Raw genomic sequence first — 69,952 nt, 5'->3', positions numbered from 1 at the left:
CTGCTTTAGGTGTTCCTTCTAGAACAACAACAATGTATTCTCTCTTAAAATCTTCTGCCAGTGTCTCCACAGAAGATGCAGGTGCTTCCTCCACCATAGGGCTGGCTGCTTCTGCTGCAGGGGTGACTGTGACTTCTTCCACACCTGTGATGGTGACAGGTTCTTCAGCAAACACTGAGGCACTGTCAGGTTCTACCAGTGTCGGTGTCTCTGATACAGCCTCCGCTGATGAGGAGTTTTTGTCAGCAACTGATACACCATCTACTGGTACCACATCCTTTTCAACCACTGGTGCAGGGGCTTCGTCCGCTGGAGCAGCTTCCACTGGAGCAGGGGCTTCCTCCGCTGGAGCAGCTTCCACTGGTGCAGGGGCTTCCTCCACTGGAGCAGCTTCCACTGGTGCAGGGGCTTCCTCCACTGGAGCAGCTTCCACTGGTGCAGGGGCTTCCTCCGCTGGAGTGGGGGCTTCTCCTGCTGGTGCAGAGGCTTCCTCCGCTGGTGAAGGGGCTTCATCCGCTGGAGCAGCTTCCACTGTTGCAGGGGCTTCCTCCGCTGGAGTGGGGGCTTCTGCTGGTGCAGAGGCTTCCACCGCTGGTGAAGGGGCTTCGTCCGCTGGAGCAGCTTCCACTGGTGCAGGGGCTTCTTCTGCTGGTGAAGGGGCTTCCTCCGCTGGAGCAGCTTCCACTGGTGCAGGGGCTTCGTCCGCTGGAGCGGCTTCCATTGGAGCAGCTTCCACTGATGCAGGGGCTTTGTCCACTGGAGCAGCTTCCACTGATGCAGGGGCTTCCTCCACTGGAGTCGGGGCTTCCCCTGCTGGTCCAGCCTCCGCTGGTGCAGGGGCTTCCTCCGCTGGCGCAGCCTCTGCTGGAGCAGGTGCCTCTTCCACTTGTGCAATTTCCACTGGTACTAGACCCTCTTCTGCTGTCTTAGTAGCCTTTACCATTGGAGTAATTTCTTCAACAGACTTTGCCTCTAGTGGAGACTCTTCTTTGGATGTCAGCTCTTGGACATCTTCAACAGCAGGGCCCAACTCTTCCTTTAGTTCAACCATCTTCTGTACCTCTAGAACAGAGGCAGCTGCCAGCAGCACTGCAACACAAAAATCCAGCTATCCAAACATGATGCTCAAGTTATATTTTCCCACATTTATTTCATATAACCTGAGGTGATTAGCCAAGGCAACCTGTTGGGCATTTGTGAAGCCCTTCTAGTGATACCCGATTTAATGGCAGTATACATGTCTGGGGGATAGTGACTACATGCAGGTGCAAGACTACCAGTTGAAGAAGAGAAGGAAGAATATAAGAATGAAGGTGTTAAAAGAAAGCTGTTAGTCACCGGAATCACAGATTCAGTGCTCCAAACCAGAGTACATTGATGCAAGTAGAAAGAAAACATAAATATTCCCAAAGTCTCAACACACCCATTCAATCATTTATTGATAGAATTATTTAGCAGCTGTGATTAAAATAAAATGACCTTTATCAAAACCAGCAACACCAATTCATCAGTCAGGTTGTTATTCATAAAGCTATTCCCTTAGCATTCTGCCTTGGTGTCTTGATTTAAACCCAAGTCCCACTGAACATCTGATGCAGTATAGCAAAGTAGATATGGACTCTGGTGGGAGCCATGCAAAGGAAATAAAGTGGTGAGTATGAATTAAATACTTACCAAAATGTTCAATAAATGAACAGTGCAAAGCCATGTCTGAGTGGCATGAGATGGTAAAGCTATTCATGGTTTGTGTAAAAACTAAATGAGTAAATTTAAGAAAAAAGGAAATTATATTGCATAGCTAGAAACCTTCATACTGAAAAGCCTCAACACAAATCATAGTAAATAAACCAAGTCAGACAAATTAAAGACTGCAATAAACCTTTCCAGTTTAAGAAAACCTTTATTGTATGGCTTGATTACTATTGTTCACAGTGCTCATTATCCAGTTATAAGCAAAATAAAAATATGGTCCCATATGATTTGTATCGAAGTTATTTTTTAACAGATTATCTGTCCTGATATCTGGCATTTTTACATGGCATACTGAGGAAAAGAATACGCTGCAGCAGTTACAGAGTTTGTACACAATGTCAGAGCTACCTCAATTTGCTGTAGGACCCAACTGTCAGTAAAAAGACAGACAAGCATCTACAGTGCCCTCCACAATTATTGGCACCCCTGATTAAGATGTGGTAAAATTGGTTGTTATTGGGTCTTTCAGCAGGATAATGACCCAAAACATATGTCAAAATCTACTAAAAAAAATGGTTCAGCAGACACAAAATCAAGCTCCTCCAATGGCTATCTCAGTCCCCAGACCTCAACCTGATTGAAAATCTATGGGGTGAACTGAAAAGGAGAGTGCATAAGAGAGGACCCCGGACCTTGAATGATCTGGAAAGACTGTGCAAAGAGGAATGGTTAAAGATCCCTCTCTCTGTATTCTCCAACCTGAGATGTTAGAACAGATTAAGTGCTGTCTTGTTGGCAAAAGGGGGTTGTACGAAGTATTAAGATCAAGGGAGCCGATAATTGTGGCACACATGATTTCATATAAAGTCAATTATTTGTTAATGTTATTTTTGTTTGTTGCTGAATAATTGTACTTCAATTAAAGGTTGGATTTTTCTCTTTAATGAATTTTGGTTCTATTTTTTAAAAAGAAAATGAATTTATTAGAAGTCAAAGTAATACAATATTACAGAGGTTTATATCAAGAAATAACAGTGTTTTGACAAATCTAAAAAGAGCATTAGAGACCTCATAAAGTTACTAATGATATCACATTTGAGGGATGTTAGTGGTTCTTATTAAGATGTGGTTAATTTCACCTGATACAAGGCCTGTGGTGAATGTGCATTTTTTTGATCATGTTAACTGTGTGAATCACAGCCAATCTACACGATGTTTGAATTCAGAGTGATCACATTTATTTCACCCATAATGGCTAATGAGCGTTGCATAATGATCTAACCATTACTGTGGGAATTTCTTACTATGGTGTACCACTTAAAATCATGGGGCCTGCTGAGAAGATGGTCTTGCTGGTTTTTAGGATCTTTAGACCAAATAATAACTGGAACAAAGACATACACACAGCGATCTACCCAGAAGAAGAAGAATATTCAAGAAGAGGTGGACTCAGGCACCTAAGGAAAAGCAGCTAACCTCTAGTTGTTCTCATGGTTCTAAGTTACCAGTTTCATTGTTTCCAGTGTTGTGAGAAAGGATTAGAGATTGTTAAGTTTGTGTCTAATAGTGCGTGTGACTCCCTGTAATGATTGTGTGAAACCTCAGGCCTCAGAGGCGGTTGCTGCCTCCTCCTCAGATGACGTCGTACCATTTTTTTCAGGCTCCTCAGCAGCAATGGCGGCTGGTTCTGAGACAGCATGAGCAGACTCCTCAACAACTTCAGCCACTTGGCCAACTTCTTCTGCATCTGTCTCCACTTCATGCACAATATTGGCAGCCTCAACAACAACCTCAGCAACTGCATCCACTACAGTCTCTTCCTCGCTGCCAGCAGCCACGGATTCATCTTCCACAACCTCCACCTCGACACTAGTCTCCTCCGCGACTGCTTCCGCTTCCATCTCCACCTCTCCACCTGGAGCACAAAAACCAGAGGAAACTTAGTCTGAGCACTGGTTGATTCAACAGGTTAACACATTCTGTTACCCTCTAGTGGGAGCAGCCAGTAGTTATGATGTTCATTCTACAGCAGCCCAGTCACCCATCCTTAACAGTATTGTTGCAGCCAGTGTGTGTATATTCTACAGATTCATGCAGTTTAAAGCACTGTATGTAAAAAGATTAACCAAGCAAAACACCACTTTTAAATAAATATAAAATAATTAGGATATATAACATTTGAAAAGCAACATTAGACAAATTTATATTATCAGTAGCTGGGTTTCCATCCAACCACAATCAAGCTGAACATGAGTCAAATATAATCACAATAAACCTTTATAACATGGGAAACCAGTATTTGGTAAATCAGTCAAATTTCAGCACATTAGTCACTTGTTTTGTTCTTTAGATCACCCAGTGCAGGTTTATAGACCAGGAATTAAAAAAAAAAAAAAAAGCAAACATGAGTAAAACTTTCTCTGCACTGCCTTTTTGACATTTCTTTTTAAGTTTATGGTCTTTCTGATGGTAGGTCAGACTCATGTTTATATCAAACCATGTCCAAATGTGACAGATAAAGAGTTGGATGGAAAGATAGATTATGTTTTGTAGTATATTTTCGGCAGCCCTGCAGGCTGACCCAGAGGTACAACTTCTAGACCTTCCACTTCAATACTTAATATGAAAAAACAGAGAAGACACATTCACTGCACAAACTGCATGCAAACTGAAAGGCAGGGAGGAGCACAACAAAAACTGGAGGGTAGGGGAAGGAGAAGAGTGCGGGTTAAGGTGCAGGATAGAGGGGGAGAAAGAGAATCTTGGTTCTTACCATCCCATTAACAAACTAGGACTTATCAGGAACTCTGAAAGTAAGTCTGACAGTGAGACAGCACAAGTTGGTTGTGCAACTTTAATTTTCAACAGAGATCCTTCCACTATTTGTGCCACATTTAACCATTAACAAAAACAAACCAAGCTGTGGGTGACTGGTCAGGGTCATCTTTAACTCCAATGCTAAAAACTTTCAGCACTCAGCACTGCAAGTGACAACAGCTTCCATGTTGGTACACTGGTATATTCTGATCATGACCTTCATGTACTTACATACACTATGGTTTTGGTGAGCTACAGCCTGGAAGTATTTATCTCTACTGTGATTTTCTATTTAAAAGGTTCGTTAAGGATGCCTCATAATATCCACAGCAGAATAGGACTGGACCATATGTATGTACGCACACACACACACACACACACACACACACACACACACACACACACACACACACACACACACACACACACACACACACACACACACACACAGAACTGTTGGTTCCCTTCTTCAAACTTGTAATCAGACTGTCTGCCCAGTAAAGGCTAAAAAGTAGTCACTGTGCTGTTTGGTATCATGGTGTGTACCACTCTGAACATGGACCACAGTTCAGGAGATTAGAAAGAAAATTATAGACAAGCACGTTAAACGTAAAGGCTATAAGACCATCTCCAAGCAGTTTGATGTTCCTGTGACTACAGTTGCACATATTATTCAGAAGTTTAAGGATCATGGGACTGTATCTTAAGTCACATTGTATTTCACTGCTTTAGTATTAATGGGTTTTTGTATATTATTTTAGTAGTTTAAGTAATTGGTTATATTGAGGAAATACCTCCCCCTTGTGTTGTCTTTTGGGTTGGTTCTTAGTCTATTTAAGCCCATATTTGTACATTGTTAGGGTGGTCAATTTTGTTTGGTTCAGTTATGGTTTAGGTGACCTCAGTTTAGGGCCTGAACTTTATAGCTTTAGTTTCATTATATTTTGAGTTAAGTTTTGGCCCTGGTTGACATTTTTGTGAACGTAAATATATCTATCATTTTACTACCTTTGTCCTGGCGTTTATGTTTGGTCCTCTACAGTCCTCCAACAGAATAATGACCCAAAACACACAGCTCAAAACACCCAAGAATGGCTAAAAGAATATTGGACTATTCTGAGTGGCCCTGATCTAAATCCTAGTGAGCATCTGTGGAAAGAGCTGAAACATGCAGGCTGAAGAAGGCAGCCTTCAAACCTGAGACAGCTGGAGCAGTTTGCTCATGAGAAGTGGGCCAAAACACCTGTCGACAGGTCAGTGAGCATTGTAGGTTTTTCTTTCTTAAATGGAAGGGTACCAACTATTTTGTCCATGTGTGTGTCTATAAAGTCATGCACACTTTAATAGGGCTAGCATGAAAAAGATCTCACCACAAACTCACAAGCAAATGCACATACACACTAACATCACCTTATAGCAGTCCATCATGTCTTTGTGTGTGCACGCAGCAGTAGACCTACCTACATCTCCTGTCAGCAGGAATTGTCCTCTGCTAACCTCCTTGGCAAATGCAGTTAAAACTTAACATTTGCCAGAACTGAGTTAGCAAATATGTTTATGAAGGTTCATGGCAAAGTCACTATGTGAAGCCAAGCTACTATTCACCAGTAAGCCTGTCAGGCTACTAATCAACACCACTGCACAAGCCATTCGATATAATTGCCCAACTGGACAGTTTCCCACAAAAATGAAAGTTTTTATCTTTAAATTTAAATCAACATTTAGCAGCAATGGCAAAAGAACAAAGGGCATAAAAATCAGTATCCTTCACAGTATTGTCCAGAGGGTTTGAGCAGAGGACTGTTTCTTAGCAGTACAGGAGAAGAGGAAAGGAGAAGACAGGGATTTTGTTTTCCTGTTCACATCCAAAGAGTCCAGTGTTAGGATGTCTATCCATGTGGCCACAGAGGACCTTAGCTTTACCATTACACTGAAAAGAGTAAAGACACAAAGAGTTAGCAAAAGGGAAAGAAGAAGTTTTGCTTTTTAAAAAGCTATGCTCAGATTTCACAACAAATGCATTATCAGTGTATAATCAGAGGTAATGCATGTGGCTACGGCCTGCTAACAAGATGTGATAGATGTCAGCTTGCAGTGCTCTGTGAAACAAATGCAAATCTTTGTTTTTATTTAACGTCAAAGACCTAGTCTTAACAAGACATGCAAGGAACACAATGAAGCGTGAGAGGGAGGGATAAGTGGGATTGAGTGGCTAAGGAGGGGAGTGGTTTGGTGTCCAAGACTTTTGGGCAGTATGATAAGAATCAGGAAAGGAAACAGACAGGAAGTCAGATTTGTTAAAACTGTATGGACCAAGCATAACCAATCTCTATGAACAGTGGTGGGGACACTGTAAACATTACTTAATGCATTGCATTAACATTTATCTTCTTCAGGTTTGAATAGCGAAAGGGATTAAAATTTCTAAAAGCATAATAATGCTAACTAATGCAAGTAATGCTGGAGGGCTCTCATATGACCTGGCTGCTGGCAGGGTCACATTGGCTAATAGCCAAAAAGTTACATAATGAATGGAGGAGGACGAAGAGAGAAGTGTTTTCACCAGCTGGAAATACTGCCACTATTTTGAGCTCAAGTGAAAGATGCAAACGAAACATAAACTTTGTGATATATATATATATATCTAAATTATTAAAGCATCACAACCGAGTGATAAAAGTATAGTGATGATTATTGAAACATTACTGTTGCTGAGTAAATAGTAATGCAATTAGTAGTGTGTGATGACAACTGATGACAGTTTTCAAGTAACTGGCCCAAAACTGTCAATGAAGAACGGGTTATGTTACATGTATATACAGTTCATGCTTAGGTTAAACCTAAAATCTACAAATAAAGAGGAGAAGGATCAATGGCAACTATGGAAATTTACTAAAGCCAAAGCTTAGCTGTTACTCATATTGCATTTCATCAGTTTTATCTGATGAAATCCACTGTCTGTCGAATCTTGAAGCTATAAGTGATAACACATGATTATGCAGGCAGTGAGTCAATTAGAGGAACAATCAGATCCATGCTACCATTTTCTTGAAGGCTGGCCAACATTTCATTGTTGCCAGTGACAATGAATGAAAGTAAAATATCTGTGACGACAACTTACCCTCTTCATCGTTATTGCCTGCAAATACAGAAATAGCCATGTTAGTTTCACATAGAATATAACAATGAGTTGTAACCAATCCAATAAGCATTAAGCAGCATTAAAACCTGTTCAGTATGGCATAATCTATACATATTTCTTCATGATATATATAGTTATATTGGGGTATAGCTTACAAAAATGCATCACAATAGATTTTTTAAAATTTAATTAGAATGGCGGTTGCACAATTTGTTTTAGTAGACATGGTTTTCATCAAAAAAAACAGAAAAACAAAAAAAAAAAAACCCCCAAAAAAACACGTGATTTATCCTCTGGAAGGCATAAATCAGTTCAATTCTGCTCATTAGACAGTAAAGATACTGGTGTAAAAAAATATATTGAGGAGAGGGGAAAAACAGTAGGCCTAGTCGTCCGGTGACGACAAAAGCAGATAAGAGTTCTAAGTAAATACCTGCACGTGAAGTAGATTAAAACTACCAGTTGCAAACCAGCAGTAAGCAGGACTCTGCATAAGCTAAATAGTATGCACAGCAGACTATCTCTTTCTGTGCATTAGTGAATGTACAAAGTGACTGCGGTGGCTGATTGTATCAGTACACCATCAGGTGCTATGTGTGCTTTAGCCATACTTCTCAAATTGGAGCATGTACACACAATCTATGAGAGAATATTGTCAACGAGCCAAAACAAAAACAGAAATTACAAACACAGATATATTCAAATGGAAAACATACAGCATATCTTGTTTGCTGGACCAGAGGATGTCTGTTTTCAAAGGAAATTAGTTTGTGTTATGAAAGAAAGGGTTTTATTTAAGAGATGCATAGTATAGCTGAATAGTAAAGACTTAAATTTTTTCACAGAACTAGTCCATTTATGGGTTTAGAGCCAAGGGACATTTCTGCCTCTATCTGTTACTATTACACTGCCTTTTTCATCAGAATGGGTACATGTTCAAAGAAAATGATTTCTGCCAGTCTCAAACAAGACAGGACATTGGGGCCTATTTAAACAGCAGGAAGGCATCTCAGTTAGGCTACTACCAGTCAAACGTAACAATCCAACAATATAAACTGACTATGAATAGTGAATAAATCTGAAATAATTGGCTGTCAAAGTTATGGCAAATTAAATTAAATGAATGCATTTGAAATCTTGTTCGCTTGTACATAATTGAAACTCAGATTTCATTGGAGCAAACATACATTTCTATCAGTCCTTACACTTCAGCAGAGGAATGCAAAAAATACTCTGGTACTGATAAACTCTGCACATAGAGTCAGTATAGTGGGAAGCAGGTAATTATTAGGTATATACAGAATATATGTATTTTTATTGGAGGGGATCTTTAACTAAGCCATCCCCATGACAAGTGAGCAAACACCATTCAGTGATAAAACCAGTTTAAAAAGGTGTGCTTGTGTCCGCAGCATATTCTATTTAGGCTAGTTCTGGATCAGATGTAAACTATTAGGATCATTCAGTGCCAGTACCTAAAGCACCGTTTGGTCTCATAATTCTGTTGGTGTTCTACATGCTGATGCTCAGGGCGCACAAAGGCCCAGGGTTACTCTACTTCTGTGTCTGTACATGACTGAGTTGTATTATATTATAGAGGGATATTTTGCTTGTGTTTTGGTAATTATTGGTCTGTGATCACCAGTAGTCTTATGGTACAGGTTTTAAAATAAATGCAAGTAACAGGTGAGGACTACTTACTTGTAGGTGGCCATGGTTTAGGGACCCACTCTTTCTTTGGTCTGGCATTGATTTCTGTAATGCGATCACTGAACCTGGCACCGTCTGTGGACAGAGTGCTGTATGTCTGTGCAGAGAGGAAAAAGGCTGAATCTGATTTCTCTGGACATCTCTCATTTCTCATTTACTGGACTTTTAACCCTGCACTGAGGACATAATACTACATTTGTCAACCATGTTTAGTAAATTAACATAATTACCTGTGCTGAAATAATGAATGAGCCAAAAACAAGGCAACTTACATAAGACATGGCGCCAACAAAGGCTCCACCACACAGCACGCTATAGATTATGTTCTCCCCAGATCCACCAGGAACTGATGACATCAACCGTTGCTGCACAACTAGAAAGAGTTAAAGGTCAGGTTAAACCCGTCATCCATTAATTGATGACTCAGACAAAATTCTACTTAGAGTCTGACCATGTGTGTCACTTTGACCTCCAAAAGTATTAGAGAAGGTTCAATGAAGGACAGATTTTCTGATGACAACAGAGTGATCATTAGAGATGATTTGAAGGAATAATAAATCCAAAACAACTTGTATTCAGATTCTGTTTGGCCTCCATGTGTCCTTACTATGGATGACCCCAGAGAGACCCCCATGGCTTTGAAATGATCCTACAGAATAGGAATAATGTGCTGCATAAACTCATAAGCTTCAGCTCGATCAGTGTGAAAGGGATTAGTGAGAAAGCACCCTAAGGCGTTCTAGCAGTTCATGATGCCTCCCACTGTGATTGGATTTAAGGCTATAGATTTAGATTTCCAAAAATACAGTGGGTACGGAAAGTATTCAGACCCCTTTAAATTTTTCACTCTTTGTGTCATTGCAGCCATTTGCCAAAATCAAAAAAGTTCATTTTATTTCTCATTAATGTACACTCAGCACCCCATCTTGACAGAAAAAACCAGAAATGTAGAAATTTTTGCAAATTTATTACAAAAGAAAAACTGAAATATCACATGGTCATAAGTATTCAGACCCTGTGCTCAGTATTGAGTAGAAGCACCCTTTTGAGCTAGTACAGCCATGAGTCTTCTTGGGAATCATGCAACAAGTTTTTCACACCTGGATTTGGGGATCCTCTGCCATTCTTCCTTGCAGATCCTCTCCAGTTCTGCCAGGTTGGATGGTGAACGTTGGTGGACAGCCATTTTCAGGTCTCTCCAGAGATGCTCAATTGGGTTTAGGTCAGGGCTCTGGCTGGGCCAGTCAAGAACGGTCACAGAGTTGTTCCGAAGCCACTCCTTTGTTATTTTAGCTGTGTGCTTAGGGTCGTTGTCCTGTTGAAAGGTGAACCTTCGGCCCAGTCTGAGGTCCTGAGCACTCTGGAAGAGGTTTTCTTCCAGGATATCTCTGTACTTGGCCGCATTCATCTTTCCTTCAATTGCAACCAGTCGTCCTGTCCCTGCAGCTGAAAAACACCCCCACAACATGATGCTCCCACCACCATGTTTCACTGTAGGGATTGTATTGGGCAGGTGATGAACAGTGCCTGGTTTTCTCCACACATACCGCTTAGAATTAACGCCAAAAAGTTCAATCTTGGTCTCATCAGACCAGAGAATCTTATTTCTCATAGTCTTGGAGTCCTTCATGTGTTTTTTGGCAAACTGTGCGGGCTTTCATGTGCCTTGCTTCCATCGGGCCACTCTGCCATAAAGCCCTGACTGGTGGAGGGCTGCAGTGATAGTTGACTTTGTGGAACTTTCTCCCATCTCCCTACTGCATCTCTGGAGCTCAGCCACAGTGATCTTTGGGTTCTTCTTTACCTCTCTCACCAAGGCTCTTCTCCCACGATTGCTCAGTTTGGCTGGACGGCCAGGTCTAGGAAGAGTTCTGGTCGTCCCAAACTTTTTCCATTTGAGGATTATGGAGCCCACTGTGCTCTTACGAATCTTGAGTGCTGCAGAATTTCTTTTGTAACCTTGGCCAGATCTGTGCCTTGCCACAATTCTGTCTCTGAGCTCCTTGGGCAGTTCCTTCGACCTCATGATTCTCATTTGCTCTGACATGCACTGTGAGCTGTAAGGTCTTATATAGACAGGTGTGTGCCTTTCCTAATCAAGTCCAATCAGTTTAATTAAACACAGCTGGACTCCAATGAAGGAGCAGAACCATCTCAAGGAGGATCAGAAGAAATGGACAGCATGTGAGTTAAATATGAGTGTCACTGCAAAGGGTCTGAATACTTATGACCATGTGATATTTCAGTTTTTCTTTTTGAATAAATTTGCAAAAATTTCTACATTTCTGTTTTTTTCTGTCAAGATGGGGTGCTGAGTGTACATTAATGAGAAATAAAATGAACTTTTTTGATTTTGGCAAATGGCTGCAATGACACAAAGAGTGAAAAATTTAAAGGGGTCTGAATACTTTCCGTACCCACTGTAAGCCTGTCAACGCTTGTTTGACACCTACAAGGTGATGCAGCCTACTCCTCACCCTGGGACACAAAAGGCACTGTTTTGTTGGGGCTTGTTGTACTACATTGTTTTAAGCATGTGTTTCAAGTGGTTTTAGGCACTGCAGTAACACATGGCCAGTATCATGCTGCAATTTTAGGTGACTGAAAAATGAAAGCTAGTCCCATAGCAGATATCAATGTCTTTCTAACCATGTAAAACCTTTTAGTTTGGCATAGGATTTAATTTCCAGATGAGATGTTTCTGGGGGGGGGGGGGGGGGGGGGGGGGGGAGCAAGCCAACAAGTCAGATTCCTCTCTTCTTAGTAATACTTTAACATCAAGTTTCACTGATTTCATACAGTCTGACTTCACTAACCCACTTACTTCAAGTCAAAGTGTATTTGTTAAGCCACATCCTGTGGAATGACCATGTCTACTGCACATCTGGAATGACTGTAGGTTCCCCTAAGGTGCAGAAAGCAAGTTCTAACATTGGTCGTGGATGGTGAGAAAAGACGGATGTTTGTGGCCTCAGGTATATTGACAGCTGAGACTGACAGATTCCCGTTTCCATGCACCGCCCCTGGTTATGTAACGTTAGCAGAGAAGTGATTTGATTGGCTTCTGGCGAACACTAATGAAAGGTATAGCTCGCGCTCTCTTTACATTAAACTAATGTCACACGCGCACGCCACGTGACTAACAGGCAACCATGTTTCCACGCTAGTCTGACTAGTGAAGGTCACGTACAAAATGTATGTGTGCCATAGGTCTGCATTAACCTTAACCCAGCACTCATCTTTAAATGGTAGTAACGTCACCTCGACAAACGCGAGCTTTCTGTCCATTCATTGTTCAGTCACACCAGTTCAAAAGGTCCCATTATTAAATATGGAAATGATTTTGACGTGACAGCCTGCTGATTTAGGACACACACACGTGCTTGTTTAGTGTCATTATGAAAAGCCACACTAAGGGATCAAAAGTATACCCGTTTCTTTGTGAGAAGAACCCCAGTTAAACACACGGTCCAACAAATCATGCAGCTTCAATATGCACAAAGTCCCAGTCCAACCTAAACCACAAATCCAACTTTGACCTTCACATACCATGGGCAGCCATTGCCATGGCCATTTGGCTCTCACAATGCAGTATGGGAATAAAGCCACACAGGGACAGAGTGTACTAATCCATCGGCTAGGGTCAAGAGGCGGCAGACGCCAAAGAGCAAATGGAAAACGTCACACAGAGATATCATGAAAAGGGGAGCGAGTTGAGGTTTGTATTCTGTTTTTGATGCCTTTTTGTTGGCTGATGAAACTCACCATCCCGGGGCAACCTGTAGGCTGCTCTCCGTGCCAAAGGCCCACACCTTTGCCAGGCCGCTCTGCAGGAAAACATTGCTGCTCTCCGAGGGCTACGAAGGGAATATGCTGCAGCTTCAGCAAGAGTTGGAGGAACGGCTGACCCAGTCTGCTCAGACAAACATGCGAGTAGGCGGATCACAAACACGCCCCCTGTTGCGCAATACACGATGTTGCCTGTGCCATGTGTATGAGGGGTGGTTAATGCCACACAGGCAAGAAGATCAAATGAATATGAAATTGTGTTTCAGACAATAAATGGTGACTATAATGATTTGACTAGATTTGAGCTCGGTTAATGTGTATGATTGCTGGGAAACGATGGTTTGTACGTAAATAACCTCTTCCTGTTTGTAGTCAAATACATACCTGACCTCCTGCTGGGCTTTGTTTGTTCAAATGTGTTTTAACCAGTTGTAGTCACTGAAGTCAATCAGCCTTCTTCTTTTGATTTTATGATGGGTGGCACTCATCGTTAAAGATGTATTACAGCCACCTACTGTATTGGAGTGTGAACCATTGTTCTCTACCATTCCATCATTTACAAAAGAAAAGAAATAAATAAAATGAAAAATTTTGTTAAGCCAGATTCCCTTAAGAAATGCAATAAGATCTTTTGCTTCATGATCCAGCTCCTTCATACCTTAAAGGCCTCATAGAACCATATTATCCCAATAGACCACTTCGCTCTCAGAGTGCAGGTCTACTTGTGGTTCCCAGAGTTTCCAAAAGCAGAATAGGAGGCAGAGCCTTTAGCTATCAAGCTCCTCTCCTGTGGAACCAGCTCCCAGCCTGGGTTCAGGAGGTTCTGCTGGAGGTTTTTTCTTCCGTTAAAGGGAATTTTTCCTCTCCACTGTCACCAAGTGCTTGCTCATAAGGGATTTGTTGGGTTTTTGTGTTTTTGTAAAGTGCCTTGAAGTGATTGTATTGTGATTTGGTGCTATACAAATACAATTGAATTGAATTTAATTAAGCAGCCGGGTCGCCATGAGCATGGGTGTCTACGTTGACCTTACCATAATGCTTCTGGGATGTTGTAACATCTAACTGGAGACTAAACAGCCGATCACAATGTACTTTCTCCAGTTCTCTGATTAGTTGATTTTGTGGTACATTTGTAAAGCTGTGTGCCAAGCTGAGTGACAAGACAAACCTGAGCATGCAGTGGAAAGGTTGAGCGAGCGAGAAAGATGGAGTGAGACAGCACACAGGAAAACTGAGCGAGAGTGGTTGTTATTGCACATTCATATGGATAATAGCAAACATACAAACACATTTATTGAGCATACATTTTTGCTTGCTCAAACTAAATTATTTTTGCGTGCACATTTCTTTTTGAAATATAATTTGTGTTTGCAAAATATATTTTTCCCTGCAAAGAATCTCCAATTGCGCACTCAGGATAGATGCACAAAATTAATGCCACATTTCTAGGGCATTGATTACCCTCCACACAACAGGGTGACTTTAAATCTCCCCACCTCTTTTACTGAAGTGCCATACAAAGCATAATTCAAAAAGACAACACCTGGCCAAAATGACCTTATCGTTGCTTTAATGGATTGTTGTCAGGTGAACTGACTTGTCATTTTACTTAGAAAATTGTGGTCTTTAAAACCCTGTCTAATTTCACATTTGTAAACTACAAATGAATCATATATCGCAAACAGGAGCAGTTTGGAGATACAGCAGCTTTCCATCCGGCCGTTTATAGAGTGCTCAAAAATACAATCTAGGAAAATGTAAAAAAAAATCCTATTCTACTTTTAATTATTGGGTTGGGGTCTTTATATTCGTCCTGTATATGCACTAGGTAAAATGAATACTTTATATGAATGAATAAGTTCTCCTTTAGTGTGGACATATTTATGTATACTGTAATGGTGCCTATATCTCTGAGCATAAATGGCGACCTGTCCAGATCTTATAAACAAATGTAGAAGGAAGATTACTTTTCCTCCTCACCATATGCCTGATTTTTCAAAAGCTAACAACTGTGATTCAAGCTAAGTTTATATTAGCTATTTGAAATGGCCAATGTAAAGTATGTATCTCTGACATTTGGTTAATAAGAATATATAAATCAAAGATTTATATGACACAAATGTGAATCCATGTGAACAAAATGATACAAATTATCATGACATATTTTTATTTTACACAGAACACAAAGTAAGGAATCATGAACAGTGGCAGGAATAAAACACGCAGTGAAACAGGTGTATCCTGAAGGCAGACCATGCCAACCTGCACAAGACAAGAAAAACATGTTTTATTTGCTTATCAATTTTTATATTTTAGACAATATCTTAGCACTGCATGACAGAATAATACAATATATCAGTATAGGTAACATCACAGTGTATCATATCGTCACCCTCTTAAAATAATGGCCTAAGTCATATTTTCATGTTTTTATATTATATTTATTAATCATTTCACACAAAAAGGTTATGACAACACATGACTATTGACATGCAAATAATGCTGTCTCGCAAATTAAAATTTCCTAAGTCACACCGTTGACATAGGCAATTATATTATGGGGACAGAATTGCAAGATCTGTTCAACTGAGGATTTAGGCAATTTTACCAGAGGTGGCCAGCATCATGAAGATCTTACTTAGGCAAAAAAATCATTTTTGTCAAAAAATTACTTAGGCCATCATTTTAAGAAGGTGACGATATGCAGTATTTCTAATATCATCTAAACAAAGGACACCCACATACCAATGTGGTTGGTTATTTCAGGCCATTCCTCACTTTGTACTCTTGTACATCTGTGCTGTGCTGCCTGAAGAGCTGCAGGTAAAAGATGACAGTGCAAACAAATGAAACACTCAGGTAAAAGCATTCTTCATGTTGAACCACATACTTTCATAATCAGATATTGTTTATGTTCATTCATCAATCAGAAAAAATGTTGGATCTTGCTAAAAGTATGGATACATTTGAGGGCAAGGCAATGATATATAAGTGTATGTTTGGAGCTTGGTCTCCATGCAAATCAGATCTAAAACTCAGGAATAATTAATAATTTTTTTATTGCAACCCTGCAATAAAAAGCCACGGAACTCTAAAACCAAATGCAATATTATCGATGATATGTAATTTCAATTATCTACATAAAAGGATGTGGTCACTTACCAGAATCCAAAGGAAAGCTGCTGTTCCAAAGGCAGAGCCCACCCGCAACCAGTTGGGGTTGGCCATGTCAGGCTTGGAGCTTGTGAATGCAGACCTAGATCCAACTGCAAAAAATCCACAGCAAAAGGAAGAACAGCCAAGCTTTTCATATAAAAATAATATTGTCTTGGTACTGGCTGAGAGTACATAAAGCAGCCATAAGTCATGTATGACATAATTAACCACTGTAAGCCTAAAAAACACATTTTCAAATTTAGTAATACATTTTTTGTGTGTGTGTGTGTGTTGGGGCAGCATGGTGGCTTAGCGGTTCGCATTGTTGCCTCACAGCTGGAAGGTTCCTGGTTTGAAACCCATCACGGGCCTTTCTGTGTGGAGTCTGCATGTTTTCCCTGTGCTTGTGTGGGTTTTCTCCAGGTACTCTGGTTTCCTCCCACAGTCCAAAAACATGTATGTCAGGTTGATTGGTGACTCTAAATTGCCCATAGGAGTGAGTGTGAGTGTGTGAGGTTGTTGGTCTCTATGTGGCCCTGTGATGGACTGGGGACCTGTCCAGGGTGGACCCCTGCCTTTCACCCAAAGAGAGCTGGGATAGGCTCCAGCAGATCCCTGTGAATACACTATATTATTGTTATTATTATTAATAATATTATTATTAATACTATTATTAAGACTGATTAAGTACCTCTGCACTAAGCAGCTGTGTGGAAATGAATGTGGGAGTTAAACAGAAATGTGGTGTGAAAACCATTTTCATTCACGAGCTGTGGGTAAAACCTAGAGGACAACGATTAAAATAAATCACACATATTCTCAGATTTCTATGTAGTTTATGTGGCCGACAGATAAACAGCCTCACGCACAGCTAAGCTAACGTTACAAGACTGCTAAGCTAAGGTCAGGCTGCAAAACAAACACTGCGTTCACCTCGTAAATAGCGAGCTAAAAACATACCCGTCAAAAACAATAACCACGAATTCACTCTCGTTATCATCTTACCTCTACGGAGGAGAAAGGCTGCAGATGACAAGCGGTTGAAAATCATTTTCGCTAACGTGAACTGTCAGTCTCCTTCATCCGACTGGCGATCCTGCCACACCGCGGTTGATTAACCTTCCTGGCAGGACTAGGCAGATGATCCCGAGGGGTCGATGCAGCCACGATGAGAGCCTCAGACTGGATTTATGTAATGATATACAAATATATATAATAATACAGAGTTTCGACTAATCTCAGTTGTAATTTCAGTTTCAGTAAATATCTGAATTTCCCGGTGTCCATGGTAACTCACTGATATACGACATTAAAGTATTAAAGCAGCCTAGTTGATACTGGACAGAATTTCTTTACAAAATTAACACGTCAATACCCCATTAGCCAACATACACGCGGATTTGTACAAATACACAGAATATTTGTACATGTCTATGCCATATGTCATAAACTGGGCAGTATCAGCGACATTGAAAAGAAAGCTGGTTCGGATTTAAGAACCAGTTTTCTTAGCCACGTTCGTGCACACAAACAATGAATGTGACTCCGGTTCACTAAGCTCTATGTACAAGAATTAAATAAAGTTAAACTTTTTTAAAAGGAAGATGGGAGATTAAAAAGAAGAAAAGCATAAGGAAAAAAGTAAATTAAAAACGCTAGGAAATAAATTATTTTATAAACAATATATACAACTTGTGAAGTAGTGCAATAGCAGTGTAAGGAGCTACGTCGGGATTTCAGCGGAATGTAGTTTCTTGATCACGTTATTTTAGATTTTTATTTAGAAAAAGAATCATTTCTACAATGCTTGGTTTTAATCTCACTACCTGTGAACACCTGTCCAGCTTTGGAGAAGACCCGCTCGCATGGCACTGATGTAGCTGGCATGTGAAAGTATATCTTGGCCACCGAAAAAGATGGGGATACATAGCAGCACATGTGGCCCTCTTCATATTTTTTTGCAACCATAGCTTTTAAAGCCTTTCGAGAAGGCAGGACATATGTGGGGGTCAAGCTTCTGTACCAAGGCCCTGAAGCCTTTGCCCTCCACCACTTTAAAAGGCTGTGCATCAAGTACGACCATATCATCCAGTGCCTCATCCAACTCAGCTTGCCGTCCTTAGAAAAAAAAATATACAACACATTTAATTTGATGCATAATTTTGTTTATGTGTGTCTTTCTATCTAAATAAATTATGTGAGGCGTACCTTGTCGGGTTCCCACTCCACCAGCAGCAGTAGTATTAGGTGTGGTCTCTGGGTGTTTGGAGCGCAGGGGTCACAGCATCGAGGACGTGTTACTGCTGTATTTCAGCTCCTGAGCACAAATTAAGCACTTGACCTTTTGGGGACTAATGAGATCAAAGTGCTCCCATGATCGTGCTCTTTTTGGCACTTGTTCTTCCTCTATATCCCTTCCTCACCTTTCACACACAGAATCTCTCACAACTTTCAGTCCCTCAAGCCACTATTACTAAACCTACTCTATTTCTATGTCTGTCTGGTGTGTGAATTAGTGATGGGACGCTTGAGCCCGTCTGCTCCACACAGTATCGATCTTTTTGAAGTGAGCAGTGTTTCGATCCCTGCTTCAACATGCCCCAAATCACGTGACCTCGTGTCGAGCTGATTCTCGGGAATTTTGAAGGAGCTTTTCAATATGTCAAGGCTTTAAAAGGTCTGAGTCACTGCTCAAACCATGGGTTTTTGAGAGGAGGAGATTGCTAGAGACATTATTATTGCCATTTGAATTGTAGTCAGTCAGTGTTAGTTTATATTTAGGCTTAGGTATATTTAGTTTAGTTTTAGCAATCTCCTCCTCCTCTCTGTGTATTCCTGAACATCCAGCAGACATACAGGAGTACTTTAATCAACTTTGAATACATTTATGAAACAAGCATGTGGATGGAGTATTACAAAAACATCACCAGTGGATCTCTGATCACAGAATTCACCATGAGTTGAAGAAGATAAATACCAGCCTGGCATTGTAATAGAAATATTTATGTTTGTAAGGACTCTGGTTGTGCATATTGTATAAAATCTTGCTCCAGTTTCTCAAATATGAAAACAGTACCTCCACTTATGCAAGCTGGATCCAACACCAGTGGCAGCTGGTTTATGATGGCCAGTTGTAGTGCTCTGTCTCTCTACCAGGTCCTAAAGAAGGAAAAAAAGACATAACAATTCCTGAATATATCAATAAAGACATGGAAGATTACATTTGTTTGTTACTACCTTTAGCGCAGTGTCTGTCTATCAGGGGTGGAACGGGTCACAAAACTCATGGTTCATATCATATGATGGTTTTCAACTGGGTACTATTTTAGTAAAGCAAGGGGAGGGCAATGCCTGAACCAGAAATTCAACATAAAATGTTGGTTTACTTTGTCTTATAGTCATTGTTTCATAGAAGGATTAATAACATCCCCAGTGGAATACATCTGACAATGATTATCAGTGATTTTCCAAAACATAGAGGTTGTGGTTTTCAACGTAAAATCTTTCCATTTGGCAGGTCCTTCATATCCTGGGGAGCTTTGGCCTTGGTGGTGAAGTCTTATGAAACCTAAATGTTTAGCATCAATGAAAAATGGGACAATGAGAATTGCAAATAAAATATAGTTTAAAATGCAACAAACACATAACATACTGATGCACTGACTCCACTATTTACAGACACATTATTTTAGTGACGTATAAGTGGTGACTTATGAGTCATAAGTAACCACTGCTTGTGTTATTTAAGTCCGACCATTCTTTACAGTGTTATCTATCTATCTATCCATCAGGCAGATGCAGGGTTGTTGGCTTACATTGGCCTGACTCGTCTACTCAGTGGAGGGAAAAAGGATTGTGAGCTGCAAAGATGTAGTTACATTAACATTTAAAAAAAAAACAAAAAAACAAAACAAAACAAACAAACAAAAAAAAAGCAGACTGAACATGCTGTTTGTTAACCCACATAAAGTCCTGGAGGGATTGGTGTTGACCTCAAGTGGGCACCGCCTTTGATCCCCTGCAGTTGCTACTTCTCTAAAATATATCACTTCCCAGATAAGACAGATGACCCACATCTTCTGTGAAAGAGGCTAAACTACAAAGAGTTTGACTAAAAAGGATTGAAAAGAGTTGTATGAGACACAGGGCAGTGCTACATTCAAGTCATTACATACTGTAAAAACTACAGCAGGGTACACAACACTTGTTTCAGTATCCTAATGATGAATGTGATCTATTCCTGACAGCTCAAATATTGGAGCTGTAACTGTCTATTATTACTACATTGAAAGAATTCAAGAAGTGGCAAAAAAAAAAAAAAAAACTGCAACTGACTGTAATCCTCCCACAATGTAAAGTTCAATAATTAATACAAATACAATTGATTAATCTTATTACAAAGGAACATTGTTTATGCGGTTTGTTAATGTTAAAGCAATAGTGAAATGTTTACTAGATTTGTAACACAAAGGTTTGCGATATAGTTAATGTAATAGGACTTAAAGCTTAATTTTCCACTTTTTGTGAACATTTCCTGAAAGCATCAGTATCTGCACCTCTGACACAGAGGAGTAAATAAGGAGAAGAAAGCTCAGAATCTACAATGGCAGACACAAAACCCATGAGGACAAAACAAGAGATTAAACAGAGTTATCATCAGTTCTGTGCATATTTATGAATAGAGTAAACAGCAAAAGCCAGTTGTAGAAGCCCAGCTCTTCCAGGGGGATACTGAGGCGTTCCCAGGTCCTCCCATATTCTGTATATGATTTTGGACTACATTAGTGTGTGTCATTTAAATATATTTTCAAGTTAAAACATCTAATCAAATTTTCAAGTTCAGTGGAACAGGTTTCAAACTTTTACCCAGAGTTTGTTCTGTGGTGACAAGGATAACCACTGCACCACCATGGACTTTAAGGCCATTAAAAGAAAATAAATAAAGAAAATAGATTCAGTACTTCCCCACCAAATATAAAAAAAAACAGATTTTGTGGTGTCTGATACAAAACTTTTAGAGGGGCTGCATTGCAGTAAGTATTTTTAAACATCTTGGCCATGGTCCTGTCCTGGACACATGCACAATAATGATCTGACAATGTTCCTTTTGTGAAAACTGGGGGACAGTGAGGGGCAAGACTTGGTCTGCTGAGTGAGCAAACAAGCAAAGCCACAAAGTGATGTCCAAAGTGTATAACAGTAGTGATATCATTATACTGTGTCCTGTCTGGAGTGAGGTCAGGGCATATCGAGAGTAGCATGCCTCTCCAGTCCTCTGACAGTAATCAGACAAGACACTGTACAAGACCGTAACAGAAAACCTTGGTGCCTCTGAAGAGAGTAGATTACTGACTCTTAGCTATTTTGTAAGCAGTTTTGTAAGCAGCTTTAAGCAGTATTAATATGCACTGAATTAATACACATTCTTTAAATCAGGAGCAGGAAAAAACACGTAGAAATTAAGACTGACTGTCATTGTTGAAAAATGTTTGTAAATGTTATCTACCACTTTTATGTGAAAGTTTTTAAAGTCTACATGTCAATTCAATTCAATTCAATTCAATTTCATTTGTACAGCGCCAAATCACAATACAAATCATCTCAAGGCACTTTACAAAAACTAAAACTAAAAACCCAACAAATCCCTTATGAGCAGCACTTGGCGACAGTGGAGAGGAAAAAACTCCCTTTAACGGAAGAAAAAACCTCCAGCAGAACCGGGCTCAGTTTGGGCGGCCATCTGCCTCGACCGGTTGGGGTGAGTGGATAGAGCAGAGAGAAAAGAACAGCAACAATAAACAACAAATGGACATTGCAGGTTGGTGGAGCCAGTAACTGCACATCAGCGATATACCTCCCCAGGACCAGGGACACCTGCAGAAGGTACAGAGAGAACAGAGACAGAGGGAGAGAGAGAGCACAAGGTTAGTGACATTCAATGGTGGAATATACATGAGGTGGGAGGAGAGGAAGAAGAGGGGAGGGGAAGGGAGGGGGGTTAGGGTAGGGGAGCTCAGTGCACCGATGGTCCTCGGGCAGTCTAGGCCTATAGCAGCATAACTAAGGGATGGTTCAGGGTTGCCTGAAGCCAGCCCTAACTATATGCTTTGTCAAAGAGGAAGGTTTTAAATCTAGCCTTAAAAGTACAGAGAGTGTCTGCCTCCTGAACCCAGGCTGGGAGCTGGTTCCACAGGAGAGGAGCTTGATAACTAAAGGCTCTGCCTCCCAGTCTGCTTTTGGAAACTCTGGGAACCACAAGTAGACCTGCACTCTGAGAGCGAAGTGGTCTATTGGGATAATATGGTACTATGAGGTCTTTAAGGTATGAAGGAGCTTGATTATGAAGGGATTTGTATGTGAGAAGAAGGATTTTAAATTCTATTCTATATTTTACAGGGAGCCAATGAAGAGAAGCCAATATAGGAGAAATATGATCTCTCTTGCTAGTTCCTGTCAGGACTCTGGCTGCGGCATTCTGGATTAATTGGAGGCTTTTTATGGAGATATTGGGACATCCAGATAGTAATGAGTTACAGTAATCTAGCCTTGAGGTAACAAATGCATGGACTAGTTTTTCTGCATCATTTTGAGACAGGATGTTCCTAATTTTGGAAATGTTGCGCAGGTGAAAGAATGCAGTTCTAGAGATTTGTTTTATGTGTGAGTTAAAGGACATGTCCTGGTCAAAAATAACTCCAAGGTTTTTTACAGTAGTGCTGGAGGCCAGGGCTATGCCATCTAGAGTAGCTATAATTTTAGAAAAGTTATTTCTGAGATTTTTTGGCCCAAATATAATGACTTCTGTTTTCTCTGAGTTTAAAAGTAAAAAGTTACTGGTCATCCAGGCCTTTATGTCAGTTAGACAGGCTTGAAGTCTGGTTAACTGGTTTGTGTTAACAGGTTTAATAGATAGATATAACTTAGTGTCATCTGCATAGCAGTGGTAATTAATAGAGTGCTTCCTAATGACATTTCCTAAAGGAAGCATGTACAGGGTGAACAGAATCGGTCCTAGCACGGAGCCTTGTGGAACTCCATAACTAACTTTTGTTCGTGTGGAAGGTTCATCATGGACATGAACAAACTGGAATCTGTCTGATAAATAGGATTGGAACCACTTTAACGCTGTTCCTCTGATACCAATCACATGCTCCAGTCTCTGTAATAAGATGTTGTGGTCAATGGTGTCGATTGCAGCACTAAGGTCTAGGAGGACAAGTATAGAAACAAGTCCATTATCTGAGGCTAAGAGAAGATCATTGGTAACTTTCAACAGTGCTGTTTCTGTACTATGATGTGCTCTAAATCCTGATTGAAAATCTTCAAATAGTTCATTCCTGTGTAAGTGGTCTGACAGCTGCTTAGCAACAGCTTTTTCTAGGATTTTAGAAATAAATGGCAGGTTGGATATTGGTCTATAATTAGCCAAGACTCCTGGATCAAGACTAGGCTACATGTGTAGGAAATAAAAATTTGAGACATCAGTGACTTCTTATAGCAGCACCAAAATAGAAAGTAGATCAGCAGATGTTTTCAAGGCCTCTAGAGAAACAAAGTTTGCAAGGTTTTATCTGGCATGCTTACCATTTTTCTTTCATATGAAAATAATTTTTCTGGAACCTAGAAAGGGATACCTAATTGCACTCTGTAATTACCTGCTATATAAAGAGAGTTTGCTGTAGATTAAATTAGTATGGTATGGGTTGTATTACATCAAAGAAGTAAGCTGAAATGTGTATTTTGTGGCCATGACTTTGACCTGACTGTGTGATCGTGTGTATGTTTAAGTCATTATTATGTACCTGCACACAGCACCACAGTATCTACAGTCCTCCAGAAATCTGGGTCTAAGAGTTCTGGTCACTTGCATGTGAGATGTCTGTATGATCAGAACCACTATGGCCCCCACAAACTGTAGCAGCAATACGCATGGACCTGCAGGAAGAATCCAACACACAGGAGCTTTTATAGGAAAACTATGCATATAAGCAAGTGCAAGCGCATTTCTGTCTATATGCTCACTCACTTAGACATCCAAGCGCAGTGACGGCACAGTGGGAGCTTCACACAGCGACAGTATCATTCAGCAGCAGGCTCGCCAACAGCTCTGTTACGTAGAACAAGTGTCTGCTTTTCCTGCTGAAAAAGACATTCTTGTTTTAACTATCTATAACATTGCAACCTTCTCATCATAACTTAGTATGATCTGTAGATTGTACTAAATGCTGGTACTGTTCACATTCACACACATCTGGTGGTATACATGGCCAATCAGGCCTGATGCAAACTTCAGAAACAGCCACAAGTCATGTCTGGATTCAAGTGACAATTTACAGAGCTTACATTCAGCACTCTTTTGACACCTGGTCGCCGTTTGTGGGAAAAGGTTATAGTTACCTTGATGAGCGAGTCTCCAGTAACAGTGAAAAATGAATTGTACACTGTATAAACTGAAACCTCAGAGCGTGGACTTCAGACCTAGCACTGCCAGCCAACAAGAAAGTGGTGTGCTTGCACCAATGTCACACAGCCTATTACATCGCCTTCCGGCCCTGAACAGGCTAGAGACATGAGACAGATAAACTGCAGGAGGAACTAATCAAATAAACCTGTGCTAAAATCTAAAAGTCAGGTTAAAAATCTAGGGGTAATCATGGACTCAGACTTGAATTTTAACAGCCATATTAAATCAATTACATCATCAGCATTTCACCATCTCAAAAACATTACTAGAATCAAAGGGATCATGTCTAAACCAGACTTGGTGAGACTCATCCATGCATTTATCTGATGATGTTAGACAAGCCTCAACTCTGACAATGTCCAAGCTAAAAACTTTGTTTTTTACCTCTGTATATGACAACTGAAAGTGTTTTATTTGCACTCATTCTCTTTTAATTTTTTAAGTTCATTTTCCACTACTTGCTATTCATTTTCATTTTTGCCTATGTACTTTTAGCTTGTTATTTCTGCAAAGCACTTTGAATTACTGTTTATGAATTGTGCTATACAAAAAGAATAGTGCCTACAATAGTGAGAGCAGCTAATTTTAAAAGGCAGTAAAGATACAAATATATCTGGTAACACAGACAGCTTCATTTCTCTGTAGGTCGTAACACAATTTGATGAGTACCTTCTAGCTTTGCTGTGACTTAGTGTCTTAACCAAAAGTAATAAATAAAGTGATATTGTATCTTGTATGTGGCGAGTACAATAGCAGGGGGATAATGCTGTTGGAGTGGATGGATCCCCATACATAGGGCAGACACACATGTGACCTCAGAGACTGGTGGACTATATTCTCCATTAAAGCAGTGTGCCCTGGCTGTGCAGCATGAATGTAGCTGTCAACAACAGTACATTGCAAATCTGGAAAGTAGACCATCATTTACTTCCATATCACAAAACATACCACTACAATAACATTCACTATATATACAGATACCACATTGACCATAAAGATTGTGGTCAACTTCTATTACAGCACAGACGGAACATTACACCCTTCATGAAGTTGTAGTGTTGTATTTGACTGCATTCATTACCGCACCACCGAGTACGTTTGTTCAAAACAGTCTTTGCTTTACTGTATCAACCCACGGACACGGGCCCAGCCGCAATAGCTGACATAAAACCGGTGTGGATGGAGAGGTGTCCTACTCTCGTCTCCTCTGTGGCTGTCCTCGCTGAGCAGACCACTGTTTGCTTCGTCCCAGGTTACGATGTATGGATACATCGGGTACAGCTTGAGCAGCAAAAATTTTGCGACACTGGAGCAACCCACGGCAAGCTGGGGGAACCTTGCCAAATTTTCAAAATAAAAGTCCCTACATTCAAGACAATGTAACTAGTATGCAAAACTATAGTTATTTTTAATTCATTCCTTTATAAAGTTACAGTAATAATATATGCCTACGTTTATGTCCCCCGTTATAGGTTATCTGCAATATAAAAGATATATACTGCAATAGTTAACTATATACTGTTACCTGTTTAATGAGATGATGAAATGAATAAAAGGTGTATCTTGTGTGGCTTCACCAGTCCTACAAATTATGCGTCATTTGGCGTCATAAGATCACATGACCTGGAAGCAATTGTGCAAAAACTTTCAATATTGAATATAAAAATTCATATTAAATGAATGAAGAGATGTAATTGTAAGAGGTGTTGTGTGGCCAGCCCAGCGTTACAAATTATGAGTAATTTGGAGTCATCAGGTCCCATGATCTGGAAGCATTGAAAAAAAAAAATCCTATTTCATTTAATTAATCCTTTTAAAATAATTTTTTCTTTATTAACAATTTCAATGACTGCGCAGCACCAGACCATTTTATATATGTTTTCTTATAACATGGACACATGAATGGAGAAAATGTTTTTATTTTGTCAGTTGTTTTTTTGTCAATTACTGAGTGACGGTCCCTAAAACGGCTCCCGAGTCAGTGAAAAAGTACTCCGCCCGTTGTCAAGCTCCTCCCACGGGGTAAAACCTGAGTGGACAGGCGCTGCTTCTAATAAAGAGGGTGGATCCGTCGAACAGCCAACTTCAAACTGTCCTCACCGCGGTCTTTGCAACGTGGAAATGTTACAGTGTATAACCAAATAACATGATAAAAATCTGTTAAAACAATACTACATTTTATTTGATGAGAATTGATTAGCAGCATTTGAGGCCAATACATCCAGCGGAGACAGGAGTATATTGGCACACTACACCTAAACGTAATAAATGCTTTAGCCCTTTGTATTGTTTATATTATTTTAGTATTGTATTATTATTTTTTATTAACAGACCATGGCAGATGTTCTTAGCCGTGTCTGACACGCAGACTCAGAGAGCAGCCTGACCCGGAGGAGAAGCACATCGGCCATTTTGCTCGGAAGGGGGGCCTCGGCTTCAACACGTGAGAGAGAGGAGCTTGAAGAGACCGAAGCAGTCAAGGATCTCTGCCTCCGAGAGGACTTTATTCATGTGTGAACCCACAGAGCCATAGGAAGCCAACGCAATGCCCACAGTCACCCTGCCGCCGAAGGAGAACGCTCTGTTCAAGAGGATATTGGTAGGCTAAAGACTGAGTTAGCTGGCAGGCTAATGCTAGTTTACCAGGTAGCTGCAGGTCTAACAGTTGTAACTGTGACGGGAAGTTGTTTGTGTTTAACCTAAAGCTTCATCGCACTAAGCGCATTGTAATGTCCATTTCCCTGTTGCTAACACGTTGCTGTGCCACCAAGACAATACAATAGTTAGCTAACAACCAACCATGCAGTGTCATAGCTATGCTCTGGCCTTGCGACACATATGAAGTATATCCTTGACATAAGTGCTGCACGCATGACAGCTATACACAACTCAAGTGGAGAGCTGTGTTAGCTTTCCTCTTCTTACCTGCAGTCCACAAAGTGAATTGGCGGCGCTCTCAGTGAAGGTAGTCTCGTATGGCCCTCCAAATGAGTTATTAGTTTGAATATTTCAGTATAGTAACAGTACATACAGCTGGCCAGGTTAGCTTATTTGCAAAGGTAAGCTAATGTTAAAGTTTTCTTCTTTAAACATGACAAGAACGGCCAACTCAAGTCGTATAAGGTACAGGAATTAAATAAAGCTAAACTTTTAAGAAAGGAAGATAGGAGGTTTAAAGTAAAGAAAAAAAGTCTAGAAAAAGAATTATATTTTATACATACAATAAATACAATGTGTGAAGTATTGCAGTAGGAGTGCAGGGATTTAACTATTAGGTACGGATGTGTAAATATGCATATTATATGTATTATTGCACAGTGGTTATCTCTGTCACTTTATGCCATTAAGAGTTGATCAGAGTGACAGCCTGGAGGAAGAAACTGTGCCTGGTGGCTTTGGTGTGCAGTGCTCTGTAGCACCTACCACAGGGAGCGAGTCTGAACAGTTTGTGTCCAGTGTGTGAGGGGTCTGCAGAGATGCTCCTCCGTTTCCTGACCACAGACCGGTACAGGTCTTGGATTCTCTCTGCAGACTGAATTGTCCCTTGCAGTCTGTTCCTGTCTTGTTAGGTGGCCAATTAAAACCAGAGTCAGTATAATACTGATACCTTTCCTGGGTATTGGGAGTGCTGGACCTTCTGTCAGACAGCTCCTGGTGTGTGCTCTGAGCCAGGCACTTCCATCTGGCCTCTTGTCTGATCATGTCTCATCATCAGCCCTACGTCATCCAGTGCTGCTTCCCCTGTTTATTTCAGTGCTGAAATCATGATCAGTCCTGAAATGCTGATCATTTTGTTGAGGCAGAAGTGTTCTGTGGATTTTCTTTTTGTTTGCTCCCTTGTAGCTGGAAGGAATACCAATTTTTGCATTTGCATTCAGTATGCTTTTAATAATGCCCTTTTTGTGCACTTTAAACCAGATCTTTGAGGATTAGTGCAGTAGAGTGTGGCAGCTGTTGGGTTTAGATGTCAGATATAAAGTCTGCTCTGTCTTTTGTTGCAGAGATGTTATGAGCACAAGCAGTACAGAAATGGCCTGAAGTTTTGCAAACAGATCCTGGGCAACCCAAAGTTTGCAGAACATGGAGGTAAGGGGAAAGCTTCTTGACTTACTTTCTCATTAGGTAGCAGAGAGTAAAAGAAATTATATGTCGATGTTCATCCTGTGTGCAAGGAGTGAGTATACAGGTCATTGCAGAGGGTGTGTGAAGTGGATCACTGTTATTTTTGCCACTGTGGGTTTAAATTCTCACAGTCCTAAATAAATGTGAATGGAAATGGTGAAAAAGCAGATTTAAGGAAAAATGGTAGGTAACCATTCCAATTAAGTGATTGATTTCTTCATGAAGAAAATGTTTGGTTTAGTTGTGATAACACAAATAACATCTACCAACTGCAAATTAAGGATAATCAAATTTATTTCAGCCACTTGAGGGTCTAGTGAAACTCAAAACAAACTCACATAATAAATCATAAAGCCCCTCTCACCCTATGCTGTGTCCAAGCACCGGCATGATTTACAAATGCCTGGTTGTGACAAAAGGCAGCCTCTAGTTCAAAGCTAGTTTCAGACGCCTAGCAAGTAAATTTGGCAATCTAGTAGAACAATCTGGTTACTGTTTATTTTACACAAAGTTTGGATTACTGCCAAATTAAAATCAATCAATTCAGTACAAAAGTAAAATCATGGCCATGTCAGTTTGCCAATGTTACCAGAAGAAAAAACAAATTAGCATTAGATACCAAATTTATCCAAAAGGGTAAACACCATAATTATGAGTATTTTGGCTGCTTTTAATGCTGTCTGTGTCAAAAAGTCAAACCAGTGTTAATCCTATTTTTTAATTTCTTTGTCCCACTCTGTATGTGGAAAAGAATGATGCCTCTTCTCTTTGGCAGTTAGTGTTTCACTATGAGCTTCTCCATGGCTGCCTGCTGAAAAAGACTTTTTGTTTGGAAAAATGCATCTTAAAACATTGGCCAGGTGGCAGGTGTGGCCAGGGTGTACTTTGAGAACGCACAGTACAGAAGCTGGAATAACAGGCAGACTGTTATTAAGTAGTGGTGCAACAGATCCCCACTACACTACACCAAAACTCACGGTTCGGATCACATTACAGTTTTTGAATCATTTTGACCATTTTTTCGGATCAGCAAAAAAGGCGAGGAGACAAATGTAATTTGCTTTCCATTTATTACAAGAACAGTACAGCAAGGAACTTTTGGTTTTAGCAAAAATAGCATATAGAACCTATGAGTTTAACAAATATAAAATCTGTGTAATTACTTAAAAAGCAATATTGGCAGAAAAAACTCTTTCTCTGCGATCGTTAAAAATTTAGGATTAATCTACAAGTTTAAAAAATGAGTTATTAATCTGCGGGTCGCGATCTGCACAGATCATGGATCAACTGCGATCCTGCACGCCTATCATTAAGGGGGAAGTATAGCTTAGAGACGCTACGTTCTGTCACATTTTCTCTTCATCTTTCCAACAATATGTGAAGTCTTTGCTCCTTTAAATGCAAATGATGAGCCAGCCAACCAAGAGTAAAAATTGAGATGTGAAACATCTTAATTTCGAACAGTCCAGTACTCATGAAGGCGAGATACAGTTGCAGGAAAAAGTAATGCCACTGTTTGCAATTTCCTGGTTTTCTGCATAATTGGTCGTGAAATGTGATCTGACATTATTAAAGTCACAAATGTCAGCAACATTTTTGAGCTGATAAAACACAGTCATGATCTTTATTCAATGCACCAATTACAGTATCTCACAGAAGTGAGTATACCCCTCACATTTTTGTAAATAGTTTATCATATCTTTTCATGTGACAACACTGAAGAAATGACACTTTGCTACAATGTAATGTAGTGAGTGTACAGCTTGTACAACAGTGTAAATTTGCTGTCCCCTCAAAATAACTCAACACACAGCCATTAATGTCTAAACCGCTGGCAACAAAAGTGAGTACACCCCTAAGTGAAAATGTCCAAATTGGGCCCAATTAGCCATTTTCCCTCCCCGGTGTCATGTGACTCGTTAGTGTTACAAGGTCTCAGGTGTGAATGGGGAGCAGGTGTGTTAAATTTGGTGTTATTGCTCTCAGTCTCTCATACTGGTCACTGGAAGTTCAACATGGCACCTCATGGCAAAGAACTCTCAGAGGATCTGAAAAAAAGAATTGTTGCTCTACGTAAAGATGGCCTAGGCTATAAAAAGATTGCCAAGACCCAGAAACTGAGCTGCAGCCCGGTGGCCAAGACCATACAGCGGTTTAACAGGACAGGTTCCACTCAGAACAGGCCTCGCCATGGTTGACCAAAGAAGTTGAGTGCACGTGCTCAGCATCATATCCAGAGGTTGTCTTTGGGAAATAGACGTATGAGTGCTGCCAGCATTGCTGCAGAGGTTCAAGAGGTGGGTGGTCAGCCTGTCAGAGCTCAGACCATACGCCGCACACTGCATCAAATTGGTCTGCATGGCTGTCGTCCCAGAAGGAAGCCTCTTCTAAAGATGATGCACAAGAAAGCCCACAAACAGTTTGCTGAAGACAAGCAGACCAAGGACATGGATTACTGGAACCGTGTCCTGTGGTCTGATGAGACCAAGATAAACTTATTTGGTTCAGATGGTGTCAAGCGTGTCTGGCGGCAACCAGGTGAGGACTACAAAGAAAAGTGTGTCTTGCCTACAGTCAAGCATGGTGGTGGGAGTGTCATGGTCTGGGGCTGCATGAGTGCTGCCGGCACTGGGGAGCTACAGTTCACTGGGGGAACCATGAATGCCAACATGTATTGTGACATACTGAAGCAGAGCATGATCACCTCCCTTCGGAGACTGGGCCACAGGGCAGTATTCCAGCATGATAACGACCCCAAACACACCTCCAAGATGACCACTGCCTTCCTAAAGCAGCTGAGGGTAAAGGTGATGGACTGGCCAAGCATGTCTCCAGACTTAAACCCTATTGAGCATCTGTGGGGCATCCTCAAACGGAAGGTGGAGGAGCGCAAGGTCTCTAACATCCACCAGCTCTGTGATGTCATCATGAAGGTGTGGAAGAGGATTCCAGTGGCAACCTGTGAAGCTCTGGTGAACTCCATGCCCAAGAGGGTTATGGCAGTGCTGGAAAATAATGGTGGTCACACAAAATATTGACACTTTGGGCCCAATTTGGACATTTTCACTTAGGGGTGTACTCACTTTTGTTGCCAGCGGACATTGGCTGTGTGTTGAGTTATTTTGAGGAGACAGCAAATTTACACTGTTATACAAGCTGTACACTCACTACTTTACTTTGTAGCAAAGTGTCATTTCTTCAGTGTTGTCACATGAAAAGATATAATAAACTATTTACAAAAATGTGAGTGGTGTACTCACTTCTGTGAGATACTGTATATGTGCAAACTGATGCCACCTTTGGCGGCAATAACTTTAAACTAGTGCTTCTTGTAGCTGTGGATAAGATGTGCACAATATTTAGGAGGAATTTAGGACCATTCTTCCACACAGAACTGCTTCAGGTCAGCTATATTCTTAGGATGTCTGGTGTGAATGGCTCTCTTGAGGAACAGGAACTACAGGAACTCTATTGGACCGAGGTCTGAGCTCTGACTCTAAAAGGTGGATTTTGTGTGTCTTTTGTCATTCTGTAATAGATTTACTTTGATGTTTAGGTTCATTGTCCTGCTGCACCACCAAACTTCTTCTGAGCTTCAGCTTGTGCACATTCACCCTGACATTATACCAGCTCCAACAAGTCATTCAAGTCTTTAGTTGCTATACAAGACTTCTTTTTTTACCTCAATGAGGATTCTGCATTGCGCCATTGGAGGAATCTTTGCTAATATTGCTAAAATTGCTAAATTCCTCCTAATATTTAGGAGGAATTTAGGACCATTCTATGGAGAATAGCCACAGCTCAAAATCATTTCCATTTGCAGACAGTTTGTCAGACTGTAGTCTAAAGGCTTCGAGATCATTCTGTGACCCTTTCCAGCTATGTGCAAATCAACTACTCTTGATCTTAAGTCTTTTGAGTGAGTCATGGCTGTGTTTTATCAGCTTGGAAATATTCTTTTTTTATATTTGTGACTTTGAATATCAGATCACATTTCATTACAGTTTATGCAGAAAACTTGGAAATTACAAACAGGTCCATTACATATTCTTGTAAGATTAGTTGATGTGTCATCAACCAATTTGAAAAGCTGTAAGCTCACAAGGAGACAGGATGAAGGTGTGTTTTTGGTTTCCAAAGGTAGCAAAAGCTTAATTGAATCTCCAGGATTTACTGGAGAACTGTATGTGCACATTCTGAGAAGGTTTCTATAATGTAAAGTGCATAAAACTAACACCACTTATTAAAATTGTTTACCACACAACTTTGTTTCTGAATATAGGAGGTGCCAAAAGCCAATATGAGAACCTGAGAAAAAGTTCTTAACATTGCCATTTGTGTAATATTTCTGCCTCCAAAACATCAAAATTAGCTGTCCAGCGTTTTCCGTTAGTTAATAAACATTCTTCAGCTTGCCGTTTGGTTTTCCAAGGAATCTCTGTTTGCCGATTTAAACACCTTTGGAATGAACAGGAATACTGACCGTGAGCCTGACCTTATCACCCAGTATCACTGTTGGACCTCACTGTTGCTCTTCTGGTTAAATTGGAGACATTCCCTGCAGTCAGGTTACAGAATGTCCTGGAAAGCTAGAAACCAGAAGGTGGAGGCTGTAGTAGCATGTTAGCATAAACACATTTTTCACGTGTTCAAATATGTGGCTGTGATATTTTGGTGTCTGCATACTGTGTTAAGATGTCAGTGTCATTCTTAATGTATTATGCCAACTCTGGCTGTATCACTCCCCTCCCACCCTTGCTCTGTGCTGCAGAAACGCTGGCCATGAAGGGTTTAACCCTCAACTGTTTGGGCAAGAAGGAAGAGGCCTATGAGCTAGTGAGACGAGGCCTACGCAATGACCTCAAGAGCCATGTCTGTATCCTTTTATTAATCAGTGCTCCCTATGAGAATGATTCTTGCAGTCAGATTTTATGTGAAGTGTTGAATCCAGTGGCTGTAATGTTAAATTGATATGTGCAGAAACCAGTCTTCAAATGAAACAAGCACATTTACACCTGCAGTCTGCATGTGTGGGTGTTTTTTTCTTTATCTGAACTGACCTTCCCAGGCTGGCATGTGTATGGTCTGCTGCAACGCTCTGACAAAAAGTATGATGAGGCTATCAAGTGTTACCGCAATGCTCTGAAGTGGGACAAGGACAACCTTCAGATCCTCCGAGACCTTTCCCTCCTGCAGATCCAAATGAGAGACCTGGAGGGATACAGGGTGAGGGTTGCCTGGGAGAGGGGAGATGGGTTTAAAAATGGGACAATTGAGATAAAATAAAAATAAAATTCTAGGATGAAGATGAAGGGGAATGGGTTGTTTGATTGCTGGGCCTCACACACACCCATCCTGCTGCATAAGTGGAAAGTCAAAGTGAAGATAGAGGCTAGCAGATTGGTACAAGCTGATGATGGACTGAGTAATCAAACATTACTGCGTGCAGTTGATGGTTGTCTCTCTCCAGGAGACTCGATACCAGCTGCTACAGCTTCGCCCAGCCCAGCGGGCCTCGTGGATTGGATATGCTGTGGCCTATCACTTGTTAGAGGACTTTGAGATGGCTGCCAAGATTGTTGAGGAGTTTCGCAAAACGCAACAGGTAAGCCATACAGTCTGCTGTCAGCTCTATTACACTGCTGTGCTCATTGAACAGAGCCCTAGCCTCTGAATTTTGGCAGTGGTGCTTATGCTCTATATTATGCCCACAAATATTACAACAAGTGAGTTTGCTACACATGTAATAAAAATATATATATATTTTTAATGTGTGATAACATTTAATCAGATCCTAATTTTTATTACATTGAAAAAGGTATTTGTTTACTAGAATTTCACACTTAAATCCAAAGTGAGTGGCACATGAACACTAATGAACCAACCTGCTTTCAGACATGCACTTCAACATTGCTGCACATTATCCTTCTGAGATGCATGTAAGAATGCAATTGTCCAAGGAATACAGACTGGATATTAGCTGGACTTTGCTGCTAAGAGCTCGCCTGTAAAAATCAGGGTAGTGTCATGGTGTGAGCCAGTGGTGGACAGACTGTCCCAAGCACTGGAACATTTCCCAGTGGCTTGGGGACGATAGTATAACAGCAGGATAAGTTGACGGACGCTCGGAATCCTGGCAATCAGGCATGACTTTCACTCTCACTACGGTGCCAAAAAGAGTCATAGCATCTTGTCGATGCACATAGCAACCATAGTCCATAGCAACGGTCCACCTGCTTGTCGCTTGTATTTACAAAGTGACCTGGGATAATCAATGTTTCAGTGTACTCCTTGTGTGAGCTCCTGCTCCTGCTGCATGTGTTACAATGACAACTCCAGACGGTTTCTGGATGTGATTGTCATGACATTGTCGAGTTCGACTTCGACCTGCATCATTTGTCAGAACAATTGGCGTGAGAACCATAAACATTTTACTGGATGACTGATTATTCTCACCGCAAAAAGCCACCACCACCTCCACATAACATTTCCTCTCTGCAACTGCTAAGTGTCTCCATGTGCCGCCACAGTTACATCACTTGATCTAACTAATTGATAAATACATTCGTTGCCAAGTATTTTAATAATCACATTTTATTGATAATATCAGTTAGTTGTTGCAGCCCTAAATAGAACAACAATAATGTCCATGGCACACAGTTGTTTTAAAATTGTTTACAATTCTGCGAAATTACAGGTGTTACATATTTTTATAACATGAACTATAGAGTATATGGTTAAAGTTAATAAAAATGTAAGTTATTTTTCTGCTATTAATGGTAACATGAGCATGGCGCCACCCAAGAAGTAGATACCAGACTTGCACATTGTGACAAAATGAGCAGTTTGAAATTTCTGAGCAGTCCTAACTGCAGTTTGCGTCAACTTGAGTTTGGTTGTGTGGATTTTATCTTTTTATCTATATGTCTTTTTATTTATTTTTCTTATAGATAGTTTGTTCCAGGTTCATTGATTGTGAAGTAATTGGTAGTATTGACAGTTATTTATGTACAGTAAATATTTCTGGTACTTCTTGACATTTGTATGGAAGTTATCAACTGAAAGTCTGCATGAGAAATAAATAACCCAAAATTTTCGTGTGTGCACGGAAAACCTCTATCATCCTCTTGCCACCTTTCCTAAAAATTTTCTAAGAGAAATACATGATGTACTTTACATATTTTGCCTCTGACGACTTTTTTTCTGTCTTTGCTGGAATTGGATACACCAAAACCACTGTGTTTTCAGACAAAGCATAAGTACTTACCCTGAAGTAGAGGTTGATCAATATGGGTTATTAATTTCCAGTTAGTGAGGGTTTGCCCAATGCTTCAATTCACTGTCCATGAATGTACTTTAAATATCCTTTCTGTGTAACTGCGTAGCGAATGTGTAATTCGATCCTAAAAATGGTATGCGACCTAGCAATGGTTTGCTAATTAACCGTATTGCTACGCAAATTACCCATGTGGAGTGAAGTTGTTATATTTAATGTAAACATAAAAGAGAACTTCCTTTCTTTTGGTAATGAAGAAGAATAATTACTATTTATTATTAATTACTTTATGAATTACTATTAATTAATATACTTTAAATAATACTACATTAATAACTTTAAATTAGAATAATTCCTGTAACAATTGAATTTCCCCTAGGGGATTAATAAAGTACTTCTTCTTAATTACAATTCTTTATACAATGCAGTCTGGTCACTGTTAATATACAAGGCAAGATAGTTTTTTTTTTTTTTTGTTTGTTTGTTTTTTTGTTTTTTTTTAACGTTTCATCATCTTTTAAGTTGAAAGTTTTTGCATTTTGCAAAACATTGTCTTCTGCATATGTGTGTGCATATGTATTCTTGTCCAGACATCTCCTGACAAGGTGGACTATGAATACAGTGAATTGCTGCTGTATCAGAACCAGGTTCTGAGGGAGGCTGGCCTGTACAAGGAGGCCCTTGAACACCTCAACAACTACGAGAAACAGATCTGTGACAAACTGGCTGTGGAGGAGACAAGAGGTGGGCTGATGTTGTCATTCTAACAGTGATGAGGCTCATTAAGGCTGTATCTTTAGGTCAAGTTCTTTATGGGCATTTCCCCAGCTTTTGTTTGCCATTTGAAAAATACTTGAATCTTTTATTTTTGTCCCTTTCTGTGTGAAGGGTTTTCACTATACTAATGACTGTGTGTGTAGGAGAGCTGCTGCTGAAGCTGGACAGGCCCGAGGAGGCTTTAGATGTATACAGGAGGCTCCAGGACAGGAACCCTGAGAACTGGGCCTACTACCAGGGCCTGGAAAAGGCCCTAAACCCAGGTGAACCCTACTCTCAGGACCTTAGTTTCTCCACTTATATTCTGTATTTTTGTGTTAAATAATTTCAGATTTTTTTTTTTTTTTTTACTATCTGTTGATATTTGTTTATATAGATTTTTATAGTCAGTCAACATTACTGGTATTTTATTGTAGGGATGCACCGTAATGAAAATTCTTGGCCGAAACCGAAAAAGAGGAAACCAAGGCTGAAAACCAAAACACCGAAAGAAATTATGCCAATTATTAGTACCATTGCATTTATGGCTATGGCTGTGTACTAACTTTACTAAAATCAAGACATTGCAATTGCATAAATTAATATTAAAGTTTCAAAGAATAAATCAATTGCAAATTATACAAATATTTATTTAGCACATTGCAACAATGCACAGTATAAAATAAAATTCAAACTAAAATGTTTAACTTGACCCCACTCATGTGTACATTAAATAATAATGTACAGGCCTACTGGCCTGCTGAAAGGTAAAATTAAATGTTCTCTCATAAAAACAAATTGCATTTAGGTCAAGTGCATTTTAAATTTTTCTCTGTAGGACTAAGGCAACGCATTCCATAATCTTTTGTGTAATGTCCTTTGCCTTGACACCATCCCTGGGAAACTTCCTTGCCTTTTCAAAAACGTCCGCCACAGATGGACTGGGCGTGCTCGGAGGCGTTTTCCTTTTCTGTGCCGCGTTCCTCTCATATTCAGCGTAGCGATCGGAATGTTTGGATTTCAGGTGATAAATTAAACCCGACGTGGAGAAAGTCTTTGCAGATGCACCCCCTCTTGAAATTTCGGCATTACATGTTTTGCAAATCGCTGTCCGTGGGTCTTTCTCAGATACACTGAAATACGTCCACACCGCAGACATGTTGCTTCAGACAAGCACGTGCAGGTCGCGGTTTCTGTTTGCGTCATCACAACATTTCGGCCGTAATGTTTCGGTGATAAAAGTCTTTTGCACCTTTGGGCCATTTTCGGCCGAAAATTTTTGGTGGCCGAATATTCGGTGCATCCCTATTTTATTGTCTTTCTTACATTGTACCTAAAGTTATGATAGATATTATTCACAGCACACAGTCAGTCCAGTGTGAGGTCAGAGCAGTCAGGTTTTACTCAAAGACTTGTCTTAGTGACTTGATGATTGAATTAAACTCCTAGGGGCAGCCAAAATATTTATCCAGTGTCTAATTCTACAGATTATTCTATTAAAGTTTTTAGACTGTTTCAAAAGATGGTTTCTAAGATCTCTGCTCAAAATTATTCAGAAAAATATCTATTATGTCTTAATTGTTCATCTAAGAGATCTGTGTTACAACTTGCATGTACTTGTGACTAATGCTCTCACTAGGTCTTTGAATATCTTTTCCATCACTGATGTCAAAAGAAACCTGTTATTTGTTCCATTGTATTTAGTTTTGACACCACAGGTTTCATTTGGTTTTAATGGACATCAGTGATCAGAGATATCAGTACATGATTTACCTGAACAGCCTCTTTCTGTTTTTCAGGCAGTATAGAGGAGCGTCACAACATTTATGAGGAATCCTTGGTGAAGTTTCCTAAAGGTCTGGTTCCCAGAAGGCTGCCTCTTAATTTTCTCAGAGGTAAACAAAGTACAACCTGAAACACCACTATAGTCATGTGACAGGAGTAATAATGTTGCTCCACAACAACATTCTCTGTGTGATTTTTAAAAAAAAAAACAAAACAAAAAAACATTTTTTTATTTGTCAGCATATGAACTGCTCAAAGAAATGAAGGGAACACCTGATGGTCACATTACAACACTAAGTTAGTTAAACTTCAGGGATATCAGTCTGTCCATTTTGGAAGCACAAGGTTCACCTGATTTGGGGCAAGTGAAAGTAACAACAGGTACAATGGAGATGCAAAAGCAAGACAACCCCCAGAATGGGAATGGGTTTCCATGTGGTAACATCAGACAAATGTTCTCTCCTTCTCCTTTATGACTGATTCGTCTCAGGTTTTGTGGTTTGCTAGTGTCCTTGTTCCTCTTGGTAGCACGAGGCAGTACCTGGAGCCCAGTCAGGTTGTACAGGTAGTCCAGTTACTCCAAGATGGCACATCCACACATGCAGTCCCAAGGAGCTCTCAAGAGCATGAAGGAGATACAAGGAGAGCTGTTACATGAGGAGAGCTGGACAGGGCAGTAACTGGACTACCTGTACAACCTGACTGGGCTCCAGGTACTGCCTCGTGCTACCAAGAGGAGAAAGACAACAACTCAGCAGCAAGACCAGTGTCTGCTCCTTTGGTTAAGGAGAAACAGGCAGAGCACTGTGAAAGCCCTACATTTCTCTTTCTATACTATATCTCTTTTTTATTCTGATAGCACACAGGTCCCAGGGATCTGCTGGAGCCTATCCCAGCTCTCTTTGGGTGAAAGGCAGGGGTACACCCTGGACAGGTCACCAGTCCATCACAGGGCCACATGGAGACAAACAACCTCACACACTCACACTCACTCCTATGGGCAATTTAGAGTCACCAATCAACCTGACATACATGTTTTTGGACTGTGGGAGGAAACCAGAGTACCTGGAGAAAACCCACACAAGCACAGGGAGAACATGCAAACTACACACAGATAGGCCCGTGATGGGTTTCAAACCAGGAACCTTCTTGCTGTGAGGCAACAGTGCTAATCACTAAGGAAACGTGCTGCCCCACTTGAAAGTCCATTGTATGAAATAATTTTCACTTACACCTGTGACCATTTTAATGAAACCTTCTCTACATTAGTACATTCAGGTGCATGTGCATGAACAGGTGATATTCATCAATCAGAAAACATATGTTCAAGAGCTGCAAATACAACTCTGAAGTTTTTTAGTTGGAGTCCAATTTAAGCCTCAGGTCTCTATATGTCTTTACCTGTTTGTTGTGCTGGCCAGGAGACACGTTTTGTGAATGTCTGGATAGCTACCTGAGGATAAACTTCAGTAAAGGCTGCCCTCCTGTCTTTACTACCCTCAAATCCCTCTACACAGATAAAGAAAAGGTAAGCAGGTTGGCATTTAAAATATTTGCTTGCACACTGAAATTCTCTTCCCTCCTGGTATGAAATTAAACTGTTTAACTTATTTTCTCCTCATGCAGGTTACAATCATTGAAGATTTAGTAGTTGGCTATGAAACCTGTTTAAGAAGTTGTCGAATGTTTAGTGAAAATGGTGAGTGCTGCTTGGTGTTGAATTCTTTTTTCATTCCTATTGGCTTTATGTATTAGATTTGGATTTATTTGTGACTCCAACCTATCTAAATCACATGTAAAGTAAAATGGCTCTGGAGCTGAGCTGTGAATACACAAACTCAGTGTGACTTATAACTGTGTGTACAGATGATGGGAAACCAGAGCCACCCACCACCCTGTTGTGGGTACAGTATTTCCTGGCACAGCACTTTGACTTCAGAGGCCAGACAAGCATCGCTCTGGATTACATCAACATGGCCATTGACAGCACACCCACACTCATTGAGCTGTTCCTCATCAAGGCCAAGATCTACAAGGTTTCGTGTAAACTCTACACATTTGCATATAGCTTGTAATGTTTAGCTTTTCCACCATCCTCTAACCTGCTGCTGTGACCGTACAGCATGCAGGCAACATTAAGGAAGCAGTGCGGTGGATGGATGAGGCTCAGGCCCTGGACACTGCTGACCGCTTCATCAACTCCAAATGTGCCAAGTACATGTTGAAGGCTGGCCTCATCAAAGAAGCAGAGGAGATGTGCTCCAAATTCACACGGGTAAGTGACAAATTGTGTGTGGAAAGAGGGTGTTTGATGCATAAATGCTAATACATTTCACAAATCAAAACGCTCTGGGAACAGAAATTTCAGATGGAGAGTCTGCACCACATTTCCTCGTCAGTATGTATCCATGTTTTGGAAAGTACTACTTTACATGTGAAAACCGTTGTATAAAACCTATGGCTCAATGAAGTGTGATAAATGTCAACAGTGGGGCTAGATTTAAAAGAAATTGCCATTAATTATAATTTTTATTTAACTAATATCAACTCTTTGCATGTGTACCTATTCCCAGTAAACACATACATGTGTGCTTAATGTTCTGTGTATACTTGTAAGTTGTTCATTTCTGTCTGCAAGATCTGTAAAATTTCTGCGTTCTTTAAGATGATCAATAAAGCATAAATATTTCAGACTCGTAATACAAGTCTTGTGAAGACATAATACTGCCTTAATTTGAACAATTTTAGACCTAAAATGTCTCTGTGTGCATTTACATGTATGTCCTCTATTTCAGTCTTGGACCGTTTTGCTGTAGGCAACTTCACATCAAATTATTCCCTTTTTATTTCTGTCATGGTATGGCTCTGTGAACAAGCACTAACCAGCTTTTTTTTTTTTTTTCTCCAGGTATTCTGGTGCAACTATCAACCCTGCTTTGTTATATATGTTTTAGTGTTTGTGTGTATGTACATTTACTCATTAATAATGTCACTGAAATTACCCTTCCTTAGATTAAAATGAGGAATTTAGTCCATATTTGGTAAAGCTTCTTGGTAAGATAGGTTTTGAATCAAAGTGTAGGTAAGAGCTAACCATTCTGGCCACACAGCATGATGTGTGTCTGTCTGTGTCTGTGGTTTCAGGAGGGGACGTCTGCAGTAGAGAACCTGAATGAGATGCAGTGCATGTGGTTCCAGACAGAGTGTGCCTTGGCCTACAAGGCCATGAACAAGTTTGGAGAGGCCCTGAAGAAGTGCCACGAGATTGAGAGGGTACGTTTCTAAAACTATTGTAATCACCATACCCTGTAAAAACTACATCCCTAAACTGCTCAAACCATGTCTTCTTGATCTGGAATGCATCTGAGGCGCATTTATACTTGGATACCTGTCTGAGCTGCCCAAGACATATGAATTGACTAAATATAAACAGTCATTGCTTTTCCAAACCAGCAGTGTATTTCATTTGGCATGCTGTGTCTGGTAATAATGTACATAATAAGGTACATTTTGACTCTCATATTAGGTAATTATGATCTTTCTTTGTGCCAAATGTTCAATTGTGTGTTAGCCATTATTCCCTTCTTTGTTGTACAAGCATGCAGTGGTTAATAAGGTGAACTATAGGATGACATGAAAAAAAGACGAATTCTTCAAACACCTGCATATCTAAATAGTTATTTTCCTTCGTCCTTTATCTCTTACTCTTCCGTTCCATCAGCATTTTGTGGAGATCACAGATGACCAGTTTGACTTCCACACCTACTGCATGAGGAAGATGACGTTACGTTCCTACGTGGACCTGCTGAAGCTGGAGGACGTCCTGCGGCAGCATCCATTTTATTACAAAGCTTCTCGAACCGCCATCCAGATCTACCTGGCCCTGCATGATAAACCACTGACTGATGACAACAAGGAGAGTCACACAGCCACCGGTCAGTGTGACTTATTTTCCAGAGGCTGTGTTCTCAAATATTGCCATCTTTTTTTAGCTGGTTTATTCAATCACAGGTACTATGGTAAAGTAGCGCTATCGTTAGGTAAAAAGTAAAAATAGCATTTACCATTATGTGCTCTGTAGAGAATCTAACAGACAAGGAGCTGAAGAAACTGCGTAACAAACAGCGAAGAGCCCAGAAAAAGGCTCAACTGGAAGAGGAGAAGAAGAATGCAGAGAAGGAAAAACAGCTGAAGAACCAGAAGAAGAAGAAGGAGGATGATGATGAGGAGATAGGAGGACCGAAAGAGGAGCTAATACCAGACAAACTGGCCAAGGTGGGCTTTTTTTTACCACTTCTCTCAGCATGCTTGATGGTTTTGTCTGTGTGTTGTGTGAATCCAGCTGGCCTGATGGGTAGACTTATTACAAATTAATAATTGGACATTGTTTTACATCTTTCACCAGCCAGAGAATCCTTTAGAGGAGGCAGTGAAGTTCCTGATCCCTTTGAAGAACCTAGTGCGCAACAAGATTGAGACACACCTCCTGGCCTTTGAGATCTACTTTAGGAAAGGTCAGAGGGATACTGCGCCCCCCCCAAAATTTTCCTGCATTTCCTGCACTCACATCAGTAGCACTGTAGGTAGAAAAATTATCTTTACCCCCTTATCCATTTAAATTTAATTCATTTCTGTCTATTTTTCTAGAGAAGTACCTGTTGATGCTACAGTCAGTAAAGAGGGCTGTAGCCATAGAACCTTCCAACCCCTGGCTGCACCAGTGTCTAGTACGCTTCTTCAAAAGAGGTATGCATAACTCACACTGAGCTGATGTTTCAGTGATGGCTTTATATCACTGCTTTGTATTACTGGGGGAAAACCTTTGACGGTCTTTGAATTGCAGGTGCTCTGTAACTTTAAGTAATTTATGACAGGAGATTGAGAGGGCAAGTTTCTAAAAGTGTTATGATCACTATTTTTGTCTTTACCTCACACAAGTTGACTATAGAGAGGTGGAAAAGAAACCGACAAAGAGAGAAGAAGAAACCTTGTGCTTACATGATCCCAGTGAGAATGGGCTGAAACAGATGGAAACTACAAATTCCATGTAGCTTTGGTTCACTAATTGTGTAGGCATGTAGAAGTTTGAATGTTTGCTTGATTTTATTAAGTTGAATTTGGTTCTAATTAATGTGTGTGCAGTGAGTGAGAGTGTGAACTTGGCAGAGGTGGTGAGGATGGTGTTGAAGCAGGAGATCTCCAGGCTGTTTGGAGAGAGCAACCCTCAGAGCTTCAACAAGAACTACCTGAGTCAACACTCCAACTCCATCCCACATCGACTCGCTGGTATACAACGCACACACAAAGGCTCTCACAGTGCACATCTATTGTATCATCATCTATCTCTTAAAATTCTTACTCCGTTTTGTGTATTATTAACTTGCACTGGACATGATTGTGCTCATAAAACACTGTACTGTTATTGTGTGGTGGACTGCTTGCTGGTGGATGGCCCTCTTAGTGGATTTCACCAGACAGACTCCGTTAGATGGTAACATTCACCTGTGTGGCGCAAACCACATTTCTGACCCCACACTTTAGCTGGAGGGGGACACACATATGGCTGTGTACTTGGCAGGAGACTGCTAAAACCATGGAGTGTGTGTGGGTAAACAATGTGATCCCTGCATATTGGAACCAGTACATTTTTTGTTGTTGTCCAGCTAGTACCTACCAGGTTGACTATGTTGATGTAACTCTGAAACCAGGCACTATTCATCACCTGCTGCCATCATCACTACAGTGAATCACGCTTTTTCAAATCTAGGGCTGTGGAGGGGCTGGAGCAACTGACCAACATTTGAACATTTGCTGTCATTACCTGACCTAACCTAACCTAAAAGATACAGGGAGAACATTCAAACTCCACACACATAAGCCCTTGGTTAAACAGGGTTCTTCTTAAGGATTGTCACTGGCATAAAAAAAGATCTTTTATGTTTTTTTTTCCTGCTTCTTTTCTTTTAGCCTGATTATGCCCCTCTCAGGCCCAGTTAGATGGTAACATTCACAGATGCAGCTTAGTGGGCAATGGACAGGAATCAGTAGTTTGATACACAGAGCACTGCAGTAAGAGCCAAAATATTGCCCTCTTTTGTTTTATTAAATTAAAAATTGACTCCGACCTGAATTATGACATTACGCATCAAATCCATTCGAATTGTGAGTTTTTCCATGACCAAAAGACCCAGGGCTAACAGCACTACCGCTATTTGCTGCTTCTTATCAGACATTTTCTTGAAAAGAAATAGCTATAAACTGTCTGTGGTCAACACAGTGGTGTGGAAATGGTCAGCAAATGCCACTTTGATGTTTGGTTTGTACTGTATGTATATGAGGGGGTGGTAAAGTAATGATATAAGTAAAGAAAAGCATTGACTATTTTCTCAAAGTTTTATATGTTTTGACATATTTACTGTTGAAACCTTAATCATGAATGTTCTTACAGTGAATCCAGTATTTTTCATCAACACTGCCTTTCTCATTAGCAAAGCCTAGGAGTGTAGAAAGCCTGCTATCAGCTTCTCAGTTGTAGCCTGCCCTTACCAACTTTAGCTGTGGCAAATCTCATCAGCAGCAACTTGATCAGGACAAAATTTAACTTGTCTGTTTTGTGGTTACATTTCTCTGCAGCCTGTACCTGCACTCAGCCAAAAATCATTTTTGTAGAAAAACCCTTCACTCTGACACTTATGTACAAATGCTATTTTTTTATGTGTTGTAAATTTAGAAGCTTGGAGCTGTTAAAATTTACTGGGATTTAAGTCAGAAGGAAGTTGGCTTACAAGAACTTTCTCATTGCAGCTACAGGCAGGTTACACTAGTTGCAACTAGTATAACACAGTCAAATCTTTGACCCATCTAGGGCTGGTCAAGTTGCTGTGTGGATAATGTAGGCATTGTTTTTGACAAAGAAGAAAAATGTGTTTAACTTTCTGCTGCTTTCAGCGTTCAGTACATTCATGTTGTGTTAAAATTCTGCAAGAAATGATACTAAACCTGGCCTAGTTAGATTGCTGTCAGATTTGAAAATAAACTGTATATACGAAAGAGTTTATTATTATTATTATTATCTTTGAGCTTGTATTAAGTCTCTCTTTTGTATTCCCAGCTGCTAAGATGATGGTCTACCTTGAGCCTTCCTCTGATAAGATGGCGTGTGAGATAGCTATGGCCCTAGATGAATCGTTGTCCGGACGAAGCATCCAGGTTGGTAATAATTTACCAAGAACTACAGTAGAAGACACACCCAGCAGCTGTTACCTGTTACCAGGCTGGTTATTAACTGGCTCCTACAATACTGGGTTTTCCTTTGTCTGTGCATTCATGTGGAAGTTTTAATTATTGTCAGAACCAGGAATGATACAGTAATACACTTTGGAATATTGCGTTATTGCAGTAGTGAAATTCAGAAAGTTGATGTGTAAACTTTCATAACTAGCACATCATTTAATAGTAATAATGTCATAGGAAGAGTAGTTAATATTTGTCTGTCTACAGCAAGGAACCTTTGGTTTTAACAAAAAATAGCCTATAGAGCCTATGATTGTAACAAAAATAAAATCAAGAAATAACCACCTGAATAAATAAAATTTTAAAATAACATATTCAAGGGGTCCATGGGTCATGTGCATGCAGAACCGATCCGTCGATCACGGATCAACTGCGATCCATTGGACCCCTACCGTTTCATATAGTTATTTATAGACAGAAACATCTACCAGTGTGTGAATTTTATAAAAGACATGATTTAGTTTTTATTTCCATTTATCCTCAGTGTCATCATGTCATTCTGCACTGCAGTGATGGAAAAAGCATCAACACTGTTAGATATGCTATCAGGACTGAAAGATTAAAAAAAAAATGCAGGGATACTCCTCATTATATATTTAGGTAGCAGGGTAAACTGAGCATCTGCTGATTAGAAGTTGTTTTAAAACCAGAGTGGGGAGAGCCTGGTACGGGAAAACGATTCCACTGACCTTTTCTAAATCTATTACTTTGGTATGTTGTAAACTGCGTCAAGTTGAGAACATTTCTACAGAAATTCAGATTTGTAAAAGAACTGTGTTTTTGTGCACTGCAGATTTGTACTGAGGTGCTGGAGGCTTTGCGTGACGGGCAACTGGGCGAGGGTCAGCAGAAGGCTGTTGAGGCTTACAGAGTCACCTGTCATAAGATCTACCCCTACAGCTTGGCCTTTATGCCCCCTGGTTACCAAGACAACAGCACCACAATCAGTGCCAACGGTGACCTGTCAGCTGGGGAGCATGATGACATGGCAAACGAAATGTGAGGCTGGACAAAGAGGAGGAGGAGGAGGAGGAGGAGGTGCGAACATGTCGCCAGACACCTTAATCCACCAACAAACCCAATCCCCTGTCCCCTGTCCTCTCCCACTCCCCTCCAAGTCCCTGGGCTTTGGCTTCTGTGAGTCGCCCCCACATTGCACTGATCTGGATGGACTAAGCGTCTCAGGAGCAACAGAAAAAAAGCTGTCACGTGGAGGAAGACGATGCCCATTGAACTTTTTTAAACAATTAAAAATGCCCTGTCCACAGCAGTTCTGTAACTGAAAATACAGAGAAATATAGTATGGGGTGGCGAAAGGATTGTGGGAAAAGTGGACATTGGCTGGCTGAGATGGCTTCTGTAAACACAGTTTAGGTTTTCTATAACTCCTGTGTTTTCATGCCATGTCCTTCTTTTAGGTGCATCTGCTTCTCACGTTTTTAAAAGTAATTTATATATTACAAACTGACAAATGGATTAATAAAACAATGTTTGCAAAACTAAATGGTACCATTGTGGTAGTGGTGGTGATGTTGGGGGAGTGTTAATCGAAATGGATTTCTTTTTTACTTTTCTTTTTTTAATTGTAAGTTTCTTTAACCAGTTGCACACTTGCTGTAGTTCTCTGCTCTGCTGCATCTGGTTACTGGCTGCTGACAAATGGAAGGAGAGGATGAGGGAACACAAGGGGATATCTCTCTTTAGGACCACCTTCAAGAACATGTCTGGTGCAGTGTGTAATCTCTGTTTAGCCCTAACAGACTTAAAACCTGGGGTTCATCCACATTTCCTTGATTTGACTCCCTCTCATCTCTTAGTCCCATCCACTCCCTAAGACTCAGAGGAATACGGGGGGGACCAATTGAGGAAGGATATTTTTAGGAGTTGTTTTTTCCTGTAATCCTTCATCTGAAGCATCCAATCACCAACTGATGTCAGGAGTGTGTTGATCCATTAAAGACTCACAGCTCCTCAGAGATCATTCCGTGGTCCATGATCAACATAGCAGCAGTAAAAGCTTTGGGATAATCTTTTAAGATGGTGGCCTGGAATGACATCCAGTTTGTGCAAAGAATGGTCATTTTGAGGGATTTGGCATGTACTTCTGGGCACTGAGGTGCAACAAAATATTGGTTGGTTCCATTTAAATTTAGTGGGAGAACTACTCCAGAAAGCAGTTTCATTGAAAGAACAAGCTAATGTAAGGTGAAGAAATGAAACTAAGTGAAGGGGAGTGATGCTATAAGCTTCCTATACTCAGAGGAGCTTCCCATTATCTTATCAATGTCTCATTTTCCTCTCATGGTGTCTTCCTCTCTTCCATGTAAAATGTCTGTAATAAGATGTGGAGGAGCGAGGAATTGAGGAAACACTTTTTTAGATTATCCTGTCATTTTCACTAAATTTAATCTGGTATTTGTCCCATGATAATACTGTAGTTATCTTGATTAGTCATATGAGTTGCAGCGTTCAGTCATGAACTGATTTACGAACTGATACAGGATTGTTTTGCTCTAATAAAAGGCTTCCATTAAGGATGGTCTTTTGTCCTTGCTCCTTATCCTCACTCCTCCAAACAGCAATAAGGGATGTGAGATGTGACACATTGAGTCCTTTTCTCATTTGTCCCTTTCCTCAAGGGTGTATTTAAGGGCTTACATTCAAAATAACATATTACACAAAACATAAAGGTGGTCATAATAAATTTGTATGGCTGCCTAATCTGTGTACTTTGTGTCCGAATGCTGTTTGTAATCAGATAATATTTTTTTAGACTTTTGCTTTTATTTGGCCATACATGTAGCCACAAAAGGATTTTTCTTTTCAAAATTGAAATCAAATCTTTGCATGATTCACATTCTCATATTACCTCATTGTCTTGTCTTTAAATAGGAATGGTCAAACAGATGTGGAGGCATTTTCACAGTGACATTTCTGTTGTGTTTGCTCTCAGGAGTGTTAGCCAGAATATGTCTGCAAGGCTGAGTGGCTCATCATATCCAGCTCCAGTGTCCATGGTGCACACAGACGCGGTGATTCAAACTTTCTCACATACTGTGTGAGAAAAGCTGCTGTACCTATTCACCCTACTGCATGTGGTTAGATGGTACTTGTGTATCCATGTTTGGACCTGCAGGCTTAGGCCATGTTCTGATCACGTTTATCCTGAAAAGAGGCAGCTCCTTGATAACCTTGAATGAGGACAGCAACACGGAGCCAGGTTCAAAAGACCTGGACCGCTATGTGACGTAAATTAGTAAGATGCTACAACACCCAGTCAAATGCAAGCTGATACTTGGTGGATTGTGTTGCAGCAAGCAAGAGCAAGCCAGGGAGTTGTGAGCTGCTGTGCATAGTTTTGAGCGATGATAATAAATGTACAACAAGGATCGATTAGTCAAACTGGACATCCTGGACCATATTTCATGTCTCACTGGAACCTGTAGCACAACACTTTAGTTTTAACTCACATTTATTAGTTATGCTAATTTACCAACATTTCCCACCTCCAGACCATCTCGTACGCATCTCACGTATTACTTGTCTGTCAGCAAGTATCTTGATGCTGTTGAGGAACTGTGTTACCCATGCTCATGTGCTGTTATGCTAACAAACTGTTTGTAGCTGTGCTATTGACTGATCAATTATGCATTTTACAGCCCTGTCTCTAAACTGCAGTGTACACTGTGTCTATAAACATAATATATTTAAGAGAAAATGCAGGTAGAAAGCATCTGTATATTATGTGAGACCTCAGTGTGTTATACATTGTCCTTTCTTGTTCAAGCTAAGTCCATATTTATCTTGCTCTCACTTTTCCTCCAGAGAAGCACCTATAGATGCTGCAAGCAATACAGAGGGATGTGACTGCAGGGGCTTCAAACCCATGACCAACTGTCTAAGGTGCTTCTTCAAACGAGGCGAGCATAGCCCACACTGAGCCACACTTTCACACATGGCTACAAAAAAGGCTTATTTTCATTCTCAATTCATCTTATTTCTTCTAGGTAACTGAATGGGTCTCTAAAATAGAAAAAATAAAACTATAGTCATTGCAGAAAGAGGAGGACCAAAGTGATGTCTTAGGTATAGCAAATGGAATAAGTAGCTGTCTTCCAGCTAGACCATCATAGTTTTGATTGGTTCATGTCTGTGTCCACAGCCTTCACCTGTCCAGTGCTCTGGGAGCTGAGAAAGGTGTGGTCAAGATTCAAATAGGTGGTGATGAACTCTGGGAAATCTCTCTTTAGGACCACCTCCAGGAACATGTCTGTTGCCGTGTGTAACCTCTGCTTAGCCCTGAAAAAGACAGACGGACTCAAAACCTGACCTCTAGGCCTCAGCACAGGTACCACAGAAAATCCTCCTTTCCATTTGTGTATTTGTGTTTCAGACAGCTAAAGATAACCAATCCAGCCAAGAAAAAAGGAGCCGTGGTGATTAGAGGTATTAAGATAACGAAAGAGCAAAAAAAATAACAAACATAGTAACAAAATATAAAAATGGGGAAAACTATACATTTTTAATTAATTCCTAATAAAGTTTTACAATCAATGACCAATCAAAAAGGTAAACATACATGAAATACAAAGTAATGTTCAGTATTCAGTATTCCACTGGAGGACTCCTAGGTTGTGGCAATCAAGAGCAATTAAAGCTGACCTTTCACCCATTTATCACCTCTCATTTGTTCACCATGTCCTCAGTGATGAACAGATTCCTCCCAAAAAAGTGTCCTAAGGTAGTGTCTTCTTACCTAACAGAATGACAGTGAATACTGAGCTCCATCATGACCTCAGTAGTGAGGTCAGTCACCAGCCTCCTGTTCACCACCCTCCCGTCATCCTCCAAATGAGTTTGATGACGGATCCATTGCCACACCTGTGAAACCAGAGAATGACATAAGGTAAAAATCACAGCAAGGGAGGTTGCAGGTGTATATTGTCACCGGTCTGGACCTTCTATATTGAATATTTGGTGTTAAACATCATTAGGCCATGAGTGTACAGGACACAATAAGATATGTTGAGTGGAAGTAAAACAACAGTGTTTATGTCATCCTAAACAGATATTGAATGGGTGGTCCTAAAATCTAGCACAGACATTCCTGCCACTCAATTGTAATAAATTCAGACATCGTCTTAGTTTTCATTAAGTGCCATCTGCAAGCCAGGGCCCGTATTCACAAAGCTTCTTAGAATCCTCTCAGAGAGCTCCTATCCAACCCTAAAAAGTCCTAGCTGGGAGTCCTAGACTAAAAGTGATTTAGGAAACTTCTCAGAGCAACTCTGAGTCAGGACAGTACAAAAACCTTTATCTTAGTGAGAAGATGTGGTTGACCCTGTTGCTAGGGATGACGTAGCATTTCAAGGACTGATTGGTTGATCAAAAACGATCTGTAAAGGCCTTAAAATGTACTTTTTGGGGGCTGCTGGTGGTGTAGCGGTAGTCTATGTATGCAGGAGACGCCGGTTCGACTCCCAACCATTTTTCCAGTTGACAATTACCTCAGTATTGTAATCACTTTCATTTCTGGCATTATGGTATTACTATGTTAGGTGGGAGTTGTGATTGCATATCTAATAAGTTCGACCCATCTGATCCAATCTGTAGCGTTTAATTAACTCCCAATCGTTCAGTGTTTGGAGAATATTTCTTCTTTCAGCCATTTTGTCCTTTGCTAAAGAAACTCTTAAGCCTCTTAAAAGTCCTCCTCTCTACTCTTAACAATTTTTACCTTAGGAGATGTTTTTAGGGCTAAGATGTTTCATGATTCATTTTTATCTTTACTAGGATTTATTTAAGGGGAAATTCTAAGAAAACGTCATATTTCTAAGAATTTCTTTAGAATTTTGTCACTAGAAGCAACTTTTACACTTAGGAAGCTTTGTGAATACAGGCCCTGATCTTTAAGTTGACCAGTACAAATGTACATATGGTATAATTTTTAATTAATTTATAATTATAATTAATTAATTTTTAATTTATAATAACAGTCTGTTTAAAAATGTATTGCATTTAAATTGCAGATGACAGTAGAACAATATAACTGGGTAATATCTTCGTTCTTTGTTGCACAAACAAGCATTTTTTCACTGTTTAGATCACTTATGTATACAATGCATATGAGCAACCACATTTTCTGGTCATAAAATTTATATTTAGAAGATTGATTTATTTAATGCAGTTGGAACAGTAATAACTTTAGGGAGTGCATTTTTATATTCAGGCCCATCACTTAATTGCACTAGTCAGTCTGATTTAGATAAGACCTACATATGTTTCTGAAATAAATCCTTTGTGCTGTAGGCTACACTTGGTGGGCGCTGTAGAATCAGTTAGCACCTGTGATCTGGAAATCTCTGCTGTGGCTGAATCTTCGATCTGGCCTCTGTAGAAAAAGTGGCCTTTACCTAGGGATCAATGGATGGTTGTGACAGTCAGTCCTCAGATAGTTCAGTTTTTCGTCACTTCATCCTGTCTCCCGTTAATCATGACAAGAACAAGAATATGGGAATGTACTTACCTGATAACCAAGCGTTAATAAAGAGAACACCAACTGTAATATTGTACTTCAAACCATACAGAGTGACTCCCCCCTAAGGATAGACAAAATGCACCAAATTAAAATGCTGTTCTTTTACATACAGCTATGAAAATATCCTGTAGTCCTGTAGTGTCATGTATGAAAATGATTTCAGTTCCCAACCCAACTGATCACCTATGATAGATTTTTGAGCAGCCAGTGTTCAACGGGGCTCTTCACCACTATCACCAAAACCCTAAATAAAGAAATAGCTTTAGGAAGACTGCTGTTCATCTCATCAGACTCCTTGACAAGGAGCAGTGAAGCTGTTGCAGGTTCATGATGGACAAACACCAAATCAAGACTACCTAGGGTGGACTTTGCTTTCAGCTGACCTCAGATGTCTTGTGTGCTTTGCAGGTTTTCCCCAAAATTCTGGGACAGCTGAATGACTGACCGAAGGCATGGACAGTAGATCTTTAGTAGTCACAGTGACATCATTTCGAAGCTGGTGAAGTTGATTATCGCCCTCAGTGTGGAGCTTGAAGAGCTGGAGGAGGCAAATAACAATAAACAGAAAACATTAAGTCATTATTAGCCACTCTGAATTTGTCATGAGGTTTATATGGGTCATGATCCAGTACTCACTTTCTGCATGGGCTCAATCAAGTTCAGGTCATACACCATGAAACCATCCACACCTGCCTTGATCTCCAGCAGCTTCAGTCTAAGATGTGCAATATTTATTTCAATATAAGAAAAAAAGGCATTGTGAAGATAAATCTGTCAACATAAAAAACAGACATCCTCATTGGAAATGTATGCTGATGATATTGCACACTTTGTGCCTAATTAATATGACATAGCAAATCTACAGCAATAACTGTGTTATAGTGGGAAGTTTCTGTTTCCGGTTATGGACTTATTTTGGTTTGGGGGTTCCCTGTTTCACCTAGTGAAGTCCAAGGTAGCTTTATGTTTTGTTATATGGTTTGTGTTCACCTGTGTTCAATTAATCTTTTGTTCATATGTATGTATACCCCCTGTTTCCATTGTTCTTTGTTGGTGGATTGATAAGGTTTGCACCTATGTTTCATGAAGGATCGTTGTGTTTAAGAGTTTGTTTCTACGCCAAATGGCAGAGTGTCTAGAAAGTTTTTATTTCTGAGTGCTGAGAGTGTTCTCAGCTGTACGTGAGCCTGGTGTGTCCAGAAATAAAAGTGTGCTGTCCGCATTTGGGCCCTGCTCCGATCCTTCAACCCCACCAACACATAACACACTGATTAATAATTTATTTGGTTACCAGCTCTATATGGTGGAAACCAGCTAAGGGGATACAAAATGGTACTTAAAGAGTCAAAGGAAAAAGTGGCCATCAACAAATCCATCAGGAGGTTTTCTACAGTGCATGCTTTTAACATTTCCCCTTATGAACAAGCACAGTGTGTGTGTGTGAACACTGCTGTTCCTGCCTGGTGACAGTAGCCAACACTCTCCTGTGAGAGTCACTGAGCGGGTCCTGGGGCAGCAGTAGAGCAGCCATGCCTCCTGTGGCCAGCGCTCCACGGCGATGACACGTCTGGACCAACAGGTCCATGTAGCTACGCAGGAAGCGCTTCTCCATGTTCACATATTTTTTACGGTCAGGGAGCAGGAAAGCCTGTCTGTGACCTAAAGGAGAAACTAAGTCTGTCATACCTATTATCCTAACCTTACAGTATTTTTAACATTGCCTAAAACAGTGGTTAAGTTCAAAGGCTCAGTGGAAAGTGAAGTTAATATTATGTAATATGGCTACAAGCTGGAATGTTTGGCTCACCAAATTTATTGACAAAGGAGGCTGAATAATCCCAGATACCACAGTTGAGTCCTGCTGAGTGGGCTCGTAGCTCATACAGAATCTCCTCCATCTCAAATGCTGCTAATACATTTTCAATTAGGACAGTTGCCTTGATGCTGCCCAATGGAAGGCCCAGCTAAACACACAGACACACACATTCACTTACTACCTGCTAACAGACTAGTCAGGGCATTTATAAATGGGGTAGCAGGCTGAGAAGCTTTTAACATCATCAGAAAAATTATGTGTTAAATGTGCATAAACACTGAAAAATATTCAGGCCTTATGTTGGGTCCAGACAAATATCTTGTTCCAGAGTGTGGCCTCTATGAAGCTCTCTACCTGTAAGACAAGGACAAGCAATTGAACATGTTGACTAAATTTACAAATGTGTGCTTCAGTGTGTGTGTGTGTGTGTGAATGTGTTGTGTTACTTTTGACAAGTAGAAGAAGGGCCCACTCTTATTTTCAAGCAGTGTCTTTCCACAGTGAAACATGAGAAGTCCGAAGTCAAACAGAGGACCAGGAGCCTCCTTCCCATTGACCTGACAAACAGGATCTTTTTTGTTTATTTATTCATTCAACTGTTGCAGTTTATTCAATCCAACAATTATGTTTTACTTAAAAGTATGAAAGCTGTTTCATTGAAATTACTGTTCTGGATGAGAAATGCTGAAGCCTTAATTAATTTATTTATTATTTTAATATACTGTCAAAATTGTAAACATATTTCAGAACTTATGAAATAGGATTTGTTTTAATTAGAGATTCTAAAGTCATGTGATTACAGTGGTACTAATGGCAGCTAACACATTTTGATATCATCTGTTGAAATAGTCTGCAAAGCCAAATTTTTAAATAAATTTGATCTGAATTTCCCTTTGGATACAGATTTGTATCCAAACCTGCACTGAGTGAATAAATTAAGTATGTGAAGTGGAGAAAAAAGTTGTACTACCATCAGGTTGTGCTCCACCATGTTCCATGCACGGGGGCGTAGCATCAGCACTGGAGCCTGAGATATGTGTGGAACATCTGGAGGCAGGCAGAACAGTAAAAATAATGATTATATGTACTATGATGGATTTAATGTAAACCACTTACTGGGGATCTGGTTGTGCACAGCCTTAAAAACATTGTGAATGCCTTTGATCTGGTTGTAATATGTGGGACAGTTCCCATCATCAAAGTCAACCTGTAAAAAAAAACAAGATACGATTTCAAATTTATATGGTCAAATTAGTCAACCAATGTGAAGAATTTCTGCATTAGCATGTAGCATTAAGTTACAACATTTTGTAATTTACATATGGTGGTACCTGTATCCCTTGTGCTGGTGACTGGAGAGCTTTGATGAAGCGCTGGGTATCGCAGGGAGCCAGATCCCCAATATCTACATGTCTCCTCTGAAGCCTTGGGGGGATGGGCAACACCCTCCAGTCTGAATCTCTCCTGATATGTGCAGTGCTTTCCAGGAAGCTGGGCAGGTCACCTGAAAGTTCCAAGTGGGCCTTTTTGGACACTCGCAACCACAGGATCTGAAGAGTGAAGTGGATGTCTCATTCTGAATCAAACATGTTCTCTATTCATTCAAAAAAATTCATTCAAATTTTTCAGCTGTCTTACCTCATTAATCTCATCATCAAATGTGGAGATCAGGTCATGGAGGAAGAGGAGCGAGTCAGTGGTAAAAAGTGTCTCATACGCTGCCTCTAGGCCTGGGGGTGAAGAAGACAGCTCCATGCTGACTGAGCCCTGTGGACAAAACATTTGGATTCATGGGTATGATGTAGGTTTCGCCAGACTGAACCCCACATTCAGAGAAAGGGGCCACATAGATGGAGGGGACACATAAAAAGTTCAAAAGAATATCTTTTATTAGATACATATATTGACTCATTGTCAAAACAAATTTGGTGACAGATACTAAGAGATGAGGAGATGAGATATGGTGTCCCTATGCAGGTGTCCCTGGTCCTGGAGCTGTATATCACTGATGTGCAGTTACTGGTCCCACCAACTTGCAGTGTCTATTTGTTGTTTATTGTTGCTGTTCTTTTCTCTCTCCTCTATCCACTCACCCCAAATGGTTGAGGCAGATGGCCGCCCAAACTGAGCCCGTTTCTGCTGGAGGTTTTTTCTTCTGTTAAAGGGAGTTTTTCCTCTCCACTGTCACCAAGCGCTGCTCATAAGGGATTTGTTGGGTTTGTGTAAAGTGCCTTGAAATGATTTTTGCTGCGATTTGTCGCTATACAAATAAACTGAATTGAATTGATTATCACAAGACGAAGAATTGAGGGGAACCACAGTTGAATGATGGGCTTTATATATTACACTTCAAACAAAACCGAAGAAAAGCAAATCGTAGCAATCTGTGACTCATACTTAGTTTTTATGACATAACTGTGAAGAGCTACCAGGACTGAATGGACAGAAGGATGTGTGAAAACTTCACTGTGCATGGTAAGCGCTACAGTAAAGGCAAAGGCAAATTTATTTGTATAGCACCATTCATACACTACGCAATTCAAAGTGCTTTACAAGGCATATAGTTACATTAAAAGCATGGAAAAGAGCATTTAAAAACAAAGACATTTAAAATAAAATAAATGTAGAATGTAGTAGAATGTAAATGCCAGTTGTAGTGTACTATGCACACAATACTCCTGAAATACATGAACAAAGCTAGTCTCTTGAGAATCAGAAGTCTGTCTGCAGCTTTTCACTTTGTGTGCCTAAGCCTAAGCAATATTCTCTGAGGAGGCTAGGAAAATTCCTTGGTATACTTCTGCTAGTATAGCTAAGAACATATTTTCATTCACTGCAAATGCCTCCCCACATTACAGCCTTTTCTCTTTCTATCTATCATAATGTTGACATTTTTGCTTCATAATGTTTGTTTAGGTACAAAACAAAAAGTAATATGGTGATACTCACAGACATGCTGATGACAAGTCCCTGCTCGCTAAACAGAGGTGGACTCTGGACTTACTTTAGCCACTGTTTGAACAGCAAGATGTTTTTTGTGTGTAGGGTTTAAAGTCCCATACAGTATGTGTTTATGTTAACTGACAATTAAAAGTAGTAACATTGTAGGTATATTTGATTTGAAAAATACTTGATTTTTTTTTATTGGAAATTACTAGATGTAATTGGAAATGACCTGAAAATTTCAAAGTTAGAGTCCTCCTCGGTAAACTCTGCTTTAATGCTCTAGTGAAGGTGTGCTTCACACTAAACAAACCTTCTCTGTTTAAATATATATTAATTCCCTTTTATTTTCTTTAATTATCAGAATAGCAGCATTTACTGTAAATTCCATCAGTCTGCCATCATCACAAGGTCTAAACATACTTCACACATGATAACAACTCTTTCTGTCCAGAGATGACCTTAGACTATTCTGGTGTTTTGGAGCAATAATTCTGAACCTTCTAATGTCTTAAAATGATGAGCCTGTGAGCTGTCATCACACTGTCCCCTCAGTATCAGGTTTGGTCATAGACTGTGAGGAGTGTCGTTAGATTTGTACCATTTGTAGGATTATTAGGGCCTGCACAGTTGAGAGTGTACAGCATTTCAGAAGAGAATGTCAAATGCAAGATAATAATAAAAATATATTTAATAATGGTTTGGTTGTATTTGACTTCAGTGTCCTGTAACTGGTATACATATTATGTTTTGTTTTGCTGAGAACACATTGTGCACACATAATATTGACTTTAAACATTTATTTCTCGTTTATTTTTTGCTTTCATGCTTCCTTTAGTTTTACACTAAAACTTAACTGTGACTTTCTAGACCCTGTACTCACCCATGGCCTTTTATGAGCGTTTATTGTGAAAGTCCGGGAACAGAATATAGTTACATTTCTTTCTTTGGAAGTCTTTTAAATAGAAAATACGAAACGGAAGTTTGACATATTTCCGTTTCTGCTTTTTTTTAACCATAGGTTTGACAGCCGTTCTCATTGCGTCCATGCTGCAGGGTCGTTGTAGGAGCGGAGACCGGCAACGTTAGCCCCACTAATGAGCAGCCATGGAAGACAAGGCAAAGATACAAGAAGCGATTAAAGTCCAAGGCGAAGTCGTCCGCAAGTTAAAGTCGGAGAAAGCGAACAAAGAGCAGGTCAGTGCTCGGAAACAAGACTGATATTTAGGCAGTTTGCGGTGAACATGCGGTGAACAGCATGACTAGGAGACATTTAACAGAAAGGTTGCCTCCCCGCAGAACCTCATTCACAGCGTAACTTACCGAAAAGTCCCAGTTCAAACACAGTTAAGCGTCTGCCTGTTCATTGCGGCCTTAAGTAACATTGTATCATCTGTCTTAGCGTCGTGAACAAGCGGTATGATTCATTATCAATCACTCCTTCAGTCGGCATACACCGTGTCCTGTGTGTATTTTAGTGAAACGCCTTTCAACAGTCAAAAATGTTGTTGCTTTTTCACAAGTGCATCATTTCAGCTGAACCTCGTAGCTAGCTAGCTGCTAGCTGCTAACGTAGCTTTACGTTGCCTCTGAAGGAGCAGCTCACTTAGCTGCCCCCAAAACTGACGTTACATTTATTATGCTTTTAAACATGCTAATGCGACATAACGCTATGTGGAGATGGCTGATGCAATAATGCAGGCAGATCTTGACGCTGTGTGCCGTTATATATAACCCAAATCAGCGTTAGTGGCCACGATTGTGCACACAATGAATATAACTCCGGTTCACTAAGCTCTCTATATGCACAAGAGTTAAATATAAAACTTTAAAAAAGGAAGATAGGAGGAACCAAAAGAAAGCAAAAGAAAAAAGTAATATTAAAAAGGCTATAAAAAATATTTTTATATACAACCTGTGAAGTAGTGCAATAGCAGTGCAAGGATTTAAGTATAAGTATAAGCTTTGACACTGGTGTGACACCTTATATGAGGTAGGAACAGATGTGCAAATATGCATACAGTATTACCGCATACTCTATGATAATAAATATTCATCAGAGACAGCATGGGGAAGAAACCAGGAGCACAGGGACAGGGTGCCACACCAAAGGCCAAATATAATCTTATGTGACAGCATAATACTGTTTCTATCACAAGGTACACAGGATCCTAATCAGTTCTCAGTTAAGTTGACACTAGTTCTGAAATCCAATAAGACTAGAGCATTTATTGCAAGTAACCACATTTATTTGTTGGTGTTTGTCCAAGTTCTTCACTGTTGGGGCCCGTGTGAGCTTTTACCACCATGCATACCTATGGTCTAACCTCTGGGAAAGACATGAGCATAGCAGGCAGGGATTGCTGCATGTGAGAGTGGGAGTATAATAGACCTTTTTTCCCAGCAGACATTGTGATTTGACATTGTAGGAGAAGTGTTTCCCTTTACATTATATTAACACACCCTCTGTTGTGTGAGGGTGTGTGAGCCATCATAGTGAGTCAGGAAAAAAAATGGCACGACCCTAGTTAGATGGACTCAGCCATCATTCGCTGTGTTATTTACGTCTGATTTCTGTTATTGGTTCTAATGTACTTTGTAAAAAAAAAAATTGATAGGTCTAAAGTGTGTGTTGGTGAATAGCTATAAAACCTTGTACATTATTTAATAGTAATTTCACTTCTTTACCCAGTGAAACTTTTCTGAAAGAGCTGAGAGTAAACAGTAAAGCTGCTTGATAACAGTTGCTCTATGTGCTGACCCATTGACTGGATAAAATTACAGAAAGCAGTAGCTCAGCTTAGAAAGTTAAACACTCCACTGACTGTCCCCTGACAAAGTACAGTCATTTAGAATAATGGCTTTTTAACAAAAGTCAGAAAAATGTTAGATGTTTGTAATCTCACTCAGCTGTACATTCAACAAAAACTTTTTTGGGCCAGCTGTTTTCATTGACTTGGTACATCTCATGTTTTATCCTCCATGCTGTGATGATGATGATGCATCATGCCCCATCCTCCCCAAGTGTTAGGGTTGCTTACCACTTTTCTCCTGTTCTTCCTGCCTGATCCTGGATGACTTTGGCTTCCCTTGCTCCTCCTCCTCCTCATCATCATCATCTACTTCACCATCGGGGGAAATCCATCTTCCTGGATCTGCTGCACAACTCTCCTTCTCCTGACCACTGTGATTGACTGCTGTGCCTGTCCCTGGACAATACCATTGGATAATGCTGCACTACTGAACTTTTGCTTGTCCAATTTCTGGACTTTTTTTTGTATCCCTGGTGCTGTGGGATGAACATGCTGGGCATGTTTTGTGTTCGTACTTTCTCTGGTCTGGTGGGCTTTCGGACTGCAACATGTGTTGTCCGACCTCTGCATTCTTTCCCTGGGATCACTGTGGCTCAGGTAGGCCTTTTGTCATTGTGTGTTATACAAAATGTCCAATAATCAATGTAATACAGCATTTACTGTATGTTATAGAGCTTCTACAGCAAGTGTCTGCTTTGTGTTTGTGTGTTGGCTGGTATTACTCATATTGCAAGGACAAAAGTTATACTGTGTGTGTGTGTTGCAGATCGATGAAGAAGTAGCCAAACTGCTGGAGCTGAAGGCTCGGTTAGGAGGAGACGATGGCAAACATCAGTTTGTTCTCAAGACAGCAAAGGTAAGACCACAGTGCTGCGCTATACAAACACATGCTTAGACTGCTGTAGATATTTCTTGACTGGAAAACACTGATCCCCAAAATAACCTTAAGGCACTTCACATAGAAACCTCACAATTCCCTTATGAGCAGCACTTGGTGACAGTGGAGAGGAAAAACTCCCTTTAACAGAAGAAAAATCCTCCAGCAGAACCAGGCTCAGTTTGGGTGGCCATCTGCCTCGACCAGTTGGGGTGAGTGGATAGAGGAGAGAGAAAAGAACAGCAACAATAAACAACAAATAGACACTGCAGGTTGGTGGGGCCAGTAACTGCACATCAGCAATATACAGCTCCAGGACCAGGGACACCTGCAGAAGGTACAGAGAGAGAGGGAGAGAGAGCACAAACTAGGGGAGAGAAAAGATACAAATACTCAGCAGTGGAGACCTTTAAGTTTCTGGGATGCATCACCAAGAAGGCACAGGGGAGGATATATTTCCTATCAGCTCGAAGTTCAGCCTATCGCATGGGCTGCTGGGACAGTCCTACAGGGGAATCATCATGCCTGTTCTATGGTCATCCATCATTGTGCAGTTTGGTTTAGCAACCGACAGGAACAGACTCCAACAGACAGTTCAGGTTGCAGTAAAAGTCATCAATGCCAACCTGCCCTCCACTGAGGACCTGTACACCTCGTGTGTCAAGAGGAGAGCTGAGAAGATTTCTGCAGGGCCCTAACATCCTGGACATAAACTGTTTGAATCTCCCTCATTGTCACTAAATTCAAGTTAGTCAGACCTAAAGAAACTTCTCAGATTATAGGTGAAATGTCTGAAAGAACCTCAAGCAAGCCCAGTTAGCAACTTTGACACTTTGGATGTACGATCAAGGATGTCTTCCACAGACATAAATCTGTAGACCTGAAAAAAGCAAAATTGTTTTATTCAAACCATAGAAGCTTCAGATTAGCTTTAGTGTGGCTTTGTAGATTGGAATCACATTAGGAAGAGGTCTCTGTATAGTCAGCATGGCAAAGTGGAACAATCATAGCAACTAAAAACTCTTTCATGGTGGTGTTAGAATTTCAGTATTGTTTTCTGAGTGGCTTGTTCTTTTAGCAGTGCTTATTTCTTCTAAAGCATTAGCTTATTCTGGTCATTGAACTGTAATTCATGGAAACATTTTTAAACAAATAGTTTACTGTGAGAGAAATAAAGTAAATATGACTTGCAGCCAGTAAACCACAGTGCAAAATTTCCTTTTTTGTGTTGATTTTCATCTTCAGCTAAACAAACATGACAACAGAGTAACTGACATTTTCTGCAGTACAGTTCAATCTTAAAACTCTAATTTTTGATCTTCACCTTGTCATTTCATTTACTTCAACTCTGCTGATGGATGCACAACTATTTCACTAATGCAGAACTAATTCTGAAGGGCAAGTGTATAAACTTCACCTGACCAACGGACATAAATTACTTTCTCTGTCAGGGGACGAGGGACTACAACCCCAAGCAGATGGCCATCAGGGAGAAAGTCTTCAACACCATCATCAACTGCTTCAAACGCCATGGAGCAGAGACCATCGACACACCTGTTTTTGAACTAAAGGTGGGCTTTTAACAAAGTTGTACATGCATGCCCTGTAATAATGTTTTAAAGAGTGGGAAATTTATAGCTCTCTCATATACAAACATAAAAGTTGATTTTGTCCTGTTGGTGTACAGGAAACATTGACAGGTAAATATGGAGAAGATTCCAAGCTCATCTATGACCTTAAAGACCAAGGAGGAGAGCTGCTGTCACTAAGATATGACCTCACTGTATCCTTCATATAGAGAATCAATTGTTATCTTTTTTTGGCATATTCATCATTTTTTTTGTTTTGTATTGGTGCATAAATTTTATATTTTATGTTTTTGTACAACTCAAAATTGTTAATAATGACTTTTCTGTGGTACACCCTCCCACCCCACATTAGACAGCAATGCTCTGCTGGTCTACTGACAGCACTGTCATTTCAACACTTTCTAGAAATATCAGACTGCTAACTGCAGCATTTTGTAGTTTGTTCCAGCTGGTGCTTCCTGTGTCATTCTCAATGGATCGTAGATGAATTTAGTCCATACATCGGTAACATCAGATAACGTTAATGACAAGACAGAATGTTACTGAATACAAGATGCTTCTTAATAAGAGCAGTGCAACATGTCAGGCAGAAAACTGGTTTCTGAACAAGAATATCTCTGGGTACAATAAATTGAGTTTTACTAATTTGGACCTACACTGTGTCATTCTGCAGATGCTTCTGGTAACTGAATTATTCAGCTCAAAACAAGCTATAGTTCATCAGTGTGTCTTTCACATCATCTAATTTTTTTATCACCCATGTAAAATGTAATTAATTACATCATAGTTCTTATTACCACAGATTGTGTTCTTTAGTTTGCAGTCTACATCAGCCCTCAAATTTTTCTCCAAAGCAGAGCAGAACATGTTGTACTTGACATTGCCCTCTTTCAGGTACCATTTGCTCGCTACCTGGCAATGAACAAGATAACAAACATCAAGCGCTACCACATTGCAAAGGTCTATCGCCGCGACAACCCAGCCATGACCCGTGGTCGCTACAGAGAGTTTTACCAATGTGTGAGTCATCCTCATGTCACAATGTGAGTTTTACACATCTAAAAATCTGTTTGTATAATTTTCTAAACTACACACATTGCATGTGTTTCAGGATTTTGACATAGCAGGGCAATATGATGCCATGATTCCAGATGCAGAGTGTCTGAGGATTGTTCATGAAATCCTCAGTGAGCTGGATCTTGGAGACTTCCGTATCAAGGTTTGTCATATCAGTTCAGTCGAAAATTTCAAAGACGAAGTTCAGTAGGCGTCAGTTCTGTAACCACACCATATAATTCCAGGTCAACGACAGACGCATCCTCGATGGGATGTTTGCTGTGTGTGGTGTTCCAGATGACAAGTTCCGCACAATCTGCTCAACGGTAGATAAACTGGACAAGGTACAGAGGCTTATTTTAATTACTTACTTTTTCTGTTCTAGACTCAATTCTTCAAATTCTACATTTTGTGCTTAGAACACCTATTCGTTTATAGAAAGAGGTTTAGCTAGATGTCTAAATAGTGCTCTGCAAAGTTATCAGTATGAGGACCTCTCTTAAAGATGTCATGGTTAGTCTAACATTAACCCTTTCTTCTTATATGTTGCACTTCCTGTCAATCATTGTTCCCTGGCTATGACTGAATTTCCGTGGGTGTTCCTCCTCTAAGATGCCCTGGGAAGACGTGAAGAAGGAGATGGTGAATGAAAAGGGCTTGTCAGAGGAGGCTGCTGAACAGATTGGGGAGTATGTCAGTATGCAGGGTGAGACTTTTCACAAATTCACACACAATATGAGAGCTCAGTGGCATTTTGGCTCTAGTAAAGTATTCATCTGATAATGCCACTACTGTGCTCAGAGCTCACTGTCCTGTCAGCAGCACAGACTGCATGCAGACAAAAACTGTTTGCTGAGCATTGGACTTAAAATGACTGACTTGGACTTTTCTATCCTGATGGGAGGGGTCTCTTCACATCTTCATATTCTGCGGGCTTAGCCCAGATGAACACCTATGGAAGATTTTGGAGTGACATGTTAGAGAGCACACTCCACCACTATCATTAAAACACCAAATATGGGGATCTCTTTTTGAAGAAAGCTGTTCCACCCTTGCAGTAGAGTTCAGACTTGTAGAACTAATGCCATGGCAAGAGCCAGATGTTTCCCTCAAGAGTTAGTGGTCACCAGAACAGCTAAAAGGAGAAGACATACTGACTGTAATTAATCAGGTTGAGACTAATACAACTTTGAATTAATGAATAAGTCAATTTGCTCTGTGTCTGCTGGATGTGGAACTAGCTGTTTGTCTTGCAGGTGGAAAGACCCTAGCAGAGCGCCTCCTTCAGGACCACAAAATATCTCAGAGTAAGCAGGCCTGTGCTGGCCTCTCTGACATCAAGCTGCTTTTCAGCTACCTGGAGCTCTTCCACATCACAGACAAGGTGAGACATAGTGACCCTAATATATTTTACAATAATCATTAAGTGGTATTTGAAAAATCTTTGTTTCATTACAGATTCTACTTTATTTTTTTCTGTCTTTACTATGGGGTTGATAACTGATCTCTTCTGTTCTGGTCCATTTCTAAGTTGACTCACTTCATACTCTGTTATCTCCAGGTGGTGTTTGATCTCAGTCTTGCCCGGGGTCTAGACTATTACACGGGCGTCATTTATGAGGCACTGCTGACCCAGGCTGGTGTGGCCCAAATCTCCACTGAAGCCCAGAATGGGGCAACTTCAGAGGAAAATGTTAGTGTGGGCAGTGTGGCTGGAGGGGGTCGCTACGACGGCCTGGTGGGCATGTTCGATCCCAAGGGCAGGAAGGTGCCATGTGTGGGTGTCAGCATTGGCATTGAGAGGATCTTTTCCATCATGGAGCAGAAGGCTGAGGTAATGGAAAATAAAAGTAGCTGTCTTTCCCATGGGTAAGTATTGTATTGATGAACTGAATAAGAGTGTTGCTGTTGTGTCCTTCAGAGTTCAGCAGAGAAGGTTCGTACCACAGAGGTTCAGGTCATGGTGGCGTCTGCTCAGAAAAACCTGCTGGAGGAGAGACTCAAACTTGTCACTGAGCTCTGGAATGCTGGCATTAAGGTGTGTGTGCATGCTTGTTGTGTATGTTCTGTGCCTGACCTACTGTGGCATCCATTTTTTTTAGGCCCGAGCACCCACCGAAGGTGAAGGCACAGGGACTATTATAATTGCTCAATGGGCCAGGAGTGAAGAAGCAGGGGGGTGACTTTAGACAGTGTTGACCCACACCCCACCATGACACGGGGATGTGCAGACAAAAATGTAAATATTATGATTGCCAGGCGGGACGTGGCCCTAGAAATTGTTAGGACTATTATTCTATTATTCTATTCTAAATATTCTGTTATTTTTCTTCACGTTCTGTAACGACCTCAAATTTGACCTCCTGAACATGTGTAAAAAACAAAATTTGCCCAGAAATCAGAATCGTGTGAAAATTTTATATTTTATAAGTTTCATAAAGAACCTCAAAAGAATGGCTCTTTGGTGTGGCAAAATTTTGTTTGTCACAGGTCTACCAAATTTGGCACAAAAATCTTTTAGGGTGTCCCGATCAAAAAAGCCAATCGGACCCATGCTGTATTTTTCACACTGTTGCCTTGGCGAATGACAGAAATCCACCATTGTTTTCCAATGGGAGATCTGTACTGAAGGATGAATATGCATGGAGAGCCAAAATTTAGTTTGTCAGAACTTTACCAAACTTGGTGTAAAAAACTAATTTTTTGGTGGTACACACTTTGGTGTAAAATTATTTGGACAGTTTTAAGTGTTAGATTGCATATATTTGTTATATGGAGCTATATATCAAAATAAGAAAAACATCAGTTGTACTATTGGTTATTCAGTTTAAACCCTAATGTGCATTTGTTCTTAAATGTCACTAAGTTGATGTTTTAAGAAGCTTTACATTTGTGTGCAGGCAGAGGTGATGTACAAGAAGAACCCCAAACTGCTGAGTCAGTTGCAGCACTGTGAGGAGTCAGGGATACCCCTGGTGGCCATACTGGGAGAGCAGGAGCTGAAAGATGGGGTGGTCAAACTGCGTGTTGTGGCCACTAGAGAGGAGGTAGGACAAATAGAGAAAGCATGGTTTATCTGTGCTGTCACATAGACAGAGAGATTTGCATTCATGACACACCAAAGGTTCCATTTAAATGTTTTTCAAATGCATTTTTGGTGAGACAGGTTTCATTTAAAGTTTGACTGATTAAATAAGTGCCTTCCTGTCTTATCTCTCTCACACATCTATGAAGCGTCACCACGCAGCTGGTGACATAATGAATAGTCTTGCTAACTGCAGAAGTTGTTAATGCAGTAATAAAAGGTGGTGTGGCTGATGTGCTGCCCGCGTAGCACTGAGCCAGTGGAAGAGGTGGTGTTGATCTGAATGAATGAGGTTAGGTTACAGTGATGGAAATTAATTCCAAAATCACAGACCAATAACTAAGAAGAGTAGATAGTACAACTTTTAAATATGTACAATAAAATTCAAATCAGAGACTAAAGATAAAATATAACTACACATGAATATCTTAGTGAGACTACTCAATGCTGAAAATGCTCTTAACAGCCTAATAAATGTGTCTGGCACGCAGCTCCACTGTAAAAAAACAAATCTGTAGTTCAGTGTAACTGGCAGTGGGGGTCTGTAGCTGATGCGTAATGAAAACTGTTGAATTGTAGGAATATAAAGAACTACATTAGTCCAGTTGTAAAGGCACAAAACAAAGATTCCTTTTTTAGTACTTAGGAAAAATAAAATGTCTGACCTTTTGAAATGTTTTGTAAAAAAATTGTGAAGGATTTCTAATGTGAACACACATATCTAGAAAACAGTAAGTTTTAATGCCATGTACTCGAGGTCCTGGAAGCCACTGTAGAGTTTTTTTCCCACTCTCACGGCCAATAATGTCTTTTTATCTTCATTTAAACTGAGTACAGTTTGAGACATCCAGCTTCTCACAGAGTCTAGAAAGGCCATTTTTGACTGAGAAATACATCTGAATGTTGACACCATATTAATATATTGGACTTTTGTGATTTTTGCGTCAATGTGATCAAGTACTTCTATTAAGTTTTCTTTGAGTCTTTCTTTTGTCTTAAGCTTTAAGTAAATTTACCAGAAAAGATGCTCTATCATGATATGTATCACCATTTAAAATTAGACAGATTTTATCCTAATCACCTAATCCTATGCTTAGTGTTGACTTTCAAACTATATATATAATTTACGTGTATGTTGTGTATATACTGTACACATACCTACACTGTGAAAATCCTCCTGGATTACACTGGTGAATCTTGGTATCAGAACTATCCTGACTGTCTTCTTGGTCTCTTCCTTTTCACAGGCTGATATTGCAAGAGATCATCTCATTGGTGAGATCAGGAGGAGGACCTCTGAGGCCTAATTATTCCTTTCTCTCTGACTTTATTTTCTGCAGTTAAACTTCTATCTCCAGCTGTCAACAACAGAAAAACACTCTTTTACCTATTATCAAAAACCTGTTCTGTTCAGCGTCTGAAATAAACAGTCAAGTCATTGTTTTGCTCCAGGCTTAACCATGATTGTAAAAATTTACACCAGTTTTGTTACAGATAATTGTTACAGTTAGGACTGTACTATAATTAGTTTCAGCATTGTCATGTGATGCAGTAATGTATGCCTAATGTATGCCTGCTTGACATGTGACATGACCACACCACGATCACAATGCTGATATAATATATATTGTTCAATCGTAGTTGCAGTAAAAAGGGTGTCTGGTGTCCATCTGAGAATTTAGGTCATTGACCCACCCCTAAACTAAATCAGTGACTCCAAAATGGCAAATGAAATGGTTGTCGTTTTACAAAACTGTGGGTGAGAATCAGGATACACCCTGGACAAATCAGCAGCCTATCACAGGGCTGACACATAGAGACCAACATTCACACTCAAACCTACAGGCAGTTTAGAGTCCCCAAACTGCATGTGTTTGGACCGTGAGAGGAAGCCAGAGTAGCTACCCAGAGAAAACCCACACAGACATGGGAACACAAATGGTTTGAACCCTTGTTACTGTAAGGCAACAATGCTGAACACCCCGGATTCTAAGCATGACTGAAATAAATGAAATAAAGAGCCTATAGTTACATTTTCTGTATAGTCAGATCCTGCTGTGCTACTGGTAATGGGTCAGCATAGGTAACCATCAACAGGAACATAACTGGTTTTACTTATGTTGTGGTGGCAATGTCCACTTTTTTCATATACATGCAGAATGCAGTCACCCGTAAAGCAGCTTTAAAAAAAAAAAAAAAAAAGCCATTACCTATCAAACAAACCTCAAAGGCCCTATAATTTGATCACTGCAACAATAGAACCCCAAGCTTTCAGAAAACCAATGACACCATGGGACTGGATATTTTGAGAACACCTGGATGCACTGCAGTTACCTCTTTTAAAAGTGTACTGTGGTACACCCCTGAAGAGGTGTCATAGGAGTTTCAAATTGGACTTCATTCGATGTAACACTATACAATTGTGCAATTACTGAGAATACTAATGCATGATTATATCTTCAGTTGGTTTTTATGTTTTCATTGCCTGTTGCAGGCGGAAAGCTTCCCCCCCCCCCATTATCTGCAGTCTAGAGGCTCGTGCAGCTAGAAAATACTCTAGCAGCCAATTTTTACCTTTAAAATACTGTCTAGTCTTTGAAAGAGATGTTCACAAGTCATTTTTTGTAAGTCCACATCTCTTATGGTGGAATTAACCTTCTGTTATCTGCTACGTGCCATCCAGACTGCTTAAAACACTGTATTGATAGAGCTAAGGAATTAAAAACATGTACTGCATTGTCCTCACTCCTTTATCTCTCAGCAACAGTATCAGCATTATTTTGTTTTTTGGTAGATTACTTTAAACTGGCTGAAAACACACTCCCTAACTACAAAATTAGCTAAATGACTAACTTTTTACCTTATTTCATTGGGTATCTAATATTTTCTGTCTGCCATCTTAGAGCTAAGAAGTTAACTACTGTATGAATGCAAGCCCAGTTTGTGGAGTCAATGTATCTGTTCGATGCACTGTCTGTGACTCTGTGAAGTCTTTTGGACAGTCAGCTCGTGGTTAGGAATGACATTAAGCTCATCAGACATTTCCCTAATGTTGATGTGGTAAAAAAAAATAGAAAGGGTAAAATAAAAGTAAAAAGTCCCAAATCTGGAGTCAAGCTCAAATGGCTCCAAGGATAAGTCTGAAGTCAAGTCTCAAATCACTGGGTGACTAGTTGGCATATGGGAAAATGTGACTGGTTTTGAAATATTTTAACCTAAATGTTCTGTGCATT

The 69,952-nt window shown here is 40.2% G+C and overlaps 5 protein-coding genes and 1 long non-coding RNA gene across 13 annotated transcripts in view; 2 read left to right on the top strand and 4 right to left on the bottom strand.

Moving 5' to 3' along the window:
• Positions 1 to 13,289, bottom strand: part of mgarpa (mitochondria localized glutamic acid rich protein a) — a 15,281-nt gene extending 1,992 nt beyond the window's left edge. For 2 of the 4 annotated variants that reach the window (XM_026330197.1, XM_026330198.1), the window contains exons 1-6: positions 13,127 to 13,289; positions 9,634 to 9,734; positions 9,353 to 9,458; positions 7,631 to 7,648; positions 3,341 to 3,607; positions 1 to 1,089 (exon numbers count right to left, since the gene is read on the bottom strand). The exon at positions 1 to 1,089 is cut by the window's left edge and continues 86 nt beyond it. In XM_026330197.1, coding sequence (XP_026185982.1) covers positions 1 to 1,089; positions 3,341 to 3,607; positions 7,631 to 7,648; positions 9,353 to 9,458; positions 9,634 to 9,734; positions 13,127 to 13,202 — 1,657 coding nt within the window. In that variant the 5' untranslated portion in view covers positions 13,203 to 13,289. Of the gene's footprint in view, positions 1,090 to 3,340; positions 6,440 to 7,630; positions 7,649 to 9,352; positions 9,459 to 9,633; positions 9,735 to 13,126 lie in introns of those variants that run through there. The other 2 variants (XM_026330201.1, XM_026330200.1) reach the window with 2 other exon arrangements.
• A 2,011-nt stretch (positions 13,290 to 15,300) lies between these two features.
• Positions 15,301 to 17,531, bottom strand: ndufc1 (NADH:ubiquinone oxidoreductase subunit C1). The gene is made up of 4 exons (XM_026331311.1): positions 17,312 to 17,531; positions 16,313 to 16,416; positions 15,896 to 15,967; positions 15,301 to 15,412 (listed from the first exon to the last, which is right to left on the bottom strand). Exons 1-3 carry the CDS (start codon positions 17,355 to 17,357, stop codon positions 15,908 to 15,910), a joined length of 210 nt encoding a protein of 69 aa, XP_026187096.1. The 5' UTR covers positions 17,358 to 17,531; the 3' UTR covers positions 15,301 to 15,412; positions 15,896 to 15,907.
• Positions 17,532 to 22,120: 4,589 nt separating this feature from the next.
• Positions 22,121 to 26,071, bottom strand: LOC113144502 (uncharacterized). 2 transcript variants are annotated; one of them, XR_003297160.1, is made up of 4 exons: positions 25,967 to 26,071; positions 24,333 to 24,445; positions 24,109 to 24,241; positions 22,121 to 22,180 (listed from the first exon to the last, which is right to left on the bottom strand). It is a non-coding gene; the product is annotated as an uncharacterized LOC113144502 (long non-coding RNA). The 2 variants fall into 2 exon arrangements; XR_003297159.1 differs by lacking the exon at positions 25,967 to 26,071 and having other exon boundaries at positions 24,333 to 25,066.
• Positions 26,072 to 26,830: 759 nt separating this feature from the next.
• LOC113144212 (N-alpha-acetyltransferase 15, NatA auxiliary subunit-like) lies at positions 26,831 to 47,509 on the top strand. Of its 2 annotated transcripts, XM_026330080.1 has the most exons (21): positions 26,831 to 27,006; positions 27,102 to 27,369; positions 28,772 to 28,856; positions 33,664 to 33,768; positions 33,961 to 34,118; positions 34,363 to 34,497; positions 36,759 to 36,912; positions 37,089 to 37,208; positions 38,724 to 38,819; positions 40,131 to 40,237; positions 40,336 to 40,408; positions 40,576 to 40,745; positions 40,832 to 40,984; positions 41,854 to 41,982; positions 42,431 to 42,644; positions 42,791 to 42,984; positions 43,115 to 43,223; positions 43,357 to 43,455; positions 43,852 to 43,995; positions 45,821 to 45,918; positions 46,796 to 47,005. In XM_026330080.1, exons 2-21 carry the CDS (start codon positions 27,316 to 27,318, stop codon positions 47,003 to 47,005), a joined length of 2,607 nt encoding a protein of 868 aa, XP_026185865.1. In that variant the 5' UTR covers positions 26,831 to 27,006; positions 27,102 to 27,315. The 2 variants fall into 2 exon arrangements, with proteins under 2 accessions (XP_026185865.1, XP_026185866.1); XM_026330081.2 differs by lacking the exon at positions 26,831 to 27,006 and having other exon boundaries at positions 27,316 to 27,369; positions 46,796 to 47,509.
• Positions 47,510 to 48,919: 1,410 nt separating this feature from the next.
• ugl (ureidoglycolate lyase) lies at positions 48,920 to 57,337 on the bottom strand. Of its 2 annotated transcripts, XM_026330084.1 has the most exons (16): positions 57,306 to 57,337; positions 55,995 to 56,123; positions 55,688 to 55,906; positions 55,473 to 55,563; positions 55,327 to 55,403; positions 54,803 to 54,913; positions 54,651 to 54,710; positions 54,348 to 54,504; positions 54,001 to 54,199; positions 53,177 to 53,255; positions 52,986 to 53,078; positions 52,529 to 52,601; positions 52,348 to 52,415; positions 50,759 to 50,883; positions 50,172 to 50,301; positions 49,827 to 49,844 (listed from the first exon to the last, which is right to left on the bottom strand). In XM_026330084.1, exons 1-16 carry the CDS (start codon positions 57,309 to 57,311, stop codon positions 49,836 to 49,838), a joined length of 1,626 nt encoding a protein of 541 aa, XP_026185869.1. In that variant the 5' UTR covers positions 57,312 to 57,337; the 3' UTR covers positions 49,827 to 49,835. The 2 variants fall into 2 exon arrangements, with proteins under 2 accessions (XP_026185868.1, XP_026185869.1); XM_026330083.2 differs by having other exon boundaries at positions 48,920 to 50,301.
• A 960-nt stretch (positions 57,338 to 58,297) lies between these two features.
• hars (histidyl-tRNA synthetase) lies at positions 58,298 to 69,455 on the top strand. 2 transcript variants are annotated; one of them, XM_026330508.1, is made up of 14 exons: positions 58,359 to 58,496; positions 60,325 to 60,709; positions 60,879 to 60,968; positions 62,441 to 62,560; positions 62,677 to 62,772; positions 63,473 to 63,598; positions 63,690 to 63,797; positions 63,880 to 63,978; positions 64,247 to 64,340; positions 64,891 to 65,018; positions 65,196 to 65,468; positions 65,556 to 65,672; positions 66,535 to 66,681; positions 67,967 to 69,455. In XM_026330508.1, the coding sequence occupies exons 2-14, from the start codon at positions 60,596 to 60,598 to the stop codon at positions 68,024 to 68,026; spliced, it is 1,572 nt and encodes a 523-aa protein (XP_026186293.1). In that variant the 5' UTR covers positions 58,359 to 58,496; positions 60,325 to 60,595; the 3' UTR covers positions 68,027 to 69,455. The 2 variants fall into 2 exon arrangements, with proteins under 2 accessions (XP_026186294.1, XP_026186293.1); XM_026330509.2 differs by lacking the exon at positions 60,325 to 60,709 and having other exon boundaries at positions 58,298 to 58,496; positions 67,967 to 68,921.
• Positions 69,456 to 69,952: the final 497 nt, after the last annotated feature.

This window comes from Mastacembelus armatus, chromosome 10 (genome assembly GCF_900324485.2).
Source record: "Mastacembelus armatus chromosome 10, fMasArm1.2, whole genome shotgun sequence".
Lineage (NCBI taxonomy): Eukaryota > Metazoa > Chordata > Actinopteri > Synbranchiformes > Mastacembelidae > Mastacembelus > Mastacembelus armatus.
This window is presented reverse-complemented; position numbering and strand designations above follow the sequence as displayed.

Bases quoted from the DNA above. Each gene is read 5' to 3' on its own strand.
- ndufc1 (XM_026331311.1), bottom strand. From the start codon at position 17,357: ATGATTTTCAACCGCTTGTCATCTGCAGCCTTTCTCCTCCGTAGAG. The intron at 16,417-17,311 runs GTAAGATGATAA...GATTTTTTGCAG, and splicing joins AGCCTTTCTCCTCCGTAGAG to TTGGATCTAGGTCTGCATTC. The intron at 15,968-16,312 runs GTAAGTGACCAC...TTTTACCTGCAG, and splicing joins CAGCTTTCCTTTGGATTCTG to CTCTTCAGGCAGCACAGCAC.
- ugl (XM_026330083.2), bottom strand. The intron at 54,914-55,326 runs GTAGTACAACTT...CCTGTTTGTCAG, and splicing joins TGGTGGAGCACAACCTGATG to GTCAATGGGAAGGAGGCTCC. The intron at 52,416-52,528 runs GTAAGTACATTC...ATTGATCCCTAG, and splicing joins TATTAACGCTTGGTTATCAG to GTAAAGGCCACTTTTTCTAC.
- hars (XM_026330508.1), top strand. From the start codon at position 60,596: ATGAACATGCTGGGCATGTTTTGTGTTCGTACTTTCTCTGGTCTGGTG. The intron at 60,710-60,878 runs GTAGGCCTTTTG...TGTGTGTTGCAG, and splicing joins CTGGGATCACTGTGGCTCAG to ATCGATGAAGAAGTAGCCAA. The intron at 60,969-62,440 runs GTAAGACCACAG...TTTCTCTGTCAG, and splicing joins TTGTTCTCAAGACAGCAAAG to GGGACGAGGGACTACAACCC.
- LOC113144212 (XM_026330081.2), top strand. From the start codon at position 27,316: ATGCCCACAGTCACCCTGCCGCCGAAGGAGAACGCTCTGTTCAAGAGG. The intron at 37,209-38,723 runs GTGAACCCTACT...TCTGTTTTTCAG, and splicing joins GGAAAAGGCCCTAAACCCAG to GCAGTATAGAGGAGCGTCAC. The intron at 42,985-43,114 runs GTGGGCTTTTTT...ATCTTTCACCAG, and splicing joins TACCAGACAAACTGGCCAAG to CCAGAGAATCCTTTAGAGGA.